The sequence below is a fragment of the Monodelphis domestica genome, chromosome 6, assembly GCF_027887165.1.
Source record: "Monodelphis domestica isolate mMonDom1 chromosome 6, mMonDom1.pri, whole genome shotgun sequence".
In the NCBI taxonomy this organism is placed as follows: domain Eukaryota; kingdom Metazoa; phylum Chordata; class Mammalia; order Didelphimorphia; family Didelphidae; genus Monodelphis; species Monodelphis domestica.
Genome location: NC_077232.1, coordinates 308274556 through 308346644, shown reverse-complemented (window position 1 = coordinate 308346644; position 72089 = coordinate 308274556).

Genomic DNA, 72089 nt, shown 5'->3' with positions numbered 1-72089 from the left:
TCCTCATTGTCTATAATGCCTTTTATCAGGATATAATTAACTTCCCTATCTCTTTTGACTAGATCTATTTTTACTTTGGCTTTGTCAGATATCATGATTGTGACTCCTGCCTTCTTTTTATCAGTTGATGCCCAATATATTTGGCTCCATCCTCTTACTTTCATCCTATGCGAATGACCTTCCTCATGTGTGTTTCTTGTAGACAGCATATGGCTCCATCCTCTTACTTTGACCCTATATGCATATCTACCTTCCTCATATGTGTTTTAGCATATGGTAGGATTTTGGTTTCTAATCCACTTGGCTATTTGCTTGCGTTTTATGGGTGAGTTAATTCCATTCACATTCAGAGTTATGATTACCAGCTATGTATTTCCCAGCATTTTGATTTCCACTCCTATTCCTGCCTTTTATTCTTTTACTATTTCCTTCTACACCAATGTTTTGTTTTTAATCAGCCCCCCTCGTTCCCACCCTTATTTTATTTCACTTTTTACGCTGTTCCCTTCTTATTCCCCTCTTATTTTCTTTACAGTCTTTTTAAACTACCCCCCCATCCTCTCTCTCCCTTGTACTGCTTCCCTCGCCCCCAGTCTGTTTGGTACCTTTCTACTTCCCTATAGGCTGCAAATCAATTCTCTACCCCAATGTATTTGATTGTTCTCCTCTCTTTGAGTCAATTTCAGTGCACGTAAGAATTGAGTATTTCCTATCTCCAGCTTCTTTACCCTTCCAGTGTATTGATGTTCTCCCCTCTGCCACCATGCACTTCTTTGTGACATATGAATTTACCCCATTTTGTTTCTTTTTCCATTTCTTTTAGTATTAACCTGTTTTTTAGCTCTAGTTATATATACACACACACACACACACACACACACACACATACACACACACATATATATTTATGCATACATATATCTATCTATATATATTTATGTCTTGGCATTTTATCCTATACAGTTTGTCACTGTTCCCTCTAAGTATAATTCTTCTAGCTACCCAGATGATAATAACAATTTTTAAGAGTTATCAATATCCTTTTTTTCTTATAGGGATACATACCATTTTAACTCATTGGGTCTCTTAAAAAAGTGTTTTTTTTTGTTTCCCTCTTTTTTCTTCCTTTCCCCCTTCTTTCTTAATTACATTTTGATGATTCTCTTGAGTTCTTTATTTCAACATCAAATTTTCTGTTCAGGTCAGGTCTTGCTTGGAATTCTTCTATTTTGTTAAATGAACATACTTTCCCCTTTAAGAATATAGTTAGTTTTTCTGGGTATTTGATTCTTGATTATAGACCTAGTTCCCTTGCTTTCCAGAATATCATATTCCATGCCTTTTGGTCCTTCAGTGTAGATGTAGCCAGATCCTGTGTAACCTCACTGTAGTTTCATGGTATCTGAATGACTTCTTCTTAGCAGCTTGCAACATTTTTTTCTTTGGTCTGATAGGTCTTGAATTTGGCTATAGCATTCCTGAGTGTTGTCAGTTGAGTATTAAGTATAGGAGATGATCTGTGGATTCTTTCATTCTCTACTTTTCCCTCTTGTTCTAGAATATCAGGGCAATTTTCTTGGATAATTTCCTATAGGATGATGTCCAGACTTTTTCTTTTGTCATGGTCTTCTGGTAGACCAATGATTCTTAAGTTTTCTCTCCTGGAATGATTTTCTAAATCTTCTGTTTTGTGAATGAGGTGTTTCATATTTTCCTCAATTTTTTCATTCTTTTGATTTTGTTTTATAGTTTCCTGCTGCCTTGTGAATTCACTTGCTTCTAATTGTTGTATTCTGGTAAAGACTGGATTTCATTCCTGTCTTTTTGGTCATCCTTCTCCTTCTGATCTGTTATCTCCTTTGCCTCATTATCAAGCTGATTAATTTTGGCTTTCAAGACATTATTTTCTGTTTCCAGATGTCTTATCTTGCTTTTTAAGTTCTTTTGCTAGTTGTCTTCAGCCTCTCTTAATTGGGTTTTGAATTGTATTTTGAGTTCTTCCAAAGTCTGTATCCAATGAACTGGAGTTTCTGTTTTTTTGCTTGCTGTTCCTTCATCCTTCTCTGTTTCATTTGAACAAAATGTTCATTGCCCATATAGAAGCTGTCAATTGTATTTTCTTTTTTCTTTTTCTGCTATTTGCTCATATTTACCCCTTATTTTCTTTCTGTAGTTGCCTGAGCTTTTGCTCCTCTCATTTTGTGTTGGATCTCTGGTTTTGGAATTTTCTGTCAGCCTTTACCCTTGGAGCTTAGTCAGCAAATCTCTCAGCACAGTCTTTGGGGAGGGGTGTTGGAGCTTGATCTTCCTGACCCTCTGAAGGATTTGATGAGATTAAGGCCAGCTGAGTTGCAGAGTTGGATGTATCCTGAGGCCTATACTTTGGGAAGGGGGTCTGGGCAATCTGCAATGTCTCTGCTTCTGCAACTAGGCGGCCCACTCAGCGTTTCTTCTCCAACTGCTTCCCCACCACCTGCGTTTGATGCTTTGAGCCTATTACAGCTTTGTCCACAAGGTACTCCCTCCAGACCAACACCCTTGCTGGCCCAGAGTTTCCAGCTACTACTGGAGGCTCAGCGCTCTAGGTGGAGGAGGGGTCCTAGGATATTCCTTCTTCCTTCCCCTTAAAACAAGTGTTGTTGAATTCAGGCTTTTGGGGAGTGTACCTTTTACGTTGAGTCCAGTAGGAGAGTTCCTTGACTCTGTCCTGTTGTTAGGTTTGATTTTCAGGCCTGTAGGGGCATTTAGTTTCTAATTGATAAGGAAGGGTTTTCAAAGGTCTGAACTTTTGCTGCCTCTATGCCTACATCTTGACTAGGCCTCCTAGCAGCACTTCAGCCACTGCTATTTCTGAAACATTCTTACCCTGGCCTGTGAGAAGAATCATAGTTTTCATGGTTTCCTATTGTCTTTGAATTAGAATGTGAGCACCTTGAAAGCAGGGATTGTATTTTGCCTATTTTTTTTAAACCCTCACCTTCCGTCTTGGAGTCAATACTGAGTATTGGTTACAAGGCAGAAGAGTGGTAAGGACTGGGCAATGGGGGTCAAGTGACTTGCCCAGGGTCACACAGCTGGGAAGTGTCTGAGGCCAGATTTGAACCTAGGACCTCCCGTCTCTAGGCCTGGATCTCAATCCACTGAGCTACCCAATTGCCCCCTATTTTACCTTTTTTTTTTTTTGTATCCCTAGGACTTAGCACAATTCTGGGCACATGTTAAGTGCTTCCCTACCTTTGAAAAGACAAAAAGGACACTTTTTCTCATTCTGGTTTGAGTCAGGTCCCCCAGAATGAACTGAAATCTGTAAGTCCAGAGAAGAGCTCTTTCCCTTGATGAGTATTCATGGACCCTGGATAAAAAACAAACACCTCCTCCCCAAAAGAAACACACACACACACACAACCCCACAAAAAAACCCAATTCAATTATCCAAGAAGGAACAAAAGATAAATCAGATTCTCTTTTTACTATCTGTGTTAGTATGCATGTGTGTGCTTAAGTTAAAAAACACTATATATATATATATATATATATACATGGAATATATATATATATATATATATATATAATCCATAAATATCTAATTTACTAAATGTTTTTAATTGACTACTTTCCTTATTTTACACATTTTTGGCATGGATTTGGCATCATTTTGGTCCCTGAGGTTTTCTCTTTTTCAACTTAATATATATTCAGTCTTACAGCATTTTCAATCTACTCCAAGGTTTTTAAGGTCATTCTTAAAATGATGGTCCATATATTGTTTGAAACTCAGCAATGCACAGTTTACTGCTTGGTTCCACATAATTACCTAAGACCTCAAACAACACCAGCTCTAGTGCTGACTCAACCCTCTGGCATTGCTTTGGACACTGCCCTTCCTTTCTCCCCCATCCCCCATGCATGGCCATTTGTCGTTATCCCATGTTTATTTTTTATTTTTTGTACAATTTCTCAATCCTTGTGAAAACTTCCATAACCAGACATTACAACTTCATCTAGTTCAAACAGAAATCCAAACAAAAACTTTTTCTGAGACTATCAAATGCTTTATGAAGTCCATTTGCTAAGTGCCCTTCAGAAAATTACAAAAGAGTCTGGCATGATAGATGCATCATTATGTATTGGTTATTGCCTTCATTTTTTTTTCTTCATCATTTTAGTAAAAGTAGGTGATTAGCTACTTGCTTAGCAGCAGTTAGGGGTTTGTATAAGAAATGGACCATAACTAACTTTTTCCAAGATGGCATTTTAGTTGAAAAGATCATACTATTAAATTTTTTTCTCTAACCTTTATGATTAGTTTTTTTATTGTCTTAAAATAAAACTGGTAGAATATCTTATTGGGAGAGGAACATGTTGCTATCAGAAGAGCAGGGTAGTTGGAGTCAGAGGATCTGTATTCAAATCCTAGCTCTATTCTATTCACCATCTGTATGCCCTTTGACAATTCACTTGACTACTTGGGTCAGCTTGCTCTATGATTGAGGAGTATAGATTGGCCCCTAATATTTCTATTCTGTCTAAAATCATCTTACTTAAAGAAAATGACCTTATGTATATTTCTACATAGTTTAAAATGACAGCTGAAGACATTTTCTGAGACTATCTTATTGCAACATTTTATCTGTAGAGGAAGTTTTGAGCATCTTTTAGATGGCTTATAACATTTAATTAATTAATCAATAAATGTTTCTTAAGTACCTGTCATGTACCAGAGACAGTATTAGGCACTGGAGATATAAAAATAGCAAGAGACATTACCTAATCAACATGCAAAAAAATACAAAGGTAACTATATATAGCATAAATAAGTAACACTTAACAGAGAGAAAGCACTGTAATTCAGACAGGTTCTTTAGAATCTTTCTGAACAATGAATAAAAATTCTAGTTTTAGTTTTAGCTTTTCTGAGCATCTAGGAGGTCTAGTTCAGTTCTAATGGCAAGTCATCTGCTGTCTGAGGACCAGCCTAGTTAGGTATGGAAAAGCTCATCACCAGTAGGTGAGGTTTCTTTGGCCATAGCAACCCATGAAAAATAGAGAAATATATATTTTCTCCTAGTCATTGTGACCTGAGAAAAAGAAAAATATAAAATGACTTCCAATCCCAGGTGGCAACTTCAGTGTCTGTAGTGATGTAATCAGAGATCCAGAAATGAAGACAAAATGTGGTAAGAGTCATATTCTTTGACTATCTACAAATATTATCTGCATGTAAGCTAAATTTGTCTAAGAGCCAATGAGCATTGTAATATCAGAAAAAATAAAGTATATTAATATTGACATTCTAGTTAAAAAATAAAAGAGAAACACAAAATGATCTAGTTCTTCAAGGAACTTACATACTATTGGGTGAAAGATCTGAGAGTCATTTAAGATAGATGATTCTAACATCACTTAATGATGAAGTTAGGAAAAGGACAACAAATCAGAAAAATGGAAAAACCTAGAGAATATTTCCATCACTAAATGTTTTTGCTCAATTATTACTAAAGCAAATATATTTGGACAATAATCAATCCCTAGTGTACAGTGTTGCATGTGTAAGTAGAAATGGAATTAAAAAACCATGGTGAGATAAGTAGTTGGATCATATTAAGTAGACACAGGGGAAGGTTATGTAATTGTCAGCACATAGGGAAATATATCTACAAGTTATGTGAAAGAGGAGTAGATAGATCATACTTGGATAAAATCATGGATACTTTCATTTTGGAAAAAACAAAAATTGAAATAAATCCCTGCCAACTCATATGCTTACATTTTTCATCAGCACAGTATCTCAATAAAAAGGATGTACACAGACATAGCAGAAGTATTCCTGATAAATGTACAAGAATAAAACAAGAAAGAAAATGATATACTGTAGCATCCCAAATCTTTATGATAAGAGCACTTACCACAAAGTACAAAGAGTATACAATCCATTGTGTTTATTGAAAACAATAAAAATATAATCTTATTTGGTAGAACAAAAGATAGCCTAAAAGACTCTTCTCTAATCAAGTTTATCAAAAGAGTATAATTAATATCATATATATTCCTTTTAAGATGAAAAACAGAATATTTGTCAGTATTATGTAGAATGTGCACCTCAGTGTCCAAATAGGAAAAATATTCCTCTAGAGATCATGACATTCTTCCAGTGGTCCTGTTTTCAGATGATATGCTGATTAATTGCACCAAACCAATACCTGAGTACCCTATAGAGTGATCTAAATGAGGCAACAAAAGGATTTTGTCTAATAATATACTTCGGGTTGAAAGGAAGATATAGGCTATAGCAAGAATTAAATGAAGGACTACTATTTTGTCTAGGTTTTCACATTTAGTTGGAATCAACTTCAGCTAAGTAGCTAGATGGCAGGCATAGTGGGTAAAATGATATACCTTCAGTCCTGCATTGAAGACCATCCTAGGTACTTATTAGCTGTGTTACCTGCTAGGGTGGTTATGAGATAATATTTATAAAGCACTTTACAAATCTTAAACTTAAGTTTCATATGTAAACATTAACTGCTATGTTTATTATACAATCTCTAGAGCTGATCCATCATCATTTATAGACACTTCAAAAGGACATTGAGTGGTGCCCAGAAACAAATAGGAGAAAGAAAGAAAGGTATAGATTATGTTTGGGAAATTGTTTGATGGACCCAAAGCTTTTCCCTCAGAACACACAATATAGTAGTAGTAATAGTGATAGTAGTCGTGGTGGTGGTGGTAGTAGTAGTAGTAGTAGTAGTAGTAGTTGTTGTTGTTGTTGTAGTGGTAGTAGTGGTGTTGGTGGTCCTGGTAGTTCTGGTTGTAGTCGTAGTAGTTCTTTGTATATTACATGTGTTATATTTATCTAGAGGGGTGTATGGGGTGCTCAGGGAGGGGTAGTATCTCTGGTATGGAGGGCTTGTCGTGCCCTCCTAGGGCAGCTCTCCAGCCTCTGACCCCCACCTGACACCCAGCTCTCACTGGTGGCTCCTAGTAGCTGCTAGCATGCGGCAGCGGCCACATCCCGGGCAACGGCTTCAACAGGCCGGCTAAACCTTGTGAGGGTAGCCATTGGGTCGTCGACCCCTGGTGAACCAGGGCTTTGCTCATCCAGCATGTGAAGACTGCTTTGGTGGAACAGATGGAAGAAACCAACAAGAAGGTTCAACGGCTGACATGGCGACGCAGCAAAGCACTGTGGAGTGCTCAGGGCGTGTTGGAGCACAAAAGACAACACGGCCACCCAATGCAGCTGAGGAAGTCTCCAGGTGTAACGACTTTTCGTGCCACTGGACCCAGGCTTCCAACGCCGAGAGAGTGGGACTGTCTGTGCATCAACTTTTCCACTTAAATCTCCTTCACGCACAGGTGTCTTTGTGCACAAAAACGCACAAAGACAATCATCATCCTCGGTTCGAGAGACAACCAACATTTATCTAGAAAAAAGGAAAACTGCCTAAGAATTGCAAGGGTATCGATGGAATATTTTTAACTTTATATTGAAATTTTTAATGTTTTATTTTATGCCACAATGCCTTGCTAGATGATTACTCCTTCCCTGCCAGAACCTTCCCATATATAAAAGAAACTATTGAAGTTAATACAGGTCCGTGTAATTCAATATATGTAACATTTTTTACCCATAGCCCATTACCCTTTACTGAGTGGAAGAAATGTAGCTATTATTTGTCATTTGGGATTAAGCTTGATAATTTTATCTAATGTAATTTCTGATATTTAATATTATTTCATGTATCTTTCTGTAGTTATTATATATACTTTTATTGGTTCTGAATGCTTCAGTCTTCAGTTCACACATCTTCATATGTTTCTCTGAATCCACAGAATTCTAAAAGATATAGAAGACCATCAGGGTTCTGGTGAGATACACTGTGGACAATCTGTGGAAGGATCTGGGCAGGGATCACTGATTTAGTCAGATGAAATTAACAAGTACTTATTAAATGATTTCTTCATGCCAGGTAATTACTAGGCACTAGGAATATACAAGGAAAAGTCCCTGTTCTAAAAGAGCTCACTTTTGAATGTGGCCGAATCTAATCAAATGTAGGAGAAGGTATGGGTAGGTTATGCTCTGAATAGAGGACATGGCTGTGTTGACATGATCCACAGTTCTTGTAAGTGCATCATAGATCTCAAATACAACTAAAATTAGACTCACAGCAAAGCCCCTATAAAATATATGCATATATAGAGATATATTTAGATCTCTTATGAAGTATAAAATATGTATAAGTGTATTACATAAATATACATATATGTATATAAAGAATTCTATCTACCCATCTATCTAATTCTAAGTCAGGAGGGAAAGGAGATCTGAAGACAAGTAAATGTGGAGTCAATCTGAGAATGAAATGTAGTCACATTGCCCAACTTCCCTTTGGGTATTGAAGGTTCCAGGGTGCAAAAGGAGTTTCATGTCTAGAACAAGAGCTTACTTCTCCAGGAATTTTTTTTATCATTTTGTTGCCATCTATCACAATGAAGCTGTGTCCTGAGAACATGAGACTATTCAAAAGGCTCAGCTCTATGGATGATTGAAGGATGGACTCCCTTCATTTTGAAGTCTCATTGAATCAGAGGACAAGCATAGCCCCAGGCCCTCTTTCTGAAAAGTGCCATGGACTAGTCCTAGCATCCCATTTAAAGCATCAAAGCCAACCTTTTCTTTCCCTACCTTGGACTTAGCCACATTCCATGGTGCCATGACATTTCTATCAGGTCTCCTTCATACAGCCCTTTCAATACTCCAATAAAGGAATGAATACCAAAGCCCAGCCTTTCCCCCATTCAGTTTTCAGCTCTGTTAGTTTTCAATACAAGAAATGTATTTAAAACTAGATAAGGTTTGTTAACTCTTATATACCACTGCCACTCATCCCAGTCCAAGAGAATAAAACTACATATGTGACAAGATTTGCAATTCAAATGACATCATTTGACTTTGAAAATGGAGAAGGGGTCTGGGATGGATGGATAGGGCAGGCAGATGGCAGATAAAGAGTGGTATTCACCTACAGCAAGAACATTATAGACCTATTTAGGACAAAACAGTGATTTTCTTTAGTTTATTTTAGAGATTTTCTAGTCAATTCAACCTGAAAATGTAACTCTCTCTTTGGCACTGAACTTCAAAATTGAGATGAAAATGCACTTGGTTTATGTTAGTCTGCTTTCTTTGTTTTTGTTTGTTTTTAAAGGACCCTTGTGAAAGGAAATAGGACTGCTTCTGATTATGTGGATATCTGAATAACCATAAGGATCCCAAGGAATGATACGACTTTGAAATCTTAAAAAATGGTGGGCACATTTTTTCAAGATGAGATTTCACAGGCTAGGTCCGTAATGCATGTCATAATCAAAGTACTTTCTTGAAAAAAATACAGGGGCAGAAAATATGAAGGATCTACTTAGAATCTTTTTAACAAATTACACAATCCTCTCCTAGCACTTGAACTAATTTTAGGTATCTTTCATGTATATAAAATTATTCTAACAATTTCACAAAGGTTTTACTCATAAGAATTCTTTTGACTTTAGCTTTAAAAACAAACCCACTATTTTTTAATTAGAATGATAACAAAATCAGTTTAAATCAGTGAATTTCAAATATTTTGGCAATGTTATAGTAAAAGAAACCAACAACTCAATAATTGTTTTCAAGGTCAATGAAGGAAGTTGACATTTTTCAAATCTCATGAAAAATCAAAATAAATGGACATATTCCTGCTTTTTATCAAAATCCACCTATTTTTAAATTTGTGAAGGAATTTGTGAGCTATTAGCTTTCACTGGTAATGAACATAACCCTTCAATAAATGCTAATAATAAGCATGTGTGTGTGTTTATGCATGTATGTTCATGTGTGTGTGCACATGCACACCTTAACAGATCTGAGAAAGTTCTTTGAGCAAGGCTATAATGGAGAGAATTTAAGAGCCTTTGCTATCTGTCTTGATCTTTTCTCTCTCTCTTTCTAGCCTTCTATCCTAGTGCTCCTTCACTCTTTGCATATTCTAAAGTCTATCCACAATTGTCTTCTGTTCTTCTCTGTGAAGGACATCCTCAGTATACACTGCTCATCGCTGCCAGTTATCTCCCATCATAGGACAGATCAGGTGTCCCTCCTCTGGGAAACTTCCTTGATAATCCTAATCAAAAATGTACTTTCCCTTGAATTTTCCAAAACTACTTTGGTTATTTGTTGTGCCACAACATATTCTCCTTGTATTATATTCATTTGTGTATACAAGCCATCCACACTCTTCTGCCCATAAACACACAAACACACACATACACACATCACAATGGCAGTTAAATGGCAGAGTAAAGCAAGTATTGGATTTGGAGTAAGGAAGAATTGAATTAAAATCCTTTCTTAGACATTTTAACAAGCTGTCTGACTCTGGGCAAGTCACTTAATCTCTATCTTTCTCCATTTTCTGATCTATAAAATGGGGAGGGTAATAATAACATATACCTTTCAGGGTTTTTGAAAGGATGAAATGAGATAATGTATGAAAAGCATTTTGAAGACCTTAAAGTGCTATATAATTGCTAGTTATTATTATTATTAGGAGTGTAACTGTGAAAATGTGGTTTTGCCAAGACTGTGAATTGCCAAAACTGCAAAGGTTTCGGTCAAACTGTAAAGATAATTTTTAGTGTCTTGATTTAAAATCTAAAATTAAGTGGTCGCCATGGGAAAATTCCCAAATATGAAAATACCCAAGTCAGCTGGGTTTTATGGAGATTTTAATTAATACAAACAAAGCAATTAATGGAAGAGAGAGAGAGAGAGAGAGAGAGAGAGAGAGAGAGAGAGAGAGAGAGAGAGAGAGAGAGAGAGAGAGAGAGAGAGAGAGAGAGAGAGAGAGAGAAGCGAGAAAATAGCAGAAAGGTAGGCCAAATGTCCTAGGCCTAAGCCTTAAGGGAGAAAGAGAGTCAGGCTTTATCACTTACCACAAGATCATCCCAAGCAAGCTCCAGTCCTTCACTGAAATCCTGAACTCCTGAACTGAGTCCAGAGCTACAATTCAGCTTCCAAACTTAACTCAAACCAAACTGAACTGAATTCTCCTTTTAAAGAAATTTTCTCTTATGTCACCTCCCCTAATTTTTCACATCTACCAATCACAGTAGATACTTTTCCCCAGGACTGCCCATTCTTAGTACTCACCACTCTTTAGTTCTCATCTTCTCTGGGTAGATTATATCTTCTGAGATATAATCTCAGAATATAATCACCTCTTTTGTTAAGCTTGCTTTTTGTAAGTTGCTTGACCTTTTAGTGATTAATTCAACCTTTATAGGCAGTTAGCACCTCTTTGTATTATATCCAAAAATAGACCACCTAGCTTAAGTTTTGGCTTCACTATAAGTATAAGTTAGGGACTTTTCATTGTTCAGTCCAGAGTTTGCAACTTTATCTTCCCCTAAGGCACTGTCTGAGTAGGGTGGAGTAATTTTAAAAGTTCTCAAAACATTTCTGACCAAGTAACTCCATTGTTATAATAGGGGAATAGCTTAATCAAATCTTCTGAAGTAGAGTCTGAGCAGTTTTAATATTCACAGGAGAAATATAGATAGGAGAGGGCATTCTGAAATTTGCTTGAAGATACCAATGTGAGTATATGGAGGGAAGAGTGGGAGCTAGCACAGGTTCATCCCTGAGGGACACTTCTTCCCAGAGAAGAGATGGGGAGAGGGTCTTTATATGACTAGATAAGAAGTAGGTAGAGATGCCTATTCCATAGGGTTGCCTTGATTTATCTAATTTTTAATGCCTCCTTCCTTCTCTACTTTTTCCTTCGGTGCTAATTTGTTTATTCGGTGACATTAAAAAAGATTACCCAAGAGTGAAATTATGAGAGAAGTGAAGGGAAGGGGTAAGATGTTGGTTCCAGTATGGATAGAGCTCAGAAATACTCTAATATTTGCATTGGATTTGCTTAGAGAGAGATATCACAGACCATTCATTCTTCTTCCAGGTAGTTAGGAATGGAGAGTAAGGGTGTAGAATTGTGATAGTCACTGGTATAATTGGGACAACAGCCATTTTCAGTGCTTTTATCTATTGTGATAGGACCATAAGACTTATAGCACACCTAGAACTGTGATGCAAGCTACTTATCAGGAGTCCACACTCGCAGAGAGTGTATCTGAACAGGCTTTGTAGGAGAGATGGATTATGAGATGGTTGGAGCAGCAGATTTTGAGAGCCATGCCAGTTGTGATATTGTGGGGAGAAGGAAAAAAATACCATTTCATAAAGTTGCCTACTCTTTCTCTCCACACCACAATTAACCCACGTCCCTCACCTCCAAAAATAGGTGTGAGAAATGTAATTGCTCTGTTCCTAACACTTTTTCCCTGTGGAAAAAATAAGTTTTTGTTTAGGCAAATGGAATGGAGGATTATATGGAATATAAGAGGAGGAAGCCAGATTTGTGCTGTCAGGTTGACACACTAATAAGTTATGCAGAATGCACTAGAAAGAAAGCATACATTTAAAAATAAAAAAAGCAAATCTCAATGTTAAACTCCATGTCCAAGATAGAGATGTCACATGTGTTTTATGAGAAAAAAATATTTTTGTATGCATATCAAACTATACACACAGAGGACCATTTATAGCAACTTAAAAAATTTTTTTCATCATTCATAGTAATCATACTGATAACATTTCTTTTATTCTGCTTGCTACTGGAGTTGTCCTACAGATGTTTTCAGCAAGAATACAGCAGATAAGCTTTCATTCTGATGCTTTTATTCAATTGCAAATTTTATTTTATCTACCTGTATAGAGCATAAGGAGAAAGGAAAAGGAGAAGAAAGGGGGAGGAGAAGAAGGAGGAGGAGAACAAGAATAAGAGGAGAAGGATCAGGAGAAGGATAAGAATGAGGAAGGAGGAAGGAGGAAGGAGGAAGGGGAGAATGAAGATGATGAGGATGAGGAAAAACAAAGAAAGAAAAACCTAAGTCATCTTTTAGACCATAAACTGGGGAGAGAAATGATAAAGTATAGCAATGTCAACCAACGTGTTTTTCATCAGACACATTGTGTGTTCAAAGAATGCAATGATAACAGTGAAGACTTGGAAAGGAGTCGAAAACTCTTGCCAATTGGCCTCTTAAGACACCATGGATTGAGTTAGCAAAGCAGTCACTGTGATATATATGTTCCTAAGAGTAAAAAGAATAGAATAGCAAAGGATTGCAAAATGGCTCTACTCAGAACTGATCAGCTTGACACAAAAGACAGGCGAATGAATTGTGTGTCTTTGTTTTCTGGTACCACAAGAAGGAAATATATGTTAGAAAATGTTGGAAATATAGAGAGCCCATATTTTAGGAATATTTCAGTACAGATGAGTATAAATGTCTTATCCACATAATGTACTGAAGATATGAATGCTTGGAAACTTACTGTACCACTTATAGTCACAGGCTTTATACCTTGTTCTCAGTCTGAAGCCAGACAACAACACATTGAAGAGCAGTGCACAATATCATTAGTTAAGGCTTCCCTTTGTTTGTAAAGATATAGAAGTGGGGGAGAGATAGGAGAAAGTAGGAGAAAGAAGGAGGAAGGACAAGATGAGAGAGCAAGAGAGCACTCTGATACAAGCTCAATTTTAAATCTTGACTTCTTTGTCTAGAGATTTCCCTTTGTCCTTCCCCATCATGTCTTTTCATTCATTTGGAGCACCTCTGACTCAAAATATAAGGAAAATAAGTTTGTCATTTCCTGGAAACAAAACTCATTTTCAGTAGGAATAACTAATAGCCAAGATTGAAAGAAAGCAGGAAAATCCTGAGGATAAGTGGTACCAATTCTTTAGGCAACCACAGGGCAGAGGAGAAGATGGAAGTGGAGAAGGAATGAATTTATTAGAGTCTAGTGAGGCAGCATTTTCTGTTCAGGCAGTTCACTTTAAATGGGGGTCAATGAACCAGACAAATTAACCCAGATTATATTCAGGTCAGTATAGAAGACAATTCCTTTGCAATTGGCTGACTACTGTTCCAGATACTGTTTCCTTTGATCCTTCATTCCTTTCTTCTAGCTGTGAAAACGATACTTCCCATCAGCCAGGAAAAACAACAACAACAACAAAATAAGCTTCAACCTTCATCAGATTACCTGAAAGTAGAGCCAAAGTCAAGGTACTCCTAAAATCTGAAGAGAAAGAGCCAAAAAACCCCAAGCCTAAATCCAACCTCAGTTCTAAGAAAATCTTATCTGAATGCAAATTTCAGAAATTCTAGTTAGCAATTAAACTAATGATGAAATAATAATGATAAATCAAATAGTTTTTAAGAGGTGGTTATAAACTCCTTGAGGGTGGTTGGGATCATCTTTTGCCTCTTTGTGTATCTCCATTGCTGAGCACAGGGGTTGACATATTGTAAGCACTTGATAAATGCTTATTGATTTATCAAGATGGATATACTTAATCTAGACTTTAAAAAAAGCCCACTTCTAGTTTAAAAGCATGAAGAGAATCATGTAGAAAAGCTGGTATTTGCTCTAAATATTAAGAACAAATGTATTCTCCCACAACATCTGACAAAAAGTCTAAATACCATAGCACATAACTGTATATGCAGTGTCCATGCCAGGGTAAAAAGTATAGCATGAGGAGGGGATGTGGCCAAGTAGGGACATTAATTCATTGCTGGTGGAGTTGTGAACTGATCCAACCATTCTGGAGGGCAATTTGGAACTATGCCCAAAGGGCAATAAAAGACTGTCTGCCCTTTGATCCAGCCATAGCACTGCTGGGATTGTACCCCAAAGAGATAATAAGGAAAAAGACTTGTACAAGAATATTCATAGCTGCGCTCTTTGTGGTGGCCAAAAATTGGAAAATGAGGGGATGCCCTTCAATTGGGGAATGGCTGAACAAATTGTGGTATATGTTGGTGATGGAGTACTATTGTGCTCAAAGGAATAATAAAGTGGAGGAATTCCATGGAGACTGGAACAACCTCCAGGAACTGATGCAGAGTGAGAGGAGCAGAACCATAAGAACATTGTACACAGAGTCTAATACACTGTGGTATAATCGAACGTAATGGACTTCTCCATTAGTGGCGGTGTAATGTCCCTGAACAACTTGCAGGGATCCAGGAGAAAAAAACACTATCCACAAGCAGAGGACAAACTGTGGGAGTGGAAACACCAAGGAAAAGCAACTGCCTGACTACAGCGGTTGAGGGGACATGACAGAGGAGAGACTCTAAATGAACACTCTAATGCAAATATTATCAACATAGAAATGGGTTCAAATCAAGAAAACATGTAATGCCCAGTGGATTTACGTGTCGGCTATGGGGGGTGGGGGGGAGGAAAAGAAAATGATCTGTGTCTTTAATGAATAATGCTTAGAAATGATCAAATAAAATATAATTTAAAAAAAAGTATAGCATGAAATGTGGATAAAAGAAATATCCTCTTAAAAACAATTGCCAAAAACAACCATGGCTAGAATAGCTTGTGAACATTGTTGAAAACCTATCAGGGAATGGCAGAAAACATTAATATTTTTCATCATATGAAGCAGGGGAAAACTTAAAAGCAAAATTCCTCAATTAAGGGAACAAAAAAGAAAACATGTAGCCTAGAGTGAGGTAGTGAATATCTTCATTTTTTCCTAGACTGCACACAAGGCTTCTTCAACATGTCCCAGAAACCTTTTATTTTTGGTTCATTTTAGCTCTGAAAATTGCACCTTAGAAACATCCTCCTTCACTTTGGAATTACTTCTGATTATGTGGATCGTCCTAAAGTTTTGATTTAAGGAGAGAATCCAGACCACTCATTTCTTTATTTTCCACCTCCTTCATGTGTCCTGCCAAGTACCTTTTTTTCTTCTCTGCCCTCCTAACTGTTCAGCTTCCATTTAGATGTTCTCTTCCCTTGTTAGAATATAAGGTCCTTTAGAACAGAGACCATTTTTCTTTTTGCTTATATTTGGATTCCAAATGATTAGCACAATGTCTGGAACATAGTAAATGTTTGATAAATGTTCATTGGCTAATTCTCCTCTGTCTCTCTCCATTTAGATGGGATATAATAGAACACATACATTCATATATATATGTATGTATCCTATTATTTGGCAACTGAAAACAGAAGTCTAAAGTTTAAAGCAAAGGAAGGAGTCAAAACAGAGCAATGAACAAACTAATCAATTAAATCAAAACTTCATTATTGTGGCAATGGTGTGTTGTGTGTGTGACTTGAAGGGGATACATCTTCAAAGTGTCCTCTCTCAGCAGTTCTGAATTACTCCAAGAATACTGGCCACTTTCTTTTCTTTTTTCTGAAGAGAGCTAAAATTATATACATTTTTCTCCTTCATATAATTTTAGTCCAGAGAAGGTAAATTTTAGGTCCATGATGAATTCCTGAACAGTGTTTCTTAATGGAGAAAGGAGGTCTTTAAGCTTTACCTACAAAGTTTGAAACTTGTCCCACCAAATATCAGTTCTGCAATGAAACCCATTTATTTAAAAAAACATAGTACACACAGGAGAACATATCCCAGGCTGTCTTGAATGAAAAACAAAAGAAAACAAAAGAAAACAACTATCCCACTAGAAGCAAAGCAATTTACCTCAACCAATGAAGTGAGTCCCAGATTTCACCCAGAACTGCTCTTCTCATGTTAGCTTCTTCCTAGTCTATTTTCTCTTTCAGTGACCTAAAAAGTAGATGGTATTAGCAATCTTCTCTTTTGGAGCTAGAAGCTAGAAGAATGAAGAAGCCCAAGATCATGTCTCTCTTTTCTCCCATTCTCACAAACTCTGACCTATTCCTCAAAGAAATGTAGGCCATTAGGTTCCACCAATGAGAAGTACCAATACCAATGGACTTTGAGGTTAGGGTTATATCATAGAGAAATCAAGAAAGTACAAGAGAAACTGCAAAGAAGGAAGATAAGGAATTTTTGGTATCTCTATGGTTTCAAGAAATACAAAAGAAGGAAAAACTTGAATTACATCAAAAATAATACAGAAAGCTTGCGTACTGCTAATATAATCAATGACAGAAGTTATGTTAAAGAAAATGCCTGAAACTTGTGTCTTTGCAAAATTAAGCAAGAAATTGAATGAAACTGCTTCATGATTGCCACCTAAAAGGCTTTACATGACATGAATTAAAAGAACACTTTACCAGTTTCCTCTCAGACATAAACTTGATCCCACCTTTTCAACAGAAGATATCACATTCCTATCAAAGTCTGAGAACACTAAAAACAATATAGGTAAACTACATATTTATGAGCATTATACATAGTATCTAAAGATCATATAGTTAAAAATTTATAACTACCTTTGAAAGAACAATGGATTAATCAAGAAACAAAAAAATGTGTCAAAATATCCCAGAGGTATAAGGAACAACTTAGTAGTGATGTGGTAATTATTGAACAAAGTGCTTGAAAGCACTGTAATATTCATATAGATTTTCTGAATTGTTTATTGCAAATGCTTTGACTCAGGTATGAATTTGTGGTTTATTCATCTACAAATAGCATAAAATATATCCAAGTATACTAAGAAGAATAGAGTAATGGATGTCCACATGGAAAATTATTCTCTAAATATTCCAATACAACAATGGCAAGAGCAATGTATATAAAATGCCATACCTTTGGTGGTGGTGATGGGGGATGATGTAAGCTTGTTATGCTTCTACTTCTTATTTTCTTCTATCTAGTCAAGTAGGAATTGAATCATTCTGGTAATGAATGACACAAGTATTAAATTCCATGATCATCTTTCCTAAATAGAATCGAGTATGGATTCCAAGTTCTTCCAAAATATCTTATTAATCACTTTTATATACAAAGGTGATATGAATATATCTCAGCTGGAAAACACATTAAATTGCTTCTTCATCTCTTGGACTCTTTCTTCAGTGATATCAAGATGCCGATTGGAATCAACAAAGACAATTATTGATTTGTCCAAGAGAGAAAAATAAATACTGAGATATTCAAGCTTAAATCTGGAGGTCAAATTGAAGCAATGGATAAAAGTAATAATTAAAATATCTTTAAAACCTCCAGGAAGACATATAAAGCATGAAGTCCTTACTGTGAAATATGAAATTCTATGTGTTAAGAAACTTACTAGCAACTTGCCACTAAAGCTCAATGAGAAAATATGATAAGCAATTAATATATATGCAACACAAGTCTTTTTATACCATATTACAACTATAAAAGGCAATAAATTTGGAAAGTATTTTAACAAAAACCTTTACAATTATTTTTAGATTTTTAAAATTAGATTTCTTTAATGACAAGAGTCTATTTTCTTTCCTTCCCATCTCCCTCTATTCCAAACAAAACAAAACAAAAGGAGACATGTACAAAACCTTTTTAATTTGATGTAGTCAAAATTATTTATTTTACATTTTCTGATTTTTTTCTGTCTTTCTTGATTTTAAAATCTTTTCTTTCCTGAAGATCTGACATGTATACTATTACATATTCACCTAATTTGCTTATAGTTTCCTTCTTTATATTCAAATCATTCACCCATTCTGATTTTATCTTGGTGTAGGGTGTGAGGTGTTGATCCAAACCTAATCTCTCCCACACTCTCTTCCAATTTTCCCAGCAGTTTTTATCAAATAGTGGATTTTGGTCCCAGAAGCTGGGATCGTTGGGCTTATCATAGGCCTTGCTGAGGTCACTTTTCCCAAGTCTATTCCACTGATCCTCCTTTCTGTCTCTTAGCCAGTACCAAATTGTTTCGATGACTACTGCTTTATAGTATAGTTTGAGATCTGGGACTGCAAGACCATTTTTGTTCATTTTTTTTTCATGATTTCCCTGGATATCCTTGATCTTTTGTTCTACCAAATGAACATTGTTATGTTTTTTTCTAATTCAGTAAAAAAGTTTTTTGGTAGTTTAATGGGTATGGCACTAAGTAAGTGAATAAATTTGGGTAGGATGGTCATTTTTATTGTTAGCTCATTCTACCCATGAGCAATTGATGTTTTTTTCCAACTGTTTAGATCTAGTTTTAATTGTGTAGAGAATGTTTTGTAGTTGTTTTCATATAGTTCCTGTGTTTGTCTTGGCAGATAGATTTCTAAGTATTTTATATTGTCTAGGGTGATTTTAATTTTTTTTTAAAACCCTTACTTTCCATCTTGTAGTCAATACTGTGTATTGGCTCCAAGGCAGAAGAGTGGTAATGACTAGGAAATGGGGGTCAAGTGCCTTGCCCAGGTTCATACAACTGGGAAGTGTCTGAGGTCAGATTTGAACCTAGGACCTCCTGTCTCTAGGCCTAGCTCTCAATCCACTGAGCTACCCAGCTGCGCCCTGGGGTGATTTTAAATGGACTTTCTCTTTCTAATTCTTGCTGCTGAAATTTGTTGGAAATATATAGAAATGCTGATGACTTAAGTTGGTTTATTTTGTATCCTGCAACTTTGCTAAAGTTGTTGATTATTTCCACTAGCTTTTTAGTTGATTCTCTAGGACTCTTTAAGTAAACCATCATATCATCTGCAAAGAGTGATAGCTTGGTCTCCTCATTGTCAATTTTAATACCTTCAATTTCTTTTTCAAGAAGCATTATTTTTATTGATCAATATAAATGATTCAGGGAAGAGTAGAAACAGCCACACCTTTTTGCAATTTGCAAATATTTATTAACTACTAAATTCCTAGCTAGGTAGACATAAGCCACTCGCTAGAATTATAATACAACTAAATTGTATAATATACACAAATGTTTAAATACCTATGCAAATGTAGATTTCAACATATTCATGAGAATCCATCACACATTGTATTGAAACATTATGATCACAGACAAAACCATTGCTTACTACAATCAGAATAGTATTAGTCCATAATAATTGAAGAGTGACATCTTTAATAGATGGTAACATACCAAATAATCATAATCTCCAAGCCTGATGAAATAAAACGCCTGGCTATCCTTCTCTTTGTTCCTCACACATACTTTATCTCTCATACCTGTGTCTTTGTACTAGTTGCCCCACATGCTTAGAATACATTCTCTTTTCAGCAGCATTTAAGACACAGCCTCCTTAACATATAGCTCAGAAATTATCTAGTACAGACATGAACAAGAAACTACTTTATATGAGGTGTATCAAAAAGTCTTAGTGCAATTTTAAGCTTTGATAACTTAAATAAGTATGAATACTTGCATAACAAATATATATAACATATGATAATTATATATAATAAGTATACATAAGTACATATGTATATTTAATAATTATATTACTAAACTCTAATGGCTTAAATAATATCATATGGCTAATTTTTATATTAAAATGATAAGCTTTAATAGCTTTAATTGTAATGATTTCATAGATGATTGATTATTAAACGAACAAATAATAAACTTTAGTAGTTTTCAATTGCACTAAAACATTTGGGACATCCTGAACATATTCTTTGAAAGAAGATAACTGATTAGTCACAATATTAGTCTTCCATAAACACCATTTGTGAGAATAAAATACTCTGCTGGTTAACATTTTCCTTCCTTTGGAAAATTAAAAAAAAGTGAAGAAATCCATAGAAAATACAAACAGATAATGGACAAATAAACTAATAATGAAATTGTCATGAAATTGAATGTCTATAAAAGCCTAAACTTTTATTGAATGCAGGACAAATGCTTCTCAAAAGCTTGGAAAAAAGGACAGCTCTGGAAGGTACTAATGGAAATCTTTTTTCAGCCCTACAAATCACTGCAGTCATTGTTTTTATGACCCCATCAATGTTCCCCTAATTATAGACGAAAGAAGCACTTTTGTGTTGATTGAATTCTACATTACCGGACCTGGCTTATATGAGGACTTAGCAGCCTCTATTATATGAAAAACATGAGATCTCTTTTAGAATGACATGTAAACTTAAATTTCCTGCTTAGGACCTTCATGTAGCCCTTATATTTCAGTATTTGATATTTTACTTATTTTAATAGAATAAAGGAAAATATTTTTCTTAGCATCATATATAATGGCCAGTCTTGTATGAAATACCAAGAAATTCATTTAAGATGTATTTTGATTAGATTTTTCCCAATCACTGAGAATTTAAAAACAAATTAAAAAGATATATATTTCTGTTTCCTAGTCTCAGCTTCCCAATTTTCTTGGTCTTTAGAGATGGGAAGAATTATATTTTTGCAAAGAGGAAAGTTTTCATTCATCTCAAATTATTATATTACCATAATGTCAAATTTGTTTAATAGTCTATTTTATTTTTAAAAAATAGACAAAGAATATAGAGTAAATTAAAGTCACATGACTTGGAGTTTTCCTTGAATTATATTTTCCTTTAGTTATTTTCCTTACATTAATTTCCTTCAAACTATAAGAAGACCATGTAGTATGATTGAGAATATTTCATAAAAAGAAACATTCATTCTTTTTGGGTGATAAAAAAGCAAAAGTCTAAGATACTAATAATAAAGATACCTGACATCTACCTAGCACTTTATGATTTGCAAAATTCTTTAACATTACTATCTCTTTTTATCCTAACACCAACCTTGGGAGGTAGGTGCTATTATTATCCCTATTTTATGGATTTAGAAACTGAGGCACACTGACATTAAGTTTCTTATCAGCTTTATTCAATTATTAAGTGCCTGAGGCCAGATCTGAATTCAAGTCTTTTAGGTTCCAGATCCAATATCCTATCTACTGTGTCACCACCTGCCCATTTAAAAAGAGAGACAAAGTATAGGTTAAAAATAAAAATAATAAAAAAGATCAAGTTTTTAAAATAATCTATACAGGAATAAGAGGAAATGAAAGAATTAGGAGAAGTGAAGGCAGAGGAATAAAATTGATACTCAATGGACTAAAGATCTTAAACTGTCTACAGGTAAAACAGTGTATTTTGTTCTGTGGATTTGCAGAGCAAGGAAGTTTCACTATAAATAGGGAGAGGGGCAATGGAGAATGTATCCTTATCAAATCCATGGATAAATAGCAAAGGGAAGTGATATTGATAATTTTTTTTGTTTTGTTTTGTTTTGCCAGGATGATTATAGAAAATGGAAGAGAAGACTAAAGGAAGGGATTGAACATAGACATAACAAATTGAGAACTCAGTCTAGTGGAGGAGGGGATGCAGTGAAGAGCATTCACAGGGGGTAAAATGTATGTGCCTGTTACAAAAAGTAGCTCAATCTTGTTGGAGAGAATCATGTGCCTCACTGAATAACATCCTGTTCCAAAATGGATAGGTTCCTTGGGGAAACTGTCATCTGTAGAATGATATTTGGTAGGACAGAGACAGATAGGTATTATGGCATGGCTAATAACAAGAATAATGTTCTTGGGGAGGGCAAATTACTAGGATTATGTGTTTTAGGAAATAGGATAATTTCTATCATGCAATGCTGATTCTACCCAATATTGACTTGCTTATGCTATGATATATCTAAGAATAAGACATAGCAGAAAAAAAGGGATAGTGGAGCAAGAGACATAAAAGCAGAAATGATATATAAATCATTTAGAAGAGGGAACATCATCCTGGTACCTCAAAAACCTTAATATCTTGAGGAATACAGATATCAACAAAGAAACAAAACAGAAATTAAAAGTTCAGAATTGACTAGAAACAAAGGGAACATTTTTAGAAGAGAGTACAGAAAAAAACCTAACAAAGGTAAGAAATATCTGGAATGGAGAAAAAAATTTAAGTGAACAAATTGACTGAGAAGAGAAAGAAAAAGAACAAAAGTAAGAAACATAGCTAAATAAAGACAAAATCAGTCATTTAAGCAAATCCCCTAAATTATGAAGGTCAATAAATGGGACCATGGAGTCTGAGAAGTAGTGTTGCATCCAACATTAGTAGAATAATTACCATAATTAATCATATTTAAAACAAAAATATTTCATATCATTATGCCCAAAGGACTATAAAACAATGCAAACCCTCTGATCCAGGAGTGCCACTACTTGGTCTGTATCCCAAAGAGATTAGAAAATGGGAAAGGACCTGATTGTACAAAAATATTTATAGTTCCTCTTTTTGTGGTGGCAAAGATTTGGAAGTTAAAGGGATGGCTATCAATTGGGGTATGGCTGAGCAAATTGTGGTATATGATGGTGATGGAATACTAGTGTGCCCAAAGGAATGATGGCTAGTCTAATTTCAGAAAGAACTGGAAAGACCTATGTAAACTGATATAGAATGAATCAAGCAGAACCAGGAAAACATTGTGCACAGTAACAGCAATGTTGTAGAATCATCAACTGTGATAGACTTAGACTTCTCAGCAATACAATGATCCAGGACAGCTGTGAGGGATGTATGGAAAGAATGCTGTCCACCTCCAGAGCAAGAACATTTGGAGTCAGAATGAAGATGAAAGCATACTATTTTTCACTTGTTTACTTGGATGTATGTTTTGGGGTTTTGGTTTTATAAGGTTATTCACTTACAAAAATGAACAATATGAAAATATGTTTGCATGATAATACATGTATAACACAGATTGAACTGCTTTGCCAGCTCTGGGAGGGCTGAGGGAAGAAAAGTGCAAGACAATTTGGATCATATTATTTAGGAAACCTTGTGTGGAAATTTGTTATTACATGTGCCTGGTAAAAAATAAAATATAATAAAAATGTCATTCCAATATTTCCTAGCTATTTGAACCAATAGTCATTCTTATCCTAAAAACAATCATTTTACATACACTTTCACAAATGTTTGCTTTCTGTAACTTCACTCAGATCATATCAGGTGGTTATAGTCTTTGCTTTATAATTGTTGTATAATTTGTTTTATAATAATAATTTAATATGAAAAAGAAAATTTTTTGATTTTTCACTTGATAAGCAATAAATACCCAACTTAATAAAAATTCCAAAACACATGATTATATTAATAGATATGGAAAAGTCTTTATAAAATCCTATACTTATGCCAAAAATCTTAACATATATTTATATTTGTGTAAATATACACATATATATCTTTTTAAGAATGTGATAAAATTATTTATTTAAAACCAAATGCTTTTATTGAGGGAAACTTGTCTTTTCCACACTAGCAAATGGAAAATAAAATCTTACTCTTTCAGATAAATATTGGAATGAAGTGAAACACTCTCCACACTGTTTATTTACTAGAGTTCTAGCAACAGTTATGGGACAAAAGAAAGATATGTATTTTTTTCTTAATCCACAAACATTTATTAAGCTTATAAGCCAGTCAATGAAGGAAACACATACAAAGAATGAAACACTTTTAACTTTCATGAACTTTTACATTCTAATAGTGAAGGCATCAAGTACATTTTATCAGTATATGCAGAATAAACATAAAGAGAATAATTATACAATAGTTGGGGAGATAGAGCAGAAAGGCTTCCTATAGAAGATGCTTATTGATATACATCTATGGACATAGAGATGAGGAAGGGAGTACCTTCTAGGCATGAAGGCTAGCCAGGGCAAAGGTCTGGAGATGGAAAATGGAGAATTATGTGTAGAACAGAGAGAAGACCAGTTTGTTGTGATTATAGAACCTGACAAGGAATATGACATACAGTGAGGAGCCTCTACAATACTGAAATCCACTGAAGAATGAAATATAACAAATGTTGAGGATTATTTTAAAATACTCCATTAGGCTTCTTTTATTTGCCTATTTAAGTAAAATAGAACCAGCCCAAGCAAAACTGTAAAATAAGAAGATTTTGATTTCCATTCTTCCTTTTTCTGTGCCCTTACTGACAGCTCCTCCCCAAAGAATCAAAAGAAAGATATTAAAGGCACAAAGATAGGGAAATAGAAGGCATAATGAATTTTGCTCATGTTATTTTAGTTTATTTAGAAAATCCTACAGAGTAATAAAAATTAATTTAGAAAAACATTTCAGTAAAATTCGGGGCAAAATAAATTTGCTAGGACTTTGGTATTTCTATATAGCATTAATAAAATTTGAGGAAATAAAAAGTCTGGAAATTCCATTAAAAATAACTTACTAAATAATAAAGTATTTGAGAATAATCTATCAGAATACATGAAATACCTGAACAGATGAAATTTCAAAATATTTTTTTAAAGAAATGAAGAAAAAGTTAAATAAATGAAGATATATTCAGTTCTAATGACTTGGCTATGCCAATATAACAAAAATTAAAATACTACCAAAATTAGTTTATGGATTTAGTACTATGTCAATCAAATGACTGAAGAGATACTTTATAGTGGTAGACAAATTAAAAATATTATTTTGAAGGATAAAAGATTTGCAATTTCAAAGACAATATTAATAAAATGAGAGAATGAATAGTACTCACTATTTTATAATGGAGTAATCATCAAAACTATTTGGTGCTAGTTAAAAAAAAGAGAAAACTATATATCATTGGAATAGATGAATAAGGAAGAATCAGAAATAATGAAATCCATCAGGGTGAGTTTAATAAACTTGAAAACAAAAACTCCTTTGTAAAAATTTCTTATTTAACAAGAATTGCTGGGAAAATAGAAAGCAGTAGGGAAGAAATTAATTTTTAATCAAAATCATGCATCATATAACAATAATATTGAAATATGACCTTAATGTTAAAGATAATATTATTATTGTTATCATTTAAATTAGAAGAAAAATAGATTATATATCTTTCACAACTATGGCTAGGGTATATATTTTTCACCAAAAACTGGATAAGTAAATTTGGTGACATAAAATTGAAAATTCTTTATTTGAGCAAAATGCATGTACCTAGAATAAGAAGGTAACTGGAAAAAAAATTACATCATATATTTCTGATAGGGTTCTAATAGCAAACCCATATAGATTAACCAACAAAAATTTAAGAGCAAAAGTCATTCCTTAGCTCAATAAATGAACAATGGGTATCAATGAATGATTTGCAAAAGAATATCAGACTCTGAAGAACAATATTAAAGATCATGAAGGTCACTAATAATAGTAGAATTAAAATCAGATCAACTCTTAGGTTTTACTTCATACCCACAAAATATGAAAAATAACAAACAATAGGAATAGTTAATTTTTGTAAGGGGCTAAATATAGTTAGAGATTGCAGAGAATGTTGATGAAAAGGTGAATTGGTCTAATCATTCTGGAAATAAATTTTGAACTATGTCAAAAGAATAACTAAATACCTATAAGCTTTGACCCAGAAGTCCTGGTGCTAGGAATATAGTTCAATGGGTCTTTTAGTAAAGCCAACAACAGTAATAAAACAAAGGTCCTATACATTCTAAAATACTGTAGTACTATTTTTGTAGTAGCAAAGAACAATACTAAAGTACATGACCAATAATTGTAGAATTAAAAAACATTTAAATAAATATTAGAAGTTATCACAAAAATGATGATTATAGGGAGGCTAGCTAAGAAAGTGAAGTAAGACAAAAACAATGCAGCCCAGCTCCCCTGAAAGCTATGGAGAGAAGATCTGAGATGAGCACCAGCCTCAGTAGTAATCAAATATTGAAAGCGCACACACACACACCCCAGATCATCTTTCCAGCCAAAAACAAAAATTTGACCCACAGGCAAGTGACTAGCATGATTGTGAAACATGGGTGGGCCAGGATCTTGAAGCTAATCCTCTGGGAAAGGAAGAGGGTTGTGGAACTGTCACTCTCACCCCAGAAGCAGGAAACCAGATAATATAGTTTAGTATCATACAAAGCCACTATATTCCTGCCAAAAGTCTACAGACCCTAACTCCAGCACCAAATTCAACCTGGGAATTAAGGCTGGAAGAATAAATAAATAAAATGAAACAAAAAGGATAAAGAGTGATTCGGTTGCCAGGTATGTCCAAAATACAAACTCAGAAGAGGAGAATTGCTCTCAAACACCTTCAACCAAAACCTCAAGGAATAACACAGCTTGGTCACAAGATTAACAAGCAGCAATAAAACAAAGTCAAGAACTGCAAAAAAAGAGAGAGAGAGAAGGAAAGATTCACTATTTTATTTCAGAAACAACTGACCTAGAAAACAGATTAAGCAGAGATAATTAAGAATCATTGAGCCATTACTTTTAAGTCATGTTCAAGAATGGCTTAAATGACTCAGGAAATGTGTGAGGATAATCATAATAATATACTGTTGGGACAGTTGTGAATTGGTTCAGCAATTCTAGAAAATGTTTGGTGCTCTCTTGTCAAATAAACTATTACTCTAAAGGGATAAGAGACAGATGAAAGAACCCATGTGCATAAAAATATTTGTAGAAGCAGTTCATTGTTGTAGAAAAGAAACAAGCAAAATATTGCTCAAAATTGAGGAAGAGTTGAATTAACTATGACATATGAATGCAAAGGAATATATTATCATGTCATTAGAAATTATAATTAAAAATCCTGGGGAAACTTATATGATCTGAATCAGAGTTAAGCAAGAATTAAAATAACTTATACTCTGGCTACAATATTGCAAACAATTATGAAAATTTTAATTATATAGATTTAAATTACTAAAAAAAACATTAATTGCTCATGGATTGATTAAGCCAATGTAATAAAATGATGATACTACAAATCAAATTCTTAAAAATGTTTTTACAGACTTAGAAGAATAAAAAATTCAAAGAGAGAAAGAAAAAAGGGAAGCAAGATAATCTAAGTACTAGACTTAAAATCATACTACAAAGCAGGAGTCATTAAACAATTCAAAAGTGGGAAACTGGGAGGAAAAGGAGGTGAGAGAGAGAGAAAGAGAGAGAATGGATTCACTAATTGACAAAATATTATGGGGAAATTGGAAGGTAGCTGTGCAGAAATAAGATTTAAACTAAGATGGTACATCATATGCCAAGATAAAGTCCAAATTGATATATGGCTTAGCTATAAAGAATCACATGCAAAAAAATTGATGAGCAAGGAAGAAATTATTTTCAGTCCTGAGTAGGGGAAATATTCATGAATGAGCAAGTAATAGGATCACAAAAGATAAAATAAAAAAATTTCATTAACAAATTTTAAAGGTTTTAAAGAAACAAATATAGTATAGTAAAAAAAATACAAGGAAAACAAGTGACTGGGAGTGAGGGAAGTGAATTTTACAACATCTGTCTCAGATAAAGGTTTCTTTTCCAGGATATATAAAGAATTGATTTAAATGTATAAAATTAATAGCCATTCTCCAATAGATAAATTGTCAAAAGATATAAACAGTCTTATTTCAAAGAAAGAAATCATTAATGATAAAATTGACTACTTGAATTAAAATAACTTTGGGTTTCTATATCTCACTCACCAATTAGCAAAAAAAAATGATTAAAGAGAAAAATGCCCAATGTTGGAGAGTCTTTTGGAAAACAGGTACAATCAAATGTAATGGACTTCTCCATTAGTGGCAATGCGGTGATCTAGAGCAACTTGGAGGAATCTAGGAGAAAAACCACTATCCACATTCAGAGGAAAAACTGTGGGAGTAGAAACACAGAAGAAAAAAACAACTGCTTCAATACATGGGATGAGGGGACATGGTTGGGGTTGTAGACTCTAAATGAACATCCTAATGCAAACACCAACCACATGGAAATAGGTTCTGATCAAGGACACAAGTAAAACCCAGTGAAATTGCATGTCGGCTGTGGGTAGGGTAGGTGGAGGGGAGGGAGGGAAATAATATAATTCTTGTAACCAAGGAATAATGTTCTAAATTGACTAAATAAATTAATTTAAATAAAAAAATAGAACATTCTGGAAGAAATAATACTTGAAGTAATGTCTAAACATTTTTTTCCCCACAGTTGCTCATAATGGATTTTACTGTGGTCAAGGATTATTTGTGATGTGAGAATTTTTTTAAATGAAAAATAATAAACAGTAATGTCTTTTCACCTTTAAAAATAAGAAAATTAAAAAAGGAAATTAGCAAACCAAATTAAAGCATCAAAGATGAAAATGGAGACCTCACCTCTAATGAAGAGGAAACTAAGGCAATCATTAAAAACTATTTTGCCCAATTATATGGCAATAAATATGGCAATATAGGTGACATGGATGAATATTTACAAAAATATAAATTTTCTAGATTAACAGAAGAAGAAATATATGAAGATCAAATTTAGCTCTCCCCTGATTATAACAATGAAGGTACTTAGCTCTTCCTTGATTGTGAATATTGAATTGTAATCCTCTGTCTATTTGTTGATTTAATCCCCAGAAATGTGTAAGCACAGTACTTGAAGTTGAATGATCTGATCACCAAGGGTGTAAATCTCCCACTAAATCATGAGGTGGGAGGTCTATGACCCACATGTGTGATAGTGGGTAATGAATTAGAATTGACTAATTGCCTTCTGGGCAGTCCTAGAGTAGAGCATCTGTTGTTATTGAAATTTAGGGGAGGTGACATAAAAGAAAAAAATCTTTAAAAAGAGGACCAGAGGCCAGAAGAAGTTATTCAATTCAAGATTCCAGTTGGATGGAAGAACTCTGACTCGGTGTAAAGACTGGAGTACAGACATTTGAGGAGAGACTGGAAGAAGAACTTGACCCTGGAGGAACTTGTGAAGGAGACCTCAGACTGCTTTCTTTTTATATGGTCACCATTGGTGAGTGAAAGGCTGATTTAGTGACCCCACCTTTCTGGAAGTGTGAAGCCTCCAGGAAAGGCCCATCATCTTGAGACTCTTTTCCCCTGGCTGGGGCTTAGAATTCCTAACTGGTATCAGTAGAAGCCAGAGCTTTATCTCTCTCTCTCTCTCTCTCTCTCTCTCTCTCTCTCTCTCTCTCTCTCTCTCTCTCACTCTTTCTATCTCTCTCCCCTTTTCTCCCTTCCTTATTATCTTCCCTCTATTATAAATAAACTACCATAAATTCTATTTACTTTAGTAATTCATTTTGGGATTTAGAAATTAAATCCCTGGTGACCACCTATATAAATATTCAGAGAAAAACCACAATAAAAATTAACAAATAGAATACTTAAGTAATTCCATATTACAAAAATAATTTGAACAAGCTATCAAAGAACTCCCTAAGAAAAAATCCCCAGGGCCTGATGGATTCACAAGTTAATTCTATGAAACATCTAAAGAACAACTAATCCCAATACTAAACAAACTCTCTGACAGAATAAGCAAAGAAGGAGTTCTACATTCCTTTTATGGTACTGATTTATGGATCTGATTCCAAAATCAGGCAAGTTAAAAACAGAAAAGGGAAACTATAGACCAATCTCCTTAATGAACATAGATGCAAAAATGTTAAAAAGAATACTAGCAAATGATTCCATCAAGTGATCACAAGGGTTATTCATTATGATCAGGTGGGATTTATACTAGGAATGCAAGGATGGTTCAATATTAGGAAAACCATCCACATAATTGACCATATTAACAAGCAAATCAACAAAAATCACATAATTATTTCAAGCAGAAAAAGCCTTTGACAAAATACAACACTCATTCCTACTGAAAACACTAGAAAGCTTAGGAATAGACAGGCCTTTTCTTAAAATAATAAGCAGTATATATTTAAAATCATCAGCAAGCATCATCTGCAATGGGGATAAATTAGAAGCCTTCCCAATAAGATCAGGAGTGAAACAAGGATGCCCGTTATTATCTCTATTATTTAACATAGTACTAGAAACACTAGCAGTAGCAATTAGAGAAGAAAAAGAAATTGAAGGTATTAAAATAGGCAATGAGGAGACCAAGCTATCACTCTTTGCAGATGATATGATGCTCTATTTAAAGAATCCTAGAGAATCAACCAAGAAGCTATTGGAAATAATCAACAACTTTAGCAAGGTTTCAGGATACAAAATACACCTACATAAATTACCTCAGTAAGACAGTGTATGACAAACCCAAAGATTCCAGATTTTGAGGCAAAAATCCACTTTTTGCCAAAAACTGCTAGGCAAATTGGAAAACAGTATAGGAGAGATTAGATTTAGATCAACATCTCACACGCTACTCCATGATAAATTCAAAATGGGTGAATGACTTGAACATAAAGAAGAAAACTGGGGCAGCTGGGTAGCTCAGTGGATTGAGGTCCAGGCCTAGGGATGAGAGGTCCTAGCCTCAAATCTGGTCTCAGATACTTCCCAGCTGTGTGACCCTGGGCAAGTCACTTAAGACCCATTACCTAGCCCTTACCACTGTTCTGCCTTTGAACCAATACCCAGTATTGATTCTAAGGTGGAAAGTGAGGGATATTGATAAGGCATTAGCTTTCTCATTGATCTCCCTGATTCAACTCTCTTCCTACTCCACTTCATCCTCTGTACAGCTGTCACATTAATCTTCCTAAGGCACAGGTCTGACCTGTTCAATGAACTCTAGTTGCTCCCTTTTTCCTGTAGAATACAATATAGAATCCTTTGTTTTAAGACTTTCATAATCTTACACTTTCCTGTCTTGCTAGTCTTCTCACACCGCACTTCCTTCCACACACTTAGTCTCCCAACTCTGAGAATTTTTATTCAGTATGCCTGGAATTGTCCTTCCGCATTTCAGTTTCCCAGCTTCTCTGATTTTCTTCACATCGGTTTACCTTCTCCCTTCTGTTAAGCAACCTTTCCTAGACTAAAGATTTAGAGATAAAGGGGACCTTGGAGATCACTTTCCCCAATTCTCTTATTGTACAGATGAGAACAATGATAACAAGGCAGTGATTTACCCAAGATTACTAGGTAATATGACAGAGACAGAATTTTTGAACCCTGTTTGTTGCACTCTATTTTTTGATGTTATTTTTTAATCTGGGGAATTCTTTACCCATTTATAATATGGAATAAGGCAGGATGAGACAATAGAGTCTGAAATGCCATTTTTACTTGCCTGTGCTTCACACGTTTAAATCATCACCAGATGTTTCACTCAGACCATCTACATCAAAGAAGATGGTTTTTTAGAAGAGAAATTCACTGATAATCCTCCTAACTGTTCCAAAAGCACATTTTACTTTAATGGAAACAATAAGTTGTTGTTGTTAAAAAAAACAAGAGGAGGCTAATTGAAGAGGAGAATTTCATCTTCTACTTCAATGTACAAAACATAACAAAACAAAACCCAAACCCCAAACCTCAAAACCTGTATTCTCATTAGCTCACATTCTACCACAGACTTGGACTCTTTTTAAAATTTCAATTTGAATAGTGTGTCTAAGATTACCTGCCAAGGAGGAAGAGAGCTGTCACTTGATGGGCTTGCTCATCCCATGATGTCATAGCACATCTGTTTGAATTATCAGAACTGAAAAAAACACATGCAGCCTTAAACAGAGCATTTGGAGAAACAACAACAATAGAGAAAAAAAAAAACCTGTTTTTTCAAACCATGTCTCCTAGGTTCAAATTTATAAACTACTGCCAAAGACAAAGCATTCCGAAAAACAAATCAGCAGCAGAAGCAAAGGTTGATAACTCTTCTTGGTACTTTGAGAAGGTTGACCAGAGAGGATTTTTCAATCCAGGAAATTCCTCAGGGCACACAAAGATGATAGATAGGTTCTACTGACCTAACCTCTGGCAAGAGACTCAACTATCTCTTCAGTTTCAATTCAAGTGTAAAGAGTCACAAAATGCTTTTATTGAAAAGTGCCAACTGTTATTATTATTATTATTATTATTATTATTGTCTTCAGTGAACTATACTGTTATATATTGGCCTCGTAATTATTTCGAAATGATTAAGTTATTTATCTATTTCCCATCTTCTTCCTTATCAGCCAAACACTTTTTTTTGGTGATGTAGTAAAAAAAAATGCAAACTAGGTTTGGAATCAGAAAAACTTGGTCCAAATCCTACCTGGAAAACTGGTCTTCTGGAAGTGGTCTGGCCACTGAACTTTCCTGGGCTTCCTGCCTTCTCTCTAAAATAAGGAGGTTGGACAAGATAATTTCTAAGTTTTATTACAATCCTAAAAGTAATATATCTGGTCAGAGAAATCAATTATTAAGTTGGAAGTTAGAGCCCTGGAAATACAGCCATCTCTTGCTATATTGTAGTTCACTTATCACAGCTTCACTGTATCACCATAAAAAAAAAATCTAATTCTGTATTGTGGAGTTTTTGCTATGTCATGGAATTTTGTAGATGAATATTGTACTGTAAAAATGGGAATGCAGTATGCCACTACTACTTGTGCAACTTTGTCAACGTAATATTGTACACTATTGGCTGATGGAATGAAAGGTGACCAAACACTGTGTTATGTATCCTGGGTGCTGATTATCTTAGTGACTGTAGCATAAATCTTTTTGCTTTCCTGCTACTTCAAGGATTTCCACCTATTGCAGGGGTATCTGGAATGTAACTCTCGCTATAGGTGAGGGCTCATTATATATTTCTAGCTGCACTTCAGTAGTAAAAATAGGCTATCTTAAATTCATTGACTAACATTTTAATCAATTCTTCCTACTAGGGGGAATATGAAAAGATAGTGTATCAAGGAAAGCGAACTATCACAGAAGTAGGCAGTATGTATTTGAATATTAGCACAATAATTCCTCTCCCCTAATCTTGGAGTATGTCTGAATCTTGAATAAGACTTTCATTGTTAACAAAAATCTTAGTGGAGAGAATCACTTAATGGCAGGTGTGACATATTGGTTTAACCTTTGAAGAAATTTCTAAAATATTTATAGCAGCTTTCTTTGTGGTGGCAAAGAACTGGAAATTAAAGGGATGATCATCAATTGGGATGTGGCTCAATAAGTTGTGACATATAATTGTGATGGAACACAACTGGGCTATAATGTTGAGTAAGTCAATTTTTTAAAAACCATGGAAAGATACACATTAAATTATGAAGAGTAAAATGAGCAGAACCAAGAGAACATTATATACAGAAACATGAACATTGAAGAATGACTTATAAATGTCTACTTTGAGAAAAATATCTGATAAATAAAACAAGCAAGATATATTTTTATATATACATCTTTTTTCTCAAACAATGCCTTTAATTTAAAATGCCTTAGAATCATACCCCCAGACTAGAGATATTTAAAAGGTGGCAGATAAATCTAATTCTAGCCTATTACCTCTCTTAGAGATAGGAAAGATTACCCAGCCTCAGAACTACTGATTCATATCTGCCCCTTCCCTCACACAGGTTGTTAGCAGTTCAGTTACAGAACTCTTACAAAAGGGGTTCAGATCCATCCATGTATACCTTAAAGAATTATAGCAAAATCACCATCCCAGATGGGCACTTAAAGGACCCTCAGAATTAACAAATATTTATGATGTTTGCAGATGTTTAAGTCCTTTTTGTAAAGGTCACAGAGTTCAGGAAAAGAGACATCTTATTAACCACAATGAATCAGTTAGGTGAGGTAAGGAAGGACCAAGAGGAAGAGAGAAGAGGCATCTTATTGACATCATTCCACCCTTCTTCCCCTCCTCTAAATCCAAATACCTGGGGATCAGTTTCCTGACACAGAGGGAAGTATGAAGTCTTAACCTCTCTTCCTGGAAAAGGTAGTACCAGCATGTATCCCATATGGTTTATGAAGCAATTAAGAAGTCGGTGATGCAAATGCAGAGAGATTCATCACAAATTCCAAATGAGTTTGTAATTAACTATTTAGCCTAAATTAGGGAACTTGTTATTTGTTATAAAGATGGATTTGAGTATGCCTTACTCATTAGACTTGTCAAAGTTTACACAACACAGGGGCTTGAGGAATGGAGTTGTTTATGAAGGGACCTTATTATCATCATCCCATTGTATACCCTAGGAAGGATATGGGGAAAAAATTGGAAGCATATGGAAAGCATGCTGATATCTTTTCTCCTATTCATTATGCATATACAAAACAAATTTTTTTGGGGAAACTTTAATTTATTATACAGTCTCAGAGTTGAAAAGGTGACCCACTGAGGTACTTCAGAAGAAATAATGCTGTGTTTTGATTTGACTTTAGAGTGACATCCTTTTCCAATCAAAATTTCACTCTTATTTAACAATTTTACATTTGAAAATGAATTTATTAGATTTCTCTGAGTCACTACTTGGAAAGTTCTTGAAAAGCAATAGTACCAAGTCCCCCTTATTTAGGAAGATGTCACTAGTATGCCTCAAGTGTTGAAGAGTCTAAAAGATAAAAGTGGGCCCTTTGTAGAGAAGTAAAGTGTTCAACTTGAACTAAGAAGCCTGGGTTTAAATCTCATCTAAGGCACTTAGAGGTGACCCAGGCAAAGAAGTAACTGTTATCTGAGTGCAGATCAAAGAATTCCATCTTCCACGATATTTCCTTCATGAGATTTCTATTGTATGTATGATGTGTGTTCTCTATCATGACATGAGAAAGATGGAAAGATATTTTACATGAAAATATGGGCATGTTCTATATCAGGGTATTCACTGCCCTTGGGAAAGTTGAGGGTAGGGAGGAGAAAATCTGAATGTGAAAATGTCAAAAAACAATTATCAAAACTTGTTTCTATATGTAACTGAAAAAAATTAAAATGAAAAAACTAGCTGTGTGACCTTGGGAAAATCATTTTCCTTCTCTATGACTCAGTTTCCTCATTGGTAAAATATAGGAATTGGACTTGGCAAGTCTAAGGTCCCTCATATGTATCAAATTATGATCCCATGACCTATTTCATTGATGAATGGGCAATAATAAATAAAAAAAGAAGATGCAAATTGAAGATAACTTAAGTTGTCTTTCCTTTGTTTCTTGCATTTTGCTTTCAGGAATCTAGTTAGACATTAGGGAAAGGAGAGAGATTTCAAAGGTCAAGAGATTAAAAAAAAAACATGGTTAAATGAATAATTTTGTTTCTTTCAGATGTATTTCACCAATAATGAAACATACAACACCACTCTGAAAACATGAAAGGCTTTGTGGGAGCTTCAAACAAAAGGAAAGTATAAAGTCAACTTATCATTAAAATGCCTTTCTTTCTCTTGGTCCTTGCATACATTACTTGAAAATCTCACTGAGGTTGTAATGGCGGTCCCTTTTATTTTTCAAGGAAATATGTGTTTTTATCCCACAATCAATTTACTACCATCCTTGATTTTTCTGTGACATCCCAGCAACCATTGTAATTTCTCCCTCACTGTGAACCAGCTGTCCATAATTGCATCCAATAGTGGGTGAACCAAAAATCTCTCTACAGATTCCAGAGACTGCCTAAGGGAACAACAGTAGAAAATAATTAAAGCATGATTTAAAAATAGTTTTCTGGAACGTTTTCCCTTGATTAACTTTGAGCACGTTTTGAGGGTAAGAGATTTCTTGGTTCTCTATCAGCTGCTTTCCCTGTCAGTTCTTCTGTATAGTACTGAATAACCACTAGTCTGTTTATTTTCTGTGTTCTAGGTAAAAGTTTATCCTTTTAAAACTTAGTTAATTTAATGCCTTGAAGATTGTTGAAATTCTTGCTGGTAGCAAAGTATAAAATTCAAACGTGTCTTTATGCCTTACATAATGTCTGTTTGGCTACTTAAGTAATTATTTTATATATTTTAAAATTTAAGGAACTAAAGTAGCATGGGAAGTATAATTCCTGTATGTGGGAATTCTTTGGTCAATAATTGGTCAATAATTATTATCACAGACCATGGAATCTACCAGTACAACATATCTATCACTTAAAAGAATGTGGTCTCAAAATTTCTTTATTAAATACAACAACCCTATACTGAAGGGGTCATTGGTCTCCAGAGTTCTGATCATTTCAACTTTAGATCCAGCTCCTTCTGAGTATTTACTACTGAATCTGATGTTCTCTTGACTTCTTCTTCCTCCATATGAAATGTAAATTATTATTAACAGAAGAGCTGAGTTTTTTAGGTACTCTGTTTTTCCCCAGATCAAGCAGGTAGTTCAACATTTTCCAACAATACAATACCTTTGTTTCTAGTTTGTAATTTACCTCCCCAGCTCCTTAATTAAGTTTTCCTTCAGTACAGGCAGCCTGAATTATGCTGGTGTGGCATCTTGAAATCTATGCTCTTTCTTCTTTTACTGATATTATCTAAACATTCCCCATTTTGTCGGATATGGTGAGTGTATTTTATTGCTAATAGTTTGATAACCAAACTAATATTGAATGTAGTCTTAGAATTTTTTTTCCAGTTAGGTTCACTTAAACCAATTTTCTTTTATGAAATCTGGATGAGATAAGTAGGATAAATAGAAATATAATCCCTCATTTAAAATAAATAGATAGCTAAGTAGGTACATTTCTGAATGAATTAGTAAAATGAATGGGTTAGTTAACTAATAAAAGTTGGCATTATGATTTTAAGAGGAAGGGGAAGGGTGAGAAATTATGTATAGACTTTTGTCTTAGCAGCAAAGCCAAAGCTATTGAAAAAGACTGTTGTGGCTATACTTTTATCACCTCAGATGGCATCCTTTCTTAGTCAAGCTTTTAGCATGGTGTTTTTTAGTAGTGCCTTATTAAATGTTAAATTGAATGGTATTTATTTAAGCAAATAGCTTGAGACTGTTGAAAACATTATGTAGTTTATCAAATTTGTATGAATCTACTTTCTTCCTTTTCAGTTCTGTAAACTGGTTTAACAGAATATCCATCTTTGATAGACACAGAGAAACTCAGTGGGTTTCCTGCCCAAGTACATGCTGTAGTTTGATCAATTTTTCATCTTCATCCTTCTTGGTGGGTATAAGTAGGGTGTCAAATATTACCAATGATGACTTGAACACTAAAAGTGGTTTTAAAGACATCATCAGGAACAACACATGAATCCAAAGGGAATTAAGTGCACAAGAGTGAAGGCTAAAACCAAAAGGGCAGGGCAAGTGCTACACAGATGTCCACAAAACTTTCAAACATTCTTAAGGGCTCGAGTGAATTAGGGGGTCCTAGATGGAAGCTTTGTAGAAACATGTTAAGAATTACATAGAACATATGGATTGGTTGCAATCTGCACAGAAGAAGATGTATAATAAGGGTATTCAGATGCATCTTGGAAAATCTTGCAGAACTCTCCCTACCAGGCTCAAATGGTAATCCAGTCTTTCACAGGGCGAGAAGAGAAGTGCTTTTTTTCTGAGAGTGCCAATCCTAAAATTCCCACTTGGAATAGAGACTCTTTATCCAACCCCTGGGACAATCTAAGATCTTTCTGAATACCTAAATAAAAAGGCAATATCCACATAATAAGATCATAAATCTTTAGAAGAGTTCTACTTTAGGTGAGTTTTGAAACTAAATCTATGGAAGAGGGAAATAAGGACATGTAATTTATTATATTTACAAAAGATCTATGGTGGCTCTAAGGATTATCAGCATTCCAATATCCACAAAATATAAATAGGAAATGGAGCAATGATGGAGATGTGATTGGAGTCAGTATAGCGCTGATCTATATTACCCAAGATTATTCTTTGTCTCTAGAAGAGGATGGGTTTCATGTGAAAGAGTTAAAATGTTAAAACTCAGTATTTCCAAAACTGAAGTATTCATTGTCCATTGCAATGATGAATAATTACTTAACTACTTTACTTCTGTTGAAATTCATATTGTCATATTTCTTTTCTCCTCATTTCTGCTCCCAATTCTGTTGATTCTAAAATAGGTAACAGTCAGAGAAAACAGATGCGTGATGGGGTAACTTTAGAAATCTTCACTATTTCTGAGAAAGACTGAAGGTGGTCAGAGGGTCTGACTGCATCAAATTTTGACATTCTTCCCCAGTCAACAAGTGGATGTATCAAAATGTGTCAACTCAAGGTCAGAGGTTACCTATCTGCCAGGAGCCATCAAAGCCATGCTGTTTGACACAGTCATGTGTGGAAATCAGGGCTTGCAAGGGAACCCCCAGGAAGAATGAAAACATCTACTCAGACCCCCTCTGTGTGACTTCTCTCACTAACATCTCTTATTATTGGAATTGCTATGATTAGTATTCTCTCCCCAGCCCCAGGAGAAAATAGATAAGAGTAAAATGCCTGCATGATTGGAACAGATGTCCCACTTTCCCCCCCCCCTCCCCGAGAATATAATCAAGAGATCATACTTACAAAATTAAACCTAAGGATTCTCATGTGCCCTCTTTAATGAGACCCTTTTCTCAATTATAAAAACTCCTAAAAAAACTGCATTTGGATTCTCCCACCCCCATGTACAAGCCTGGGATGACAGGTATATTAATTACTCTTCAGGGAGAGGCTGGTACATTATACTTAACTGATTTATTTTGCTAACTGAAGCCTAGGCAATCTGTCTTGGAAACCTTAATGAAACATTAGAAAATGAAATCCTGATATTGGAAAATTACTTCAATCTGGGTTATGTTGATTAATGTAGACCTGGCAACAATGTCGTGCGTTCATTGTCTCCTTAGAAATTTGATTTATTGTGTATTTGATTAAAGTAGTGAATAATTATTCTTGGCTTAACTGCATGTCTAGCACCTCATGGGTTAATGGGGTTCTTACCTCTAGTTACACTGCCCATGAAGAGAAAACATTTATCTTTAGTAAAGCTTTGTATCTGTTGTCAGGATCTATAGCAACATAGTATGTAGGATAATCATAGAATTTTAATTAAACAATTTGTTAAAAGTTAATGTATGACTTATCTAATTATTTGTAAGGAAACATGTATGTTGAAAAATGAATCTTGGTGCCAAGTACCTGTGTAACCAGAGGGTATAAAAATAAAAATCAAGCCAGTAAAGGTGGAGCAACTTCTTTTTGAAGTATGAGCTGCACGTTGAAAACAAAAGCTGTTTCCCATTCATTATCTATCAATGCCTCCACACCCAGCCAAAAGACTCCTGATGCTGTGGACAGGGCCCCACCTGTGGCACCTATCAGCAGGGGAGGCTAAGAAATACAGTGTATGAGAGTGCAGGCATTTTCCATAGAACAGAGATCTCCAAAGTCCAATCAGAAAAAAAAAATGAGCATACTTCTAAAACTTATGCATATGTTTACTTATTGCTAAATTACATGCATGTGCTACTATACTGAAGATTATACATGATATATTGGAGTTTTTAAATGATGAGATAAAGATGAAACAAATTTGATCCTTAAGTTATATAGTTTGAGTAAATAAGTGATATTTCCAGACCTATGCTTTAGGAAAATCACTTTGGCAGCTATGTGAAGCCTGGATCTAAGACTGAAATACTTGAGATTAGGAGATCTGTTGGGAAGTTTTTGCAATAGTTTAGGCAAGAATTGATGAGGGCCTCAATTAGCATGGGGGATTTGTGAGTGGAGAGAAGGGTATGAAGGGCTACTATGAATTCTTGTGTTTAAAACATGCTCTATTTCTTTGGTAGCAAACTGTGGATTCTCTTGAATGGATGCTATTTTTGTATTCAGAAGTTTTGACCAGTTTCTTGTTTTATTTCTTGCATTGTGGTTTTTAGGTTGTGTGTGTGTGTGTGTGTGTGTGTGTGTGCATATGTGTTTTGTGTGTACATGCATTTGTATTTTCAGGATACCTGTTATGCTTTTGATTATATTTATATTATTTTCAACATTAGTTGGTTAGCTGTAGAGACAATGTTTTCTCTAATTTTGTTTCCTTTTTTGGTTCTCTTCCAACAAGTTTTCTTCCACTTCTATATTTTTGTGTTTCATATTTGTTTATCTTTCCTTTATATGGATATTTTTTCATTCCCTTTTTCCTACTTTTCTAATTATTTTTAACTAAAGTTCTCTATTGAATGATGCAGTTTTTGACCTATATACATTCTTAATTTCCTCCTTTATGCATTTCATTTCTCTTGTGAGACATTCTGGAGCTTCTTGGGAGTCCACAGGATTTCACATTTCATCAGACTTACTTTTCTTTATATAATAATAACATTTGCCTAGAGAGTTTTGTGTTTTAGTTGAGGTTTTAGTACTTTAGCTTTTTTAAAAAGAGTCTTATTAATTGATAGATCATGCTTTGCCAAGTATCATACAAATATCTCATTTTATCCTAATGATGAGCATAGGTAATAATTGCTATTATTATGCCCATTTTTACAGATGAGGAAAACAAGGCAGATGGTTAGCAACTTCATCCAGTGTCAAAGAACTAATAAATGTCTAAGGAAGCATTCAGACTCAGATTCTGGCTCCAAGTCTGGTGCTTGCTAAATCTGCTTTCAAATTAGAAGGGATTTCAGCAGTGAACAAATTTATTTTTAATATATATTGGCTTATTTCTGTCTTAATTTTGAATTAGAAGCTTCTATCATATTGTACACATTCCTTTGTTCTTAGGAACTCCAAGGAATGTTTCTTACCCATAAAACCTGATTAATAGAAAAGGGAAAAAATGAATCTCTTTGTGCTAAGTCTGGACTGTTCACCATCACCTGAAGGGGTGGGAGAGGTTGAGTCTGAATACACTACCTCCTTTAATTATATACAGTTACAGATATCATGGGATATCCAAGGGAAGCCAGCTAAATAATGAGCTCCCAAATTGTATTTATGGACCAGCATGAAGGGACTTTTAAATTTTTGATTATGAAGAGGATAGTAGATCATTAATTTATTGCTAATAGCTAGCCTAATGAATAAATTGACATTTTTACCCAGAAACTAGTCTTTTGAAATTTTTAATTTTTACAGATGCCATGTAGTTAAATTGTACTTCAAAAGGGTTTCTTATCATAACATACCAAACAAGTCACTATCCAGTCTCTTCCTGAAGATTTCTGAGAAGAGGCCACCTACTAATTTTTGAGATATCATTCTATATTTCAATAACTAATTTTCAGGAAGTTCTTTCCACCCCTAAACCAATCTTAAATTGACACTGAAACCATTCTCCTATCAGCCTTTGCACATTGTCCTGAATTACTTCTAATTAGCATCCTGTAAGTTAGATTCTTCAGGAATAAATGCCAATTTTTAGGCTCTTACTACTTCAATCCTCCAACTCATAACCTGCCATTGTGAAAATTCCTTGGCTTAGTAAACTGCTTAACCATGAATTCATGCCTATAGAAAATTTTTGAGTTCCATCAAAACCATTATTTTAAGGACAGGCTACTGGATTAGGGAAAGCACATTGACTTTGTTGTTAGAGGACCTCAGTTCAAGTTCTATCACAAATGCTTAACAAATGCTCATTGATTGCTATTAGTTCATTTCTCTGGGCCTCAGTAAAATGTTAAGCTAGGTTCTCTGTAAAATGTTAAGCTAGGTGATCTCTAAAATGTCTTCTGTCTCTTAATCCTATAACTGTTCCACATTAATAAATTTCTTTTTCAGTTGATGCTTTTCTACTGTCTTCCAAAATTGAAAATTTGCCATAGCTTTCCTGACTTGGATTCTCCTTCATGCAAATGAAGAATTCAGTGGATAGTGACTAAGAAATTCTTGGCTTATCATCAAGCAATTCCCCCCCTCCCCCAAATAATTTCTGAGCCTGCAGAAATCTCCTACAATTCACCTTTTGTGTGAAAGCTTGTATGACTCACTTTTTAGAAGGGCTTTGGTGAATGCCTTCTGGCATGGATGGAACTGGACAGGGTGGTGATTCAGATTTGGAACCTCTTCTAATTAACATACATTTTGCAGCCCTCTGTCAGTTTCAGCCTTTCAGCTTTCTAACCTTTTACTACCTGAATCTGGAGAAGAGGTTGTAAATCATTAAATATTGGAAAACTGGGAAATGTAACACACTATAAAGGCATGAAGCTAGGAGCTCAAGAATGTGTGGACATAAAGATTTTATTTCTTTACATAAGGTTTAAATGAAGACTCTGTGGTATAAATCTCTACTTTCAAAGTGGACTATTACTTTTCAGCAAGAAGGAGGGCATGCTTGACTGTTAAGTGGAATATTACACTTTTAGGTCTTCAAAGGAGCCTCAATAAAGAATGCATACAGTGTTGTCTACAGACCTTCCCCCAACACTGCCCCCCAAACTCTTACAATTAAAAGAGCTTAAAAGTGTTAAAAGTATTTTAAAATGAACTTACTTGGTTTCTCATTCTTGCTTAATGAGTTTAGTAATGACATCCAAGGTTTTTGGTAAGGGTCTTAGCCTAAAGCTTCAATCATCTGTGATTGTTTTGGTGTGGGTCCTTCTACTGGCATAGACCATGATACTCCTTCTTTGATTGGGTAGATGGTTGGAGTTGATATGGCCACCATCCTATAGCCATTTGGATAATGATTGTGCTCTTTCAAATGTAGCTAGATTAGCATTTGAATGACAGAGCTAGGTAGGGAAATTGTGAGCTCATAACCAAAACCCTTCAAGGATTCAGATCTCCTATAGTTCATATTTTACCAGAATAACTATCACAATCTCAGCATCAATTGTGCAGTACAATTGAGTGCTGGAAAAGTAGTGTTGGTAGAAATTGCATATCAAATAAGATAATATACAGAAAATCTCTTTGAAATGGAGAAGAGCTCATTCAAATCCAAAGTATTACCATTATTGGGGGAATTGTAATTATATGATGCCATGTAGCTATGAATCATAAAAATGGGAAGGTCACCATCATGTAAGCACATTGTGGGAATAAAGATGGAAGGATTCTTTCTAACAGTAGTTTAAAAACTCATGAACTTGTTACTTAGCTACTATTATGTTTTGCTGGTAATTGTAATGATGAATTTTAATAGACTGTACTACCACTTTACCAGTTTACAGCAATATGAATTTAGAAAAGACACTTAGCTTTTCTGAACTTCAGTTTCCAAAATCCAATTCTATTTGTTGGGCCTTGGGGAAATAATTTAACTCCTTGAAGTCTATTTCCTCATGTGACATGAGGGACAATGGAGCACATAGGCTCCTGTATCACTTATATGTATAATATAGAATATATATATATATATGTAGATGTAAAAAAGAATGGCAGATAGGGGGACTGAGAAAAGTGTTAGCCTCAGGCATTCTTGCTGGCTGTCCTTGCCTGAAATGCTCTCCCTCCTCCACTCAGATCAGAGACTATACTGACTTCTTTGACATCCCAAAAAGAATTCTACCTCCTCCAGGAAGACTTCCTGAGTCCCTCTTAATTCCAGTGCTTTCTCTCTATTAATTATTTCTTATTTATCTTGTATTTAGTTTGTTTTGTATATGTTAGTTTGCCGTATAAGGCAGTCAGTTCCTAGAAGGCAGGACTTTGTTTTTATCTCTTTTTGTGTCCCCATCTAGCACAGTATCTGGCACAGAGTAGGTGCTCAATAAATGCTTTTTCATTTAAGAGGCAGATTTGAGGAGGGATTACATTCTAAGATGGGAGGCAACTCCTAAAGAAATAGGTACATACAAAATACCTATAAAGGAGATGGAAGGTAAAATTAGAAGGTAGGTTCTAGAAGCTGAGAATGCTGGACAAACCCCTCCTAAGCCTTGCAGTTAATCTGAGTCTTGGAAGGTGCCAGGAAATCTATTAAAGGGATTCCATATCAAGTACAAAGGGAAAGAAAGACAGTTCAAAGGTTTGGGGATGGGAAATGGTGTGCTATATATGAACCACAGTCCATAGGCTGGAATGGCTGGATCATGTCATAGGAAGTAAAATATACAATTACAAAAAGAGATAGGAAGAGACCAGGCTGTTAAAGGTTTTAAAGATCAAAGGATCTTACATTTGATTCTAGAGATTTTACAAATGCAGTGGAACATATTAAATGGGGGAGGAGGTGACAAAGTCAGACCTACAATCCAGAAAAATCATTTTGAGGAGAGCCTAAACTAGAGTGTTGGATGGGTGAGTGGATAGAAGGGAAGTATATAAAATATAAAACTGTATATGTATATATGTGTTAATTATATGTTCTATTAGGATATGCTATATTTTTAGGGAAGACAGATTTGGCAACTAAGAGACCATTTGTATTTTTTAGATAGAAATTTTAGTTCGATGATGAAGTTATAAGCAAGACAGTAAAGAATTGAGGACTGAAAGGAGAACAGGAAGAGGCAGCAGATGCAGAATAGTCTTCAGGGATTTTGACTGAGAGAGAAATGATATAGGACCATAGCTTGAGAGAATAAAAGTTTTTTTTTCTTTAATAAGGTGAAGATGTCAGAGGAGAAGGAACTAGGTGATAGAGTGAAGTTGAAAAGAGGCTATGATTGAGGCTGTAATCTCTTGAAGAAGACAGGATGGGATGAAATTTAATGTATATGAAGAGAAGGGATGACCTTACTGAGAGAGAGGCTTCTTCCATCATCTTCTTCCATCAAACTCTGGGGGGTGAAGGTCATATTCTCAAATAACTAAATCTTTGATCCTTTGCTACAGCCCTTCCTAAATCCTGTTAACCTGAGTAGGGTAGAGATTGGAATAATTAAATTTTGATCTATGCTGCAGCCCTTCCTAAATCCTGTTAGGACTGAGTAGGGTGGAGATTAATTCCAAGTATCTCCATTGTATCAATTCTAAAATCAATCATGACTCAAAGAAATTCCTGTTCTATGCTTAAGCATAGGTCAAAGTCCTTTCCATTGTTCAGCAAAAGGTTTCTGTCCTAAAGTAATCTTAAGAAGGGAGGAGGAGGAACCTCCCTTGCCAATGGGGTTCACATTACAATAGACTATCAGTAAGAAATTTTCCAAGTATGAAATTTCCCAATGGTGAAATTTCCAACATTTGTAAGTCTAAGGAATTTTAAGGTTTACGGGGGGGGGGGTGCGGGGGGGGGCAGGTAGAGAGGAGGAAATGACATACAGGAATTTTGAAGTGAAAAGAAAAAGAGGAAAGGTATCTCACAATGAATGACCTTAATTTTGTCATTAAAGTAAGAGGAAAAATTCTCAGGGTGGGATGAAGAAGTATGGAAGATTTGACAAAGGAAGAGAAGATTTAAAATAGCTTTAATGGGAAATGAGGTAGAGTCAGGGTGGAATAAAAGGACTGGCTTACTGCGAGGATTTGGTTTGTGCAAAAGCTTTTCTATTTCCTTATCAAAATCATCTAGTTCTTACTGTAACTCTCTTCTCTCCTCACTGTAACCTTGAAAGACTTTATCTCATACTCTTTTCATTTTTAAGAGTAAAACTCTTAATATTCAAGTGGTCACATATTTATTTTGAGTTTATTGTGCTAAATGGCATATGATATTCATCTAAATCTAATTTCTGCCAGTTTCTACTTTTCCTTGCAATTTTCACCACATTTAGGAAATTTTCTCCCCAAGTATTTTTATGTTCTCTGATTTTTCCAACCCTAGGTTTTTGAGTTGGTGACTACTTTAAATAATGTTCTGAGAAATCCTAGCCCAGTAAAACTTAAAAGCAATGAAAAATTAAGATCTAAAGAAGGAAGGCAACCATTTCACACCTTTTTGGGATGGACTCTGTTCCCCACCACCTGTAGGGATTAACATCAGCCTTAGATATAGCAAAGTAGCATAAAAGTAGATGCTGAGAGCTGAAAGATAATTTTTTTTCCAGTTGGTCACTTGGAAAATTAGCATGGAAGAGAACTTCTTGGATTTGGATTCTACATCTGTCACTCACTGCCTGTACTTGAATGTCCTTTTCTTGAAAATTAGGGGATTGTATTCAATGATCTCTAATATCCCTTCCAGCTATAACCCATGATGCTGTGAAAATTACCCTTCTTTTCTTTGTCTTTTTCTTTGGTAGTTCATGGCAGGAGTCAGAAATAATTTTCAAATAGATTTCAGGCTAAATATGTATAATATAAAAAGTCAAATATTATGCTTTCAATAATTGGGATATATTTGTTCAATTCAGGGAACCTAAAAAGTCTGGGCACACTTTACTAAGCTAATATATTCACAGAATCCAACATAGTAGGGGTCCTTCAGAATTTCACTCCCCATCTCTGGGGGAAGTCTTGAATCATTCACCCACTAGATGGCAGTAATATACAAAGAAGTCTTGGATTTGGCTAATTTGTATTTTAGCTCAGATTGTCAGTTCTGCAAAGCCTGTAAAAATATAGCAAGCTTAAAATAACAGATTTTAAATGGAAACCATTGTAATTCTCTCTCCCTCATCTCTCTCTCTCTCTCTCTCTCTCTCTCTCTCTCTCTCTCTCTCTCTCTCTCTCTCTCTCTCTCTCTCCCTCCCTCCCTGTCTGCCTATGTCGCTCCCTGATTTGGGCACTAAGAGTACATTCTTACTAAAGAACGTTTCAGTCTGAGGATGGCCAATGACCAAAATGGAATGGTTCCCTCCATGCATATTTATTTAACAACGTTACTCCTCAGAAAACAGTACAGTGGAATGAGCTTTCCCTAATTATACTGCTGCTGCTGTGTTGTTGGTCTGCATTGCTATCCAGATTAAAATGGCAGGAAAGGCGGAACTTGAGAAAGTTTTGATTTCTTCCCATAGTGTCAAGGGGCTCTAGTGATCCTCTGTGATAGCTACCCAACACCATTGATGAGAGGCACATAAGTACTTTGGAAGAAGATGGGCACTGCCCCTTCTCCTTATAGTTCCAGGGGCTTTGTAGCTCTTCTACCTTTCTAGCTTACACTAAGTCTAACCTCAGAGGGTCTGCTCTTAATAAGTTGAATTGGGGTTGAAGTTAGCAGTACCTACTGTATCTGGAATCCTGTGACTTGCCCTCTTTTCCAGACTATAATCCATTATCATTGAGTCTAGAGAGAAGAGAATTGGCTGAAGATAAATGCCTCCAGCATGAAAGTATTTTAGAGGAGCACAGCCTCAATAATAATAATTAATGATAACTAGCATTTCCAAAGTGCTTTGCAAATATCTTGTTTTATCCTCATAATTCTGGGAAATAGGTACCATTATGATCCTTTTCTAACAGACGAGCAAACTGGGGTAAATGACTTGACATAGTGTTTGTGACCAAATTTGAACCAGATCTTTTTGAATCCAGGCCCCATGCTCTACCGTTGAACCTCTAGTTATATTGAATTAGGAGTCTACCTGCATATTTGTAAAGGTCAGGACTCTTTCCACTTAGGTTTTTTTTTTTTTTCCAGCAAGGGGCAGCATGACTCAAAGTTAACTAACAAATACTCAGAATACTGGGGAAATTTCCAAATAAGTGTAAACATTGAAATCCACCAAAACGACTTCTATAGATCTGTAACCTTATCTATAGTATGCAGACACAAGACACAGAAATATTTCTTTAAAAGGAAGATGAATATAGATGACTAATTAATTGCTTTCAGACAACTAGTTGGGGAAACCTTTAAGAGTTGAAAGATAGTGCTTTGTCCAATAGAAAAAGGAACAGAGAAGATTCAAAAGGAACAGAATAAGTGTTTCTTTGTTAAGTGGGAAGGAGAAAAAAAAGAAAGAAAAAGAATCTTTAAAAGAGTAATGCTTTTCATCTTCATCTTCTTCTTTTACTCTAATCAGGGCATATCCTTTTTTGGACAGATTCTCCGTTTGGTTAGTCAGTTAGTAAATCTGTCAATGATCTTTTAATAAACACTTTCTATGTGGCAGGCACTGGGCTACGCACTAGACAGACAAAGACAAAAATACAAACCCTGTCCTCAAGGAACTCAGAATCTAACAGTGAAAATAGAATACAAACAGGTAATATGGGAGGTAATTTCAATGGGAAGACTAGTGATGAGGAGTGGGCGTAGGGATATTAGAAAAGGTTCATGCACAAGGGAGCATTTGAGCTGAATCTTAAAGAAGTTGGAAACCAGTCAGGGAGGTTAAGAGGGAGAGATTTCTAGGAATAGTGAACACTCAATGAAAAGGCCCAGAGTTGAGAAATAGTGTCATATGTTATGCCAGAAAATAGATCTGTGTTGGGAGATCAGTGTGGAGAGTAAAGTATAAGCAGAAATAAAGGGTGATAGGGATTCAGGTTATGAGAGCTTTGAGAAGAGAAAATGTTATATTTCATCCTTGTACTTCAGGAAGGTGTAACCATATGAGATCTGCTGGAAGGAAGATGAATTTAGTCCTTCGCGCAGTGCCTGGAACATAGTAGGTGCTTAATAAATGTTACTTGCTTGACTGGTGGATGGATGAATGAATGGACAGATTGGAGAAGAGGGAGACTAGAAGGCAATTGAACAAAATAATCCAGGCTTGGTGCAACAAGAAGAGGGGCAAGTATACAAGAGATGTTTTGAAGGACTTAGCAACAGGGGATGTTCAGAGAAATGTGCAGTGAGAAGTCAAGGAAGCCTCCAAGGGTGTAAGACTAGGTTATTGGGAGGACAGGGCTCTTGAAAATGATAGAGGAGTTCAGTAGGCAAGTGGTTTAGGGGAGAAATGAACTCTGTTTTTTATATTTTGCAGTCTCAGCTCACTGGGTTTTGCATCATTTTAGTTCTTCCCTATTAGGAGTTGGAAATAAGTCATGCCCTCTGCACTTCAAGCTCTATTCCACTGGAATGTTAGTCTGGATGTTTTATCTTTTTTTAAGGAAACAGTTAATTTTGAATTGAGGCCATTTTGCCATTTAATCAACAAAATGGTCCTTCAATCCAGTGAATCCAAAATTTCAATGGATTTTAATAAAGAAAAAAATGATATCTAGACTTTGGCATCTGTCTGACTTTCAGGGTATTATATCTAAGGATCCACTTTTTACTCCTTTTTTCAGAAAGTGATGGTAGCAGAATTACAGGTCTTCACCCTGATCTCTTCATGAAAAAATAGCTGCAACAAAAAATTCTATAATGTAAACTACAAATATGTCAAAATGGAGACAAATATCACTGTGTTTCTATGACAACTCTGGCTCAAATCAATGAAAACAACAACAAAGTACATGGGGAAAGAAGAGAGATGTCTCTTTGCTCCAGGATCACTGAGAAAGAACAGCAATAGCTCACAGGGTTGAAGTGAAATGTCTGCTTCCTTCCTGGGGAATAGTACTTGGACCTTTACCCAAAACTTATATTTGTTCTGAAACAAACAAAAAATGATTTAAAAAATGATAGTAGATTCTCCCCCCCCCCCCCTTTTACATCATCTATGTTTTTATTCCTATAAGCCAACTCAGATACGGAAGTTCTGAGGTTGTTCCAAAGCATGTGCTCACACAGGAGCCTTTTGGTGCAAGTGGCTAAGAATGAGATTATAGGAATGATTTTTCATTTTAATGTGATAATTTAATAGTAGAGACTTGTGTATTTGTCTATACCATTTGTCTCAAAATCATTCATTCAACAAACTCAGTCAAATTTTGACAAGGACCTTCTGAGTTGTATATAAAATAAGACATATTTACATCTTCCAGGAACTCATTTTCTTTTTTCTAATTTAAATTTATTTATTTGTTTGTTACATTAAAATACCCAGGTAACTCTCTCTCTCTCTCTCTCTCTCTCTCTCTCTCTCTCTCTCTCTCTCTCTCTCTCTCTCTCTCTCTCTCTCTCTCTCTCTCTCTCTCTCTCTCTCTTTCTCCCTAAGACTCCCTACTATCTCCTAAAAAGGAATTGATAAGATATTACATTAGGACATTGAATAGATACTAAATAGCCTAAAGAAAACAAATAAGAATATTGACTAAAATAAGAGACAGAGAGGCACACATACACATGTCTTTACTAATATCTTAAGTGAAGAACTGACTGAACATAATAACAATAAAAGCACCACTAATTATTGATATCAAAATGATTGACATACATTTTCTCATTTCAGCTTCACAACAATCCTGGGAAGAAAGACTACAGAAAATATTATCCCCTTTGAAAAAGTGGGGACACCAAGACTCTGAGAAACTCAGGTATTTATTATAAGAGGTGGGATATAAGAATAAAATCCAACTGGTCCAGGATGTTTTAAAAAATTAGACCATGCCCACTATCCATATATTTATGAAAATAAGAAGATAAAATATACCATGTTGTGAAAAGCAATAACAATTTTTTAAAAATAAGGTAAATCAGAAGTTGTGTCATATTCCACAATGGCATCATTATTCCTGAATTAAGCTGCAAAAAATAGTGAATGATGCTGTCTACATTTAAGAGTCAGACAAAGGGGCCCCAACTAAATTAGGCAGCAAGCAATTAGATGGAAAGCAATTCCTAGATTCAGATCATTTTGTGCTGAACAAATCACATGTGGAATGCTTATCAAATTTTTGGACAATACAGTGCTTACAGGGATCGATAACACAGTGGATAAACAAATCAGAATTTGAGATTTTGGCAGACAAGAATGTTGGACTGAATTTAATAAATGCAATTTAATAAGGATAAATGGAACTGTGTACCTATTCAAAGACCACTTACACAAATTCCAGTCTGGAGAAGTATGGTTAGATAGTAGTGCATAAAACAAAAGAAAATAAAAACAAAAACAACTTTTAGTGAACTTCAAGCGGAATGTGACTCAATAATGTCATATGGCAGCCAATGAAAGCTAAGGCAACTTCAGGGTCCACTAAGAGAACATGATGTCTTTGACTAGGGAGGTAATAGACCCCCCCATTGTACCCTGCCTTAGTCAGACAAAATCTGAGGTTTTATGTTCAGGCACATTAATGAAGTTGATATTGGACAAATGAAGGCAACTATAATGGGGAAGAAGCTCAAGATCATAGTCTATGAATATGGATTGTAGGAATGAGCAATGGTTAGCTTGATGGAAAGACAATTTGTTTTGTTTGGCTACTGAGGGCAGACCAAGAAGCCGATGTCAGAAAGGCAAATCTAAACCTGATGGATGAAAATAATTTTTAACAATTAGAGCTATTCAAAAGAGGAATGGGTTATTTCCACTTTGGACTGGACACACCTATCCTGGAACCTCAGGTTTTTGACTAGTTTAACCAAAACTCATCATGCTGTTGTTGCTTTCTGACCATTTTTTTGTCATTCGATGTCATATCTTAAGTCCCATTGTTTTTCCACATGTAACTCTGGAAATTTTGATCAAGTTCTAACTGCCATTTTATGGCAATAAATTTTCCTATAATTCCATTCACTATCCACATAATATTCTTATTCTCCTCTCTCATTTTGTATTGTCTTTCCCTTTTAGAGTATAAACTCTTTCAGAGAAGGGAATTATCATGTCTTTTGTATTTGTAACCCCAGTACTTAGTATAGTGCTTATGACATAATGCATATAAGCACTTAATAAAATATTTTTCATTCATTTCTTCATCCTAGGGGGAGTTGTTTCCTTTTTCACTTTAGATCTTTAAACAAAGCCTAGATGGTTTGTCAAATATGGTATAGAGGAGGCACTTATTCAGGCCCAAGTTGAAATAGATGCCATCTAAGTCCTTTCCAACTTTGAAATTCTTTGATACTGTTTTGTGTTAGTTAGGATTCCAAAATTCACTAGTAATCTCTATCTTCCAAAAAGAAAATTGTGATATTATTTCATGTCAAATTAGTCCAATTCGACTAAATTTAATAAACACTGATCAACAAAGCCTTTTGCTAAATGCTGCTCTTCCCAAATATATCATCTTAGTAGCCCAAGATACTCCAAGTATGGAATAGATCCCTATTTCAACATTGTCTTTAAAACTTATTTTCCTCTAAGAAAAATTAATGATATGCAAATCATTGAAAAGAGCTTGTTTCTTTTAAAATAATTCTTCTGACCAGACACTCTTATGGGTTTGTATCCTTATTTACACTATTACTTTGGGGCCTCCCACTTTATATACTGATTGTAAAATAGTCAGGTCTTCATTTCCTAAGATCTATGGATTTAGTCAGTGGTGCTTTAATTCAGTATTTTTTCCCTCTTTTCTTCCTCTGATTCTTTTTGTTTCATTTTATTATCTTGTCTTAAAACACACACACACACACACACACACACACACACACACACACACACACACACACACACAAACTCTACCAACCATTTTGTTAATGCTAGAAGTCAGATCATCCTTTTTCACTATATAAAATTTGAAACAATACCTTCAGAGCATGAGATAATTTATTTCATTATTTATACACCACTCATTTCCTTTCCCATCCTGTTATTTGGAATGTTTTGAAGTTGAATAATCCAATGAAAACTGCTTCCTTTCTTTTATTCCTTTTTTTCCCCTATGGAAGTTTCTCAAATGCTTCTTTCTCCTTGAATGATCATCTTTTTTTTCAATTAGGTGCAGTATTTAAGAGCATATCAGTCTGGATTGAAGCTTGTGGTCCTTTGATTTTTGGGGATATTTTTATGTTTCTTTCTAAGATCTTTGATGTGGTAGAAAAATTATTTACTCTTACTATTTTTTGTATTTTATGCTATTTATTCTGGGAGTTTGTAAACTTTGTTTGCTATTGAAAAGGTATAACTTAAACATTCTCTGACTTGGTTTATAAAGCACATGGCTATTTGTTTGTTTTACCAGTGATTTCCATATTATTGGGATCAATAGTCAATTGCATATATGAGGTTCTGGACAGTTTTCTTGCATTTTTTTTCTTGATACATGGTATTCATTTAAAATGTTGTGGGATATCCATGATCTTTATTATATCTTTGAACATACTATGGGGTGCTCAGGGAGGGGTAGTATCTCTGGTATGGAGGGCTTGTCGTGCCCTTCTAGGGCAGCTCTCCAGCCTCCGACCCCCACCTGACACCCAGCTCTCACTTGTGGCTCCCAGTAGCTGCTAGCATGCGGCAGCGGCCACATCCCGGGCAATGGCTTCGACAGGCGGCCAAACCTTGTGAGGGTAGCCATTGGGTCGTCGACCCCTGGTGAACCAGGGCTTTGCTCACCCAGCATGTGAAGACTGCTTTGGCTGAACAGACGGAAGAAACCAATAAGAAGGTTCAACGGCTGACATGGCGACGCAGCAAAGCACTGTGGAGTGCTCAGGACGTGTTGGAGCACAAAAGACAACATGGCGATCCAGTGCAGCTGAGGAAGTCTCCAGGTGTAACGATTTTTCGTGCCACTGGACCCAGGCTTCCAACGCGGAGAGAGTGGGACTGTCTCTGTGCATTGACTTTTCCACTTAAATCTCCTTCACGCACAAGTGTTTTTGTGCCCAAAAACACACAAAGACGATCGTCATCCTCGGTTACCGAGAGACTACTATTACTACTAAATTCAAATAAAATGTCTTTGCTATATATGGAGTACATGATTTTTTTTTTAATTTTGTGCAACAATGTTGTTTTTTGCTTTTTTCCTGCCAGATTTTCTTCTACCTCAGAATTTTTATATTCCAATACTTTTGATCACTAAATTATCCTTAATGAAAAAATTCTCCACTAATTAATTCTTTCCCCCTATTTTGATAATTGTCTTTCAATTCTGCATCCATTGAGAGATCTAATTTTTGTCCTAAACTTTCTAATTTTTATTTTTATGAGTTCTATTTTTCTTTTGAACCCTTCTGGGGGTGCTTGGTGTTGTTCTTTGGGCAGTATTCTGACTTTTATCATGCATTATGGGTTCATTTTGTTAGTGTTTACTGAGTGATTTGTGCCATATTAGAGGTTTTATTCTTTCTTTTCCTTCTGATTTTTGGATTCTTTTTACTGATTTAACTGATTATATTCTTAGGTTCTTTTTGTTGTTTTTTATAAATTCTGTTTTGTTTTGTTCTTTACATCATTGGAGGTTTACTGTCCTTTCTTGTGAAATAGGCACAGTATTCCTGGCATGGATCCCCACAGTATAAACTCACACAGGGTGTGACTATCACTCTCACCCTTTTAATAATAACTTCTTAGCATTTGAATCCAAGTACCTTCTGCTTTGCTTATGGATAAATAAAGACCACTTTGATTTATAAAGAAACAGTGCTACTTTTATAATTAATTTTTATTTTTTATTTTATTTGTATGAAAGATGTTTTTCCCTCATTGTAGAAATATTTATCTCAATTTTATTTGTTTAAAGAAATTGAATTCCCAGTAAGGAAATTCTCTACAATGAATCCATGAAACTCTTCTGCAAATGAGGTCTTAGGCAGTTTCATAAGGTACTAAGAGTTTATATTATGAATTATTATATAATATATATTATGAATACTGACTCTGACTCTGAACTAGTAACTTGTCCAGAGTCAGAGTCAGTATTCAGCAGAGATAATACTTGAACTCAGCTGTATCTTTCTGATTCAAAGGACCTCAGTATCTCCAGAATGTCTGGCTCATAATAGCTTTGTTATGATTATCATTTTCACATGTCATAAATCTAAAAACTCTAACATATTTTGCACATAAATATTTATATGTTTCATTATTTTAATTGTCTTTTAAATATTTATGTATTGCTTTAAATTTGTAATGCATGTTTAGTTTTATTAGGATAAAATATGAGGTAATGAAATTATTTTATACATTTTTAATGAAGAGTGGGTTAGTGTAACTTTTGTTCAAAAAATATAAATGTTTTTAAATGAAGTTTGAAAAACATTTTTAAGAATTTGAGTTATATTATAAATATCTTTGGGAGGACATCAGTGATGTGAACTTATATAGATACATGTATGTATGCTCATGTGTGTATACATATATATGCACACCATGTGCATATATACATATACATGCACACATATATACACAAATCATCAAAGAGAAGTAGAAGATTTATAGACATTCTTTGAGCACTCAGAAAACTGTCAAAAAACATACAGAAAAACTTTTAGATCAACTATTAGATTTTATCAAGAAATTTTTCAATGAGCCATGGAGGAAGAGTTTATATCTTAATAATTTCATTCAACTACAAAAAGCAGTCAGTTTACCCACCTGGTCTGTAGAACCTTAAATATAAAAGAACAGTATTACTAGAGGGTTTTGCCATAGGGTCATTTCAATTTGAACCATTTTATTTATTTCCAGTCATGAAAAAGCTAATTGTGCAATTGAGTCAATACACAAAGACAATATAAGTATTTTGCCTCTTTGGAACAACTTGTCAAAGAATTACAGCAGGGATGACAAATGACTATACTCCTGGAACCACTGGGTGCATCTTTTTTTTTCCCATGCAATATATTGTTTTCTTATGTTAATAGATTTTGTGTGTGATTGTGCATATATGTGATACAAATTTTGATTTCTTTGTACAAATATTATAAATATGTAATGGTCTATATTTAGGCATCATTGGTAATCTTATCTTCTGGTAATAGATATGTGATACTTTCTGTTAAAAAGGATGGGATGTGATTGTGTTAGGGAGTAAGCTGGTAAAGTATTTATTAATTTATCTGCTATTATGGAGCATTCTAGTCAATAATTTTAGATCTTACATTGTCTTACCATCTTCCAGTTTGCTGAAAAGCTAGAGTTTCAGTACACACTTAATATGATGATTCTGTCTTTCATGACTTTGAGCTTTCTGATTTTCATTTGTTCTTTGTGTTTTCATTGTATTGGACATCTTGCAACAACACAGACAACCAGATACTCAGTCATATGTGATCAGGTGGTTAGAATTATACACCAGATGCTCCTTTATGAACCAACAAAAAACAAATTCCAGTACTACAAACACAGTCCCCCACCCCCCCAAAAACCCAACCCTGAAATATTCTTGAGAATTCAACAAATAAACTAAACTGGAACTGGCATATGATTACAGACAAAATTGTAGTCCACAATAGCCTGGACATAACATTGATGCATAAAAATTTAAGACCAATGTTTTTTACATATGTTGCCATACCTAATACTCATAATCATCAAGTTACATGGAACAAAATGCTTTCAAAATATAGAATCCTGAAAGAATTAATTAAAACCATATGGAGAAAGGATAAGGCACATATCATCCCCATTGTCCTCCCTGCTACTGGAGCTGTCCAGAGGATGCTTCCAGTGAGTCTGTAGATAGATGACTTTCCATCCCCAAACTGTTATCCAATTACATAAAGCAGTCATTTTTTTCCACGTGGAGAACATTAACTACAGAGGAATAATAATAGGATAAGAGATAGCTTGGAATATTGGTCAGAGATCCAGTCTCCAAGCCAATAAGATCTGGATTCAAAGTCTGCTTTGAGCACATATAAACTGTGTGGCTGTGGGCAAGTCATTTAGCATCTAAGTGTTTTGGGCAATCCTGTAAGACTATATAATAGTAAAGTTGGCAACCTGTACTAATAAAAGAAGTTTCCTGAACTTGACACAAGAGGAAGAATAATAACTGAAATTTGTAGGGTATTATCAAATGTGCTAAATGTTTTACATATGTTATTTCACTTGAAGTTTGTAAGAACATTTAGTAGTTGTTTCCTCTATTATTCCCATTTTAAAGATGAGGCAATTGAAGGCTGGAGATATTATAACTTTCCAAGAGTCATATACTTAGTGTGAAAGGTAGGATATGAAACCTTATCCCCCTGACTCCAAGTTCAGCCCTTCAACACTAGCATGTTATATTCCCAATACTTAGCACATCATCAAAATATTTCTATGCCAAAATTATCTGATGGCAATACGATCCTCAATTCTGATGAAGACACAATCTCACTTCTTAGTACACTAATCTTTGTATTTCCCTTGCCTTCTTACTCTTCCTCACTCCATATATCCTCTTATTTGCCACATCTTGACTTTTATAGTTCCATAAACTCTCTCCCATCTGACCCTTTCCTTCTATCCATGCAGTCACCCCTTTTATTCAGGTCCTAATCATGTTTCACTTAGATTACTGCAACCACTTTGTAATTGGTTTTTCTGCCTCAAATCTCTCACCACTTCAACGCAATCTACAGAAGACTGACAAAGTGACTTCCTTAATCATTCATCTAATTATGCTCCTCCACTAATCAATCAACTCTCCTGGCTCCCTATTTCCTCTAGGCTCAAGTATGAACTATTTATTTGGCCTTTAAAGCATTTCACAATTTGCTCCCAAACTATCTTTCCATTATCATTTAACATCACCCTCTCTCACTCATTTTGTAATACAGCTCAACTGGACTTGGTTCTGTTCATCACAAAGAACAATTCATTTTCCATCTCTATGTATTGCACTGACTCTCCAAGTTTGAAACTTGGCCTTGTAGAAGCCTTCTCTTCTTTCAAAATGTAGCTCAAGCACCAGAAAACCTTGTCTAATTCCATCAATTGTTAATTTCCTCCCTCCCAAATTGCCTTGTATTGAACTACTCTGAATATTGTTCTCTGGAATTCCCAGACTCTTTCCCTATTATCATTTCTATATGTAGCTGAGATAATATGGAGGTTTAAGTCAGGAAAAATGAATGGGTTTAAACTGGGAAGTTAGAGTATTGAAGGGCATGCCCATCTATATGTATATATATATATATCTTTAATAAAAGATATATATATCTTTTAGTGAGAGAAGAAGAGTTGAAGAGAAGAGAAAGATTAGAAAGCAGTCACTGAACTCAGAGAAAGGAAGGAGAATGTCCCTGGGGTCCATAGATAACAGCTGACAGTTGTTCAACAAGATTACTGAGTTATGGTAATAGAGAAAAAGTCTGGAAACTTCCTTACTCCTAAAAAGTGAACTGGGTATAGGGATATCAGGGAGTGAAAGAAGATGAAAGGGATAAGAAAGATGAAAGTTTAAGATGAAAGCCAGTTTGTTACCTAAAGAGTAGGTATTCTAGAATGCATTTTGGTTGGGATATAGGGAAAGAACTGTTTAATGAAAGCTGTGGGTTCAGAATCACTGGGATGGGAAGAGTTTGACCTATAATAGTTCACAAATCATTATTTTTAATGAATTATACAATTCAGACCTAGGGATTAAGCTCTGAATCTTTTGAGAAGAAACTGCCTTAATAGAGTTTATTTGCTTTTTTTTTTCTTGTTCTAGCACAGAAGATAAAGGATGTGTGTTAAAGATGCTTTTAATAAACCAGAAATCTTTACTAAGGGCAACTTCTGTGCTTTGCCAGGAAAATGATCATTAATGTTTGCAATTAAAAACTGGAGGCAATTCAAAATTCTGAAGTATTTATGAATTATTGAAGAATAACTGCATTTGCTCAATACTTTTAGGGTTGTGTGTATTTTCTTGTATGCTAATTCTTTTAAAAAATGGCTCATCTTTATTCATTGCACAGAATCATTTTAGACACTGACAATATCTTACCAAGAAACTCTATGTCCTGTGACTGGGACTAGACCTGAACAATTTGTTGGTAAAGGAAACGCCTTGATAAGGAAATGATATCTAGTTCTACAAATTGTCACCTTCTCTGTTTTAAATAGTCTCCTAGGACACTGAGAGCCCATGTGACATCCCCAGGACTTTGAGAGGTTAGACTTAAAGCCAGGTCAAGAAATGATCCTGTGGTCAGATTTCTATCCACAAAGCTATCCTCTCAACAATGACTGATAACAAAACAAAGCAAAACAAAAGGAGACCTTTTGTTGTATGTAAGATAAGCTATATTCTTAGATAATTCTGATCCTTTTAAAAATTCTGATACAAAGGTAACAACTTAGTTTTGAAAGATTATTTAACCTGTCTTCTCAACAACATGCTTATCCTGTTCAATAATGTAGATTATAATACATCCATGTACTTTTATTTTTGGTGACTCTTTCCCATGTCCTTTCATAAATCCTCCTGGGAATCTACCCAAACTTCTAAGAGACTTACTCTTATTGAGGTGATAACAATGATTCATTCTAGGTCGGATCTTAGCTGAGGTAAAAGTACATGAAGCTTGGGATTAGAATACAAGGAGATATTTATGGATCATAAAAAGAATTAAAATTGACTTTACTAATAACAAAGAATAAAAATCTCCAAACATAAAAGAATGTTTAAAATAAAATGTCATTTCTCCCCACTTCCACATTTAGCTTAAAACTTGGCAACAACACCAGGTCAATTAAGGTAAATGTGTTCCTGCCAACACCTTACAATCTTCCAAACCTCACAGGCTTGGCAGACCTTTCATACAGAAAGTAGAGAAAGAGAAAGAAATCATAATTCAGACTTTGGTCCCAGGTCCACTAAATCCTGAGGAAGATATCTTTGCTCTCTTGAGGGGAAAGCAAAATAGCCTACAAAACAGGTATTACTCTTGCCACACCACTTGGCTTTCTTTTCTGGTCCTTAAACTCTCTGATAACATTTTTTATTCTTCTATTTTTTATTCTCACCAAGACACCCAAACCTTGCACTTACCGGTGCTTTCTTAGGCCATCATCCTTTCTCTGCATTTTCCTCCATTTTTAATCATAATTCCTTATTTGATTAGTTCAACTCTATTCTCTCTTCTACTCTGAAATCCTTTGCCCCTTGTCTTCTCACTGATCATCCTTTGACAAATCTAAACTCTTTATTATTTCTACCATCCGCCTCTCTGTGCCCACTTATATGCTGCTGAGTAAGACTGGAAGAAGTACCACTACTGAGCTGACTCCACTGTAAAGTTGTTATCTCATCTCCACTGGGCCATTCCATTAAATTCTCTGTTCCATTCCCTACAAAAGCCATTCTAAACCATTTCTTCCCAAATTTCTCTCCCTCTTCCACCAGCCTCTCAGCTAAGGATGCTACCTCATGCTCTTCCAACTACATTGATATAATTGACCATGAACTTCCTCTTCTCTTGTTTTCTAAATCTCAAAATGTCTTGACATCCTGACCCTTTCTCCTCCTTCACTGCCATTTGTAATAATGATATGGTCCTTCTCTTCACCAAGATCAAAACCTCAGTATGTGCATTCCCTCCCATCTTCTCCAGCAGGATGATCTACCATTATTTTCTCTCTAATTTTCAATCTCTCCCTTAGGCTGGTATTTTTCCATTGTCTCTAAACGTGCTAAAATTCTCTAAATCCCAACATTTTCTTAAACTATCATCCTGTATCTCTTCCCCTTTCTTAACCTAATTCCTAGAAAAAGTAATCTAAACTTGATCCTTTCATTTTCCTTCCATTCACTTCTCCATCCTTTGTACTTTAGTTTCTGACCTCATTATTTAACTGAAACTGCTCTCTCTAGTTACCAATTATTTTTTAATTACCAAATGTGATAGTCACTTATTAATCCTCATCCATTCCTGAATTTCTTAGCATTCCATAATATTGACCATTCTTTCTTCCTAGGTACTATCTCAGTTTTTTCTTCTGTTTTTCACTTTTTTCCTTTTAAGGAAGGGGTAGAAAGCAGGGGATTTCCATGGAGAAACTGAAACAATTAAAAAGAGAGAATGTTCAATACAATAAGCTCCTAGAGTAGATAGGCAGGAGTGGATTCATGGAGAAAGTAATGTTACCTTGGCCCTTACTGCTGGAATACCAGGTAGATTACCTTTTCATTCCTTCTCTGAGGTTCTCTGGTACTCTTAAGGGATTTGAATGTGTCTAGGGGCTCTGCAAATTGCTCCAACCTCAAGTGATGGTATATATCCAAGTGCAAGAGTATTTCCTTGCACTCTGGTTTCATCTAACCACTAAAAGTCATCTTAACTTCCACAAAGAAATATTTCCTTCAAAAGGTTGGATCACAAATATACCAATGCTACACAACACTTGGGAGATGTAATTCTCATCCCTTTTGTACTACCTAAGTTTCTGTGAGAGGCAAAGGGGATAAGTTTCATAGTTTAACTCAGTTACTATATAGAACAGTCCCATTTTGAGGTTTAAAACCCTCATTAGGCTTGAGTCCCAGAGGCCCTAGCTTCTCTGGGCTTCCTGACAGTCCAGTTGCTGTAACATCCTGCCTAGGATCTTGGATCCAAATTTTCCATGGATCAAATTCCCAGTGGCAATCATTGCCTGGCACCTAAAACTGAGAAACACAAATGAAACAGAACAATTGCAATAGTCCCTCCTACCCCTTTTCACATTTCTTAGAGCCAGAGTAAAAGAAAGGACGGATAGGAAAAGAAATTCTATTCAATCTTACTGGTTCAGTTCAGGGTGACCACAACATGAGTGAACTGTGCTCTACAGCCTCTGGATGTAGCAGGAAGACCATGAAGGAAATAACATGAGGCAGTCCTAGATCAGTTGTCACAGGCATTGATTTTAAAGAATCAGTCAATCAAAGGAGGCTTTACCCATTTTCTGAGTGAGAGTATCTTATGTTAAGAGATCTGGGCACGGCCAGACAACCTGCCTTAGGGGTGACTTCATGCTAGGCAATCTAAGTGTGCTCCAATGCATGCTCCCTGTTAAATTATTAAAGGATTCTTTTTTGCTTAGAAGGGCTACCTCTTCAAAAAACAGAGGAAAGGTGGAGAAGCCAGATGAAATTTTCAGGGATTTTGAAATTAAGAAGAGGAGAAGGGAAATGACTTAGGGAAGATAGTCAAGGGCAACGGTTGAGAATAATGGTGGTAAAGTAGCATTTAGGGGGATTGAGGAGAATGGGATAGGTTTACAAAAGTTGTTGAGGGCATTGGATCCATCTCCCTAGATCCTAGAATAAAATGGTTGTTGTGTAACAGACTGTGGTTGAAATTAGAACATGTAAATTTTGGTTGAATAATTTTCTTTATTGAATATTGAATAAATTTCTTTAGTGCACCTTCATCAGAATGCCAGTGCAGCAGAAATGATGTTTGGCAGGGGAAAATAGATATGCTCTCCATTACATATAGAGTATGTAATCCATTCCATATATGATGTACATTATTGAAGTATACCTCATTTAGTCACATATTTTACTTTCTTTTAGCAGATATTTTATTGTTAATATGGTTGGAAGACGTGAAGGGCAATGGAAAATTATTTGGATAACTGGTTCTTGCTGTCTTGAGATGCAGTTCTTTGTGATTGTCAGTGAATGGTTAGAGAAGAAACGATGGATGGTGATATGTTAATGTTAGCACAAAAATCTTCATGGTGACCCCAAATCTTGAGAGAGTTGTTATGATTTATTAGTTGTAGTTCCCATAAGAAAGAACATTTGCTTAAATTCCATGAAAATAAGACAAAATTCCATACTTGATAGAGTAATAAGGCAATATGGGATATGAGATAAAATAACTTGAATTAAAGTGTAAGATACCAGCAACAATGTGCTTCCTGATGTGTTTCTTTTATTCTGAAATATTTAGTGGTATCATAAGGAGAATATAAGACAAGATGCAGGGGAAAATTAGAATTTTTCAAAAGTTTGCAGAAACTTTTGTCTTCCATTGAAAGCTAGCAAAAATATTTTCTCTTTACTATACTTTATTCAGAATGGACAAGACAGCTTGAAAAGAAGAGTAAATGAACATAAAATAGGCTATCTGAAGGAAATTCTTGGCCCGCAAATACTTTGGTCTATTTTGATTCCAATGTGGTTAAATAATTCTATGTATGATATTTCTAAGCATACTTTACTCTGCAACTATTATAACTTAAAGAGATAGCTCAAGAAATCATTTCTTATTTATTAAAAAATTATGTATAAAATGACTTGAATCACTAAAAAAATCCTTCTGTTGTTAAAACACAATTGATATCCCTCTTCCCTCCTCCAGCCAGAAAGCCATCCCTTGTAACAAGGAGTTGAAAAGGAGAAAAAGAAAAGAATTCAGCTATTGATCAATCTATATGCATTCTTGAACTATTCACTATGGGCCAAAGACTATTTGAGGCTCTGGGGATTTAATGATGAAAATGACATAATCCATTACCCTAAAGAAGCTTATACTGGAAGGAGTGGAGGGTATAATGTCAATCAAGTATATATGGAATAGAGCCAGAATAAATACAAGGCACTAGAAGCTGGCAGAAATCAGGAAAAGTTTCACATAGAAGGTAGTGCTTAAGATGAGTGTTGAACAAAAAACTTTGTGAAAAAGAAAAGGTAAGAAGGAGAGAACATGGAGTGTAAATGTCAGAAAATGATTAGTAAAAAATATGCCAAGATGCCATCTGGAAAAGGATTTAAAATTTTATAAGAAGAAGGAAGGGAAGAAAATATGCATTTCAGGAATAGAAATCTTCTAGTAGAAGCCTTGGAGATGTGTGATCACATATTAGTTGTATTACTATACACAAAGTATACATAAAGAGAATATTCCAAGCCTATATTCCCTTACATCAGCAATGAAGGAAAAGAGGCAATTTTTCTGAATTATTTTCTTCACCATTATAATTATACATCCTTCACTTTCATTCATTGTTAGTTTCTGATAGTTAATGTGTATAATTTCTTGGTTATGCTTATTTTACTCTGTATCAGTTAATAGAAATATTTTCATGATGCATCTCTGAATTTATCATTTGCTATTTCTTGTACTGTCATTTCTTACAATTATATACAATTATGACAGTTTACTTAGACATTCCTTAACCTATGGAATTTTGTTCCAGTTCTTTGTTAGAACTGGAGAACTGTTCTTTATTTCAGCTCCTTTGGGTTCTTTGTTGTGGGATCTCTGGATCCAGGGGAGTGCATAAGTTAAGCAGTTTTTAAAGCATAGTTCCAATTATTTTCTCCCTTTTTGGGATATTTTATTCCAAGCTCTCTGCTCATTCCTAGTTATGGCTGCTAAAATGTGTGTGTGTGATCCTGACTGTGGATCCTTAGAATATAAAAACTGTGTCTCTGGCTACTTGTAATATTTATTCTTTCACTTGGAAACTCTGGATTTTACCTACTCATGGGAATAGGCAAAGTTACCGAGAATTTTCATTTTGGGGTTTCTTTCAGCAGGAAAGAACTCATAGGTTCTTTCTATTTTTACTTTGCCCTTTTATTCTAAGAGATGTGGGAAGTTTTATTATTTTTTAAACTTTGGGACTATGTTTTATTTTGTTATGACTTTCAGATAGACAAAGCTCTGAGTATTTCTGGAGAGAATATTTGGACTGGTCCTGTTACTTTCTTGGGGTATTGAACTCTATGCTTATTCCATACATTCCAGGGCAACTCCAGTTGGGGACTGACAAAATTTCAATATCCTAAAAGATACAGAAAAAGAACAAAATCTTATTTCTTCCTTCATAATTTTGTCATTTTAACCTAAACACTGCAAGTTTCTGACCTGAGCCACAGGTAATATTACCTGTGGGCTGAATAGTAAACTAATTTTAAAATGTAAATTAGTTAGTAGTAGTCTCTTGGTGTCTGAGAATGACAAATGTAATAGTATATATTTAAAATATAATAGTATATATATATAGACATGTTTCATGGTGTTTTTATCTATTTTGCTAAATTCCCAATAGCATTTTATTCTTACTTTCCTTCACTTGTATTGTGATAAGAATTTATTTGGTTTCATTAACAGCAGGTTTCAGATCAGAGAAAGGGTTTTTCAACTTTTATACTATCCCCATTAAGAGAGGAGACAGAAAAAGTTTGCTACAGGCTCTTTAAGAGGCCTAAGATCAAGAGAGGCAGTTGGAGAATTCTGGGCTGGTCTCTTGTACTTCCTCTCAAGAGAAGGTGTCTGGGTTCTTTCTCTGACAGAAAACGATTTTAGTGATTTTAGATACTGTTTATTTGAGTGCTGAGATACATACTAAACTGAGAAGAGTGTATTTACTGAGAGCTTTTCCTCTCTTTACCCTATGGGAACTGAAGAACTGTTTTTGTTGACTGAGTGGAGAGAGACTGTCAGAGGCCTGTTTTCTTCTCTGCCTTCTGAAGAGAGAAAGAAACTGCTTCAACTTTTCTCTAAAGATTATATACATTATGGGAGAGATTAGGTTTAGATCAGCATCTCACACCCTACATCAAGATAAACTCAGAATGGGTGAATAACTTGAATATAAATAAGGAAACTATGAGTAAATTAGGTGAACACAGAATAGTATACGTGTCAGATCTTTGAGAAAGGAAAGAATTTAAGACTAAGCAAGAGTTAGAAAATATTACAAAATGCAAAATCAATAATTTTGATTACATTAAATTAAAATGTTTTTCAACAAACAAAAGCAATGGAATCAAAATTAGAAGGGAAGCAACAAATTGGGAAAAAATCTCTCTAACAAAAACCTCTGACAAAGATGTAATTACTCAAATTTATTAGGAGCTAAAACACTTGTACAAAAAAGCAAGCCATTCCTCAATTCATAAATGGGTGAGAGACATGTAATATTTAAAAGAGTTGGTTTAAATTGTGACCACAGAAATATGGTTTCAAGACAGCATCCTGTATTAAATCAAATATAAAGTGGTCACCAGGGAAAAATTCCCAAATATGAAAAATTCCCAAGTCAGCTGGATTTTTATGGAGATTTTACTTAATACAAATAAGGAATTAATGAAAGAGAGAGCGTAAGAGGAATCAATGAGAAAAGAGATAGGCCAGCCTAGGCTTTTAAGCCTTAAGAGAGAGATCAGTCAGTCTTTAATCCACTCACCACAAGATTTGTCCCAAGCAAGATTCTAGTGTTCAGAGAGACCCACCAGTTCAGCTTCAGCAAGCTGAACTAAGTTCAGCCACCAAGCCTTTTAAGGCAGCTCTGGCAAGCTGCCTCTCTCCAATTCAACTTTGGCAAGCTGAATCTCCCAGAGACCTCTTTTGAGTTCCTTTTAAAGAGAATTTTCTCCTAGGTCATCTCCCCTAAGTTCTCACATTTACCAATCACAGTAGACTTTTCCAAAGAACAGACCATTCTTAATTCACACCTGAGTAGACTAAACTTTTCTGGCAAGACTAAAACTTCTGAATGAGTTCACACCTCTTTGCCCCTTGCAAGTTTGCAAGTTGCCTGACCTTCATAGGTACTTAGCACCTTTTTGCATTAGATCTAAAAATAGACTTAGCTTAAGGGATTTTGCCTCACTATAAGTATGAGTTAAGTACTTTTCATTGTTCAGTAAAGAGTTTACAACTTTATCTTCCCCTAAAGTATGCTTAATTATGGGTGGTGTATAGTTCTCACATTCCTGATCTAAGCCCCTTCATTGTTAAAATGGGGAATGGTCTTAACCAAATCTTATGAAGTAGGGTCTGAGAATTTTTAAGATTCACAGACATGAATAGGCAATTTTCAGATAAAGAAATCAAAACTATTAATAAACACATGAAAAAGAGTTCTAAATTTCTTGTAATTAAAGAAATGCAAATCAAAACAACTCTGGGATATCACCTCATATCTAGTAGATTGGCTAAAATGACAGCAAAGGAAAATAATAAATGTTGGAGGGGATGTGGCAAAACTGGGACATTAATACATTGCTGGTGGAGTTGTGAATTGACCCAACCATTCTGGAGGGCAATTTGGAACTATGCCCAAAGGGCACTAAAAGACTGTCTGCCCTTTGATACAGTCACAGTACTGCTGGTTTTGTATCCCAAAGAGATAATAAGGAAGAAGACATGTACAAAAATATTAATAGCTGCACTGTTTGTGGTGGCAAAAATTGTAAAATGAGGAAATGCCCTTCAATTGGAGAATGGCTGAATAAATTGTGGTATCTGTTGGTGATGGAATACTATTGTGCTAAAAGAAATAATGAACTGGAGGAATTCTATGTGAACTGGAACGACCTCCAGGAACTGATGCAGAGTGAAAGGGGTAGAACCAGAAGAACATTATATACAGAGACTGATACACTGTGGTACAATTGAATGTAATGGAATTCTCTAGTAGTAGCAATGCAATGATCCAGAACAATTTGGAGGAACTTATGAGAAAGAACACTATCCACATCCAAAGGAAGATCTATAGGAGTAGAAACACAGAAGAAAAACAACTGCTTTATCACATGGGTTGATGGAGATATGATTGATGATGTAGACTCTAAAGGGTCACTCTAGAGCAAATATTAATTATATGGAAATAGGTCTTGATCAATGACATACATAAAACCCAGTGGAATTGCTCATTGGCTATGGGAGGGGAGTGGGAGGAAGGCAGGGAATGGACATGAATCATGTAACTGTGGAAAAATATTCTAAATTAATTAGTTAAATAACATTTATAAAAAAAGATTATACATGTTATTTTAGGAGTTTATTATATATTTAAAATTCATCATTTTAGCATAGTTTAGTAAGATAGAAGTTAAATTTTGGTCAGTAAGTGTAGTTGAGTGTAGTGTCTACATTGGTAGACAAAGAAAAAGCTCCATGAGGAGCCATTTTTTTGGGGTTGTGTTAATTAGACATTTTTAGTATCAGGAATTTATAGATTTCCTACATTATTCCTAACTCCTATTCCTACTTCTTATTGCCTTTCCCTACCTAATTTAAAATAAATTTTGGGTTGGATTAAACTGCATCGTGCCTTCCATCAACCACCATTAATAGATTATTAACTGACAGCTATAATAGTTATTACAACTTGGTCCATACAAGATTTAGTTTAGGTATAACAGCTTATTAATAATAGCTTGGTTATCAATATACCATCTTTTTGTTCAGATATTACACTTGGGAACTGCTGTTCACATATGCCCTTTGGGCCACATTTTTGACACCTATAGTTTATAGAACATTTATTTTGATATGTCTAATAGAAATGTGAAAATGGAAATTGGGAGAGGGATTAGTACTAGATAAGTAGATTTGATGGTTATCTGTATTGAGATGATACTTAAACCCATTCAGGGAGTAGAAGGTCTAAGAGAAAGTCTAGAGATCTTCACAGGCAGAAAGTATGGCCTGGATGAAGATTAATCAAAGGAGACACAGAAAGAGTGATTCAACAAGAAGAAGGAGAATCAAAAGAAAGTAATGTTATGAAAAGCTAGAGAGAAGAAAATATCAAGGAGCAGAATATATCTTTGGCCATATTCATGAACCTATGGCATATGTACCAGAACATGCCAGAGGGGGCTGCTCCTTTACCCCTGTCCACATGCACCTGAAGACATTTCTCACATTACCCACCCCTCTGCCCAGGAGCCCAATGGCAGTGTTTCCTCTCTCCCTCATTTAGGGTAAGGCATGGGGCTCACATGCAGTGTGAAGGTGGCAGTTTGGGCATTTGGTTTCTAGAAGATTTGCCATCACTGATCTATAGTCTCAAAAATTGCAGAGAGATCAAGAAAGATATAAAGATTTTTAATTTGTCAATGGAGAAATAACTGGCAATTTTTGAGAGATCAGTTTCAGTTGAATGATGAAATAGGAAGCCAGGTTGCAAAGACCTAAGAAGAGAGGAGAGAGTAAAGGAAGTCGAGGCACTCATTATAGATGGCCTTTTCAAAGAATTTAGCCACATAATGGAGAAGAGATATAGGACAATGTCTTTTAGAGATGGATAACCTAGTTGGAGTGTCAATAGTTTAGTAATGACTTAGTTGCAATTAGCAATATGGATGTTTTCTAGTTCAGAATGAGAGAAATCCAGACTGCCCTTTGATTTGAGATTCCTCTCCTGATTGTTCTGCTGAAAGATACAGTCTGTTTTAGAAGTAGACTAATTTCTTGTTTTCCCTAACCTTGGAATGACACCCATAGGCATAGGTATACCTCCCCTCAGTCAGCCCTGGATCTATGACTTGCAATTGAGCAATGATATAGAAAGCTATCAGCTAACACCTCTATTCTTGCATCTGACACAATTTCAGACTCCTCTGGGACACTTCTTGCTCTGGTACACAGCCAGGAAATGTAATAAAATGTTCCAAGCCATTGTTCCTGGCTTCACTGCATCTCTGGTGTTCACAAAGCTTTCTGTCTCCTTACCTAGACTAAGCTGGAAAAATAACTCACTCTGTTGTTTTTTTTTTCCCTCTTAGGATATCCCCATTAGGACTTGTTCTAGATATAGAGAAGAGCTTAACTATATTTCTTCCTTCCATCCTCTTTCCACCATCCAAAGCTGCAACTTTTTAAATTAAATTTTTGTGCTGCAGTTTTTCAATTTCATGCATTAGAAATGATCTACTTTGACATTTGTTATCTCTTCTATTTCATATTTACTTACATTTTCTCAACTTAAGCATAGCTGTAAAAGGTATCAACTTACTCTCTTTTAAGTGAGGTGACTTTTCATTTTCAAATCATTTTCCATTTTATAAGTTTGTCAGGGTTTGGGTCTATTTAATATGTAGGTTTCCAGCAAATTTCTGTCAAACTACTTTCTGGTTTTCCATGTAGTTATTGTTGAATTTTACAAGCAATTAATGTTCAGGGGATTATCAAATCCTCAGTTATTCAATTCAGTTATTTCTTATGTTTATACAAACTATTTTGCTGATCTTCCTTTATCCTTTTTAACTGCTACAAAATGGTTTTGATAACATATTGTATATTTATTTAAAATATAATTTTTTATGTTCTTTATAGTATAATTTCAGATCTGAAAATTTAATTCCTCTTTATTTTTTTTATTTTTCCATTATTTCTATAGTGATTTTAGTCCTTTTGTCCTTCTAAATAAATTTTAACTTTATTTCGTTTAGCTTTATAATATACTCCAACCATATTGAGTGACTAAGTAAATCTATAAATGCATATGGCTAACATAATTTTAAAAATTATATTGACCTTACCCAATCATGAAGAATGAATGTGCCTCCAATTGTTTGATTTGTTATTTTGTCAGAGTATTTTGCAATTATATTTATATAACTTGAATGTGTTTTGGTGGGTTGAATCCTAGATATATTTTGATTTTTATACTTATTTTGGAGGGTATTTCTCCTTACACAATAATATTTCAGGTTTTGTTCTTACTTTTCACAAATTCTGCTTTTTATATTCTTGTAAAAATTGTTTAATTTAATATTTAATTTTCTTTTGAGTTCCAAATTTTCTCCCTCCTTCTCTCCCCTCCCCCTTCAATGAAACAGTAAGCAATTTGATATAGGTTATACATATGCAATCATGCAAAATATATTTCAATATTAATTATACTATAAAAGAAAACACAGACACCACACATGCACACACACACACACACACAGAGTAAAAAATAGTATGCTTTTATCTGCATTCCAAGTCCATGAGTTCATTCTCTGGAGGTGGATAACATTTTTTTCAACATGAGTTGTCTGGAATTATCCTGGTTGTTGTATTGTTGAGAATAGATAAGCCATTCATAGTTGATTACTATGCAATATTATTGTCATTGTATACAATGTTCTCTTGCTTCTGCTCACTTTACTTTGCATCAGTTGTAAACCTTAAAATTTCTTAGACTTATAAATGTTGGAAATTTCACCATTGGGAAATTTCATACTTGAAAAATTTCCTACTGATAGTCTATTGGAATGTGAACCCCCCCCTTGGCATGGGAGGGTCCTTCTCCTCCCTACTTAAGATTTCTTTAGGACAGAAACCTTTTGCTGGGGTGGGAGAGGTTTTGCTCTGAGAGGTTGTGCTCTGAGAAGCTTGCTCTGAAGGAAGCTGGAGGTGGAGGCCCGTGAGACTGTTTCTCCATTTTGGTCACGTGAGTGATAGGGACTGATCTCTTTTCTTTGCCTCAGCTATCTAAGGGCTTGGGCCTTTTGGCCCAGCCTAAACAGAGGGGGTATTTAAGCCCTATTCCCTTCTCTCTCTCTCTCTCTCTCTCTCTCTCTCTCTCTCTCTCTCTCTCTCTCTAATACCTATCTTCCTCCTGTTTGTAATTAAACTCCATAAAAGGTTGACTGCTGACTTGAGTTTTCATTTAGGAATTACATAGCTGAATTCCTTGGCGACCTTAAATTAATATATATCAGTCTTTTAAAGTGATTTCCTTGTCACACAGTTCATGTAACTCTTCCTAGTTTTTCTGAAATCACCCTATTCTTCATTTCTTATAGCACAGCAGTATTCCATTACAATAATATACAAAACTTTGTTCAAGCACTGGCCAATTGATGGACAACCTTGTGATTTCCAATTCTTAGCCACCAAAAGAAAAAAAGATACTATTTATAGTACAAACAGGTCCTCTCCCTACTTAAAAAAAGTCTCTTTGGGATACAGACATAGTAATGATATTTCTGGAGCAAAGAATATGCATGGTTTTATAGTCCTTTAGGCATAATTTTAAATTGTTCTCCAGAATGATTGGCTTAGTTCATGACTTTACCAATAGTGTAAAGTGACTCAGTTTTCCAAATCCTCTTCAGCATTTATCATTTTCCTTTCATGTTTTTTTAAAAAATCCTTCAATTTTACTAAATATATTAATCATCTAATCCAGTTTCTTTACTCAGTCTCTGAGGCTTTCTAAGTAAAGCATCATCACCAGTGAATAGGGAAAATTTTGTCTCCAGTTTTACATTTTCATGGCTCTAATTTTTTTCTTGTATTATTGCTACCCCTAGAAAAGCTAGAATTAAGTTGAATAATAGTAAAAAAAAGAGCTCTCCTGCTCCTTTATGTATCGGGGAAGCATCTAAATGTTTCCACATTGCAAACAATATTAAGAATTGTTTTTATATG